Source organism: Mytilus galloprovincialis, chromosome 14 (assembly GCF_965363235.1).
Source record: "Mytilus galloprovincialis chromosome 14, xbMytGall1.hap1.1, whole genome shotgun sequence".
Classification (NCBI taxonomy): Eukaryota; Metazoa; Mollusca; class Bivalvia; order Mytilida; family Mytilidae; genus Mytilus; species Mytilus galloprovincialis.
This window is the reverse complement of record NC_134851.1, coordinates 8,012,825-8,084,913: the sequence shown is the minus strand read 5'-3', so window position 1 is coordinate 8,084,913 and position 72,089 is coordinate 8,012,825. Positions and strand designations below refer to the sequence as shown.

The 72,089-nt window shown below is 30.7% G+C and overlaps 1 long non-coding RNA gene across 1 annotated transcript; it reads right to left on the bottom strand.

The window, feature by feature from the left end:
* Positions 1 to 37,471: 37,471 nt before the first annotated feature.
* Positions 37,472 to 51,716, bottom strand: LOC143059729 (uncharacterized). The gene is made up of 3 exons (XR_012973580.1): positions 51,641 to 51,716; positions 42,456 to 42,552; positions 37,472 to 38,476 (listed from the first exon to the last, which is right to left on the bottom strand). It is a non-coding gene; the product is annotated as an uncharacterized LOC143059729 (long non-coding RNA).
* Between the last annotated feature and the right edge of the window lie 20,373 nt (positions 51,717 to 72,089).

The window sequence follows — 72,089 nt, the reverse complement described above, 5'->3', positions numbered from 1 at the left end:
AACAATCAAAGCAAAGAAACATTTCCATACATTTCAACTAATTTTTACCAGTCATGGTTATATATAAGAGTAAGTGCTTTATAAAGATCTAATCTGTTTAGATCAAATACGTTTTCTTTAAATCCAATGAAATTAACAGAAAACGATACATGACTAGATTTGTTATTGCGAGCAAAAACGGATGGTACCCTTCCCCCTAATTGCCAGGGTAGCGGTAGTCATGTGGAAAATTCTCAAATCGAACTGCTGCTGCATATTGTGCTTCCTTCAAAGTATACCTACATATAATATGTAATGTCTCTTAAATTAATATAAATATATTTTAGTATAAAGTTTTATCAAGTTAAGAGCATTTTGACATTTTGACTTTTGGCAATTTGTATACACACGTTTAGCATCACCACACAGATTGAAAAAAAAATGATTGCATGTGATAAATAAAAGCCAATATGACTTATTATATATTTGTGTGATGCCACAATTGATAATAACTATCTTACAGACCAAAAAACACATGATCATATGGTCTTCAAATGAACTCATCATATATGTTTAGGGGATAACAAACCAATATGTCTACACAGTGCCGCTCGATTCCAAAAAAAGTTTAAAAGGCCAACAAACTTTTAGTAGATAACAAACCATCATGTTCTGACCCTTCATGTGTTGTGTCTGACGTCAATGTAGCGTTTGAATTATGTCTTGGGTTCTCTTTGCTTCCCGGCAATGATATTGTTCGTATTTCGACTGGTACTTCTTGTTTAGTTGGTGTTGTTTTATCTATCTTAACAGGTTTTTTTATTTTGTCTTCTTTCAGAAGGGATCTGCTAACTGTAATATCTTCTAAGGAGAAATCTAAAATAGATAGTTATAATAAAATCATTTAAGGATGTTCGCTACTCTGTTAAAAATTAACAAGCTTTTTAAAAGACTATTATAAATTGATAGTATATAAATAAAGAAACTAAAAAAGTAGAAAAAAATGGAGGGGCCGTGTGCTCGTTTTCGAGATATAAGCCATTGAAAATTTAGCAGGAAATTATTCTCTCTAGATTTTTCATATATTTAACATTGGCACCTTATTTGTTTCAATCACTATGAAAAAATAACAAGAATTTTGTAAAATTTTGAAATATGGCTTTTTTAACTTTATGTAATACAATTATAAAAAGAAAAGTAGGGGTTAGTGGGCAAATTTGTTTAATGACAATACATGGATAATACCAGAGGATTCTGAAAATCTGGCAAAAAGTCAAAAAGTGGAGGAGCAAACATCCTTAATTGTATAAAATTTGGTCAGCGTACACTTCTACCATAGGTGAACCTATGTGCAGCAATAAGGTGTATTTTGTGGATATCAACTTACATTTACCAATGATGATCTTATGTTTGACTCGTGCATTTCAAAATAAATCGTTGTTCTACTTTGTACTGAGTACACACACAAATATAACCACGTATTTATTACATTGGTTTCACATCAATAATATCGTAAATATTTGGTCAATAAATGTATATGTTAGCGGCAAGAAGTGAAATTAGGCATTAAGCTTAAATCCTAGGCAATAAGCTAACGCCTAGGCATTAAGTCATTGCCTGAAATTTTCAGGCATTAAGCTTATTTCCTGAAATTTGATGATGATTATTCACCCTATTGCAGAACATAATTTTAGGCAATAAGTAAACTCTGGAATTTATACATATTTGGTGATTTATTCTTGATATCAAGCCGTTTCTTAATTATATTTCTAATATTAAGTTTTATAAGAAATTTTAACAGTTAAAAAACAGAATTAACTCATACTTTTTTCATGTTTTTGTGGTATTACAAAATATTAAAAAGATTTAAAATAAAAAAAAAAAGAGATTGCATCCAATAAAAAAGAGGGCTATAGAATAATTATATTTCTGTATTTGAACATTTGTACACTTCACTAGTCGAACTGGTTTGAACTGCTCAAAAGTAGACAAAATTAAGATATGATTTTTTGCTCACACCATTTTTTTTTATTGGATAAGGAAATTTTCTTTGTTATTAAACAGTTCCATAACTGGTGATTACACAATGATTTCAACATAAATTCCTATCAAGTTTTCATATTTTTAAACTATTATTTGATGCGTTTTAATATAAATAACGCATTTTATTGGTGATTTCATTTCCGGTCTCTTGTGAACAGTTGTCTCATTGACAATCATTCAACATCTTCTTTTTTTATATTTAGGATGAAACTGGGCCCTGAAGTTTTGCATCAGAAAAATCATACTTTTAATGTAAAGTAATAGAATGAAATATTTGAAGTACTCAGGATTCATATGAAAGATGTACGTTATATATTTAATTCTAACTTTTTACAATACAATTCTAATATAAAACGTATTTATATTTTTTTACTTACAAAGGAGTAGGTTCAGTAAGACCCCTTATTGGCCCCAAAATATAGCAGTTTTAGAAAATTGTGAAAATGTAATCGTTTAGATATCTATTGAAAAGTAGAATGCTTCTGCTACGTAAATATGGGCTGTTTTTGACAATACAAGGCACATATATCGGGTACTAGCATTATTAAATCATGCTAAATTACTGAAATCTTCACAATTGTAGCATTTCAGTTAAATTTTAGACGGTTTCCGTCTTAAATGAAAGTGGCCGCATTCGTGTTCATTCATAATGTAAGTTGTATTTGATGATAATACATAATATATATAAAGGTTGAGGATGACCACGAATGCGGCCACTTTCATTTTTGACAAAAAACATCTGAAAAGTGACGATTTTTTGCATATTTGATAGATTTGTCATATTTAAGCTTGAATCGGAGCGTTTGTAATGACTTAATAAGTTAAAATCGTTCACATAAACTAATTGAATCAATTGAAATAGACACTTAAGTGTTTAGAAAGTGTCCAAAATCCTTCGTTAGAAGAACTTGAAAATTGAGGCCGAAATCGGTCATTACCGGACCTACTCCTTTTTGTTTCAAAGAGTTTTAATTTACAATTATAATATAAAAATTATGTATTACCTTTAGATTTAAAAAAAAAAAAATTTCTAATATTGAATCGTTTTTTTAATTAAAGTTGTTGGTTAAATTTGATACAATATTGAAATTTGTTCATTTGATATTTTTTACGCCAATATTCCGAACAGCGGTTAAAAATATCCTAGCTAAGATAATCCTCAAAGATAAAGCTCAGATAGCTTCGATGTGCATGCTGAGACATGTCGTAAGTTGGTCCTTACATTATCATAATTTTAGTTCTAAGAATGTAATCTTATAGGACCATATTTTGAACAATTTCAATAAACCTAGTTCTCATAATGTTATTATTTAACAAACTATTTTTATTTAAATGAATAAATGTCTTTTATTTACTCGCATTTATAATTTAGGCATTAAGCTTAATGCCTGCACACATTTTTCAGGATTTAAGACCAACGCCTAACATCATTTAGGCATTAGACATACTGCCTAGGCTTTAGCTTATTGCCTAGGATTTAAGCTTAATGCCTGATTTCACTTATTGCCGCTAACATATACATTGTAATCCAGTTTTGTTTAAAGTCATGTGAAATAATAAAATAAAGCATTTCTACGGAGAAGTTGTTATATTAAAGAAAATGTTCGAATATCAATTATATGGTCATATGAATTGACTGTTAAAAAGAATGAAGCATTCGAAATACTAAGGATTTTCTTATTACAGACATATATCACATTAGCCGTATTTGGCACAACTGCTTGGTATTGTAAGTCACCACAGCTCTTCGACTTTTTACTTGTTTGGCTTTCTAACTATTTTGATATTTATGTCACTGATGATTCTCATTTAGACGACAAGCGCGCAAAATAAAGCAATAGTTATTTGGGAGGGGTTAGGAAATTTCTTTACTAGTAGGACATAAGATACGCTTTTTTATGTACCATAAGTTCGTCAGTGTATTGGTTAGATTGTTTTTAACAACAGTAATAATCTATAGCCTTAATGTTTACTATTCAACAACAAAGTTTTGATGAGTTTCTATTCAACACATCAAGTCTAACGATTATATCATTAGTAACATTGTGTGTTAGTGAGCGAAATATATATATATGTTTAGACAAGTTGTATATACATTATGTACACAGCCATGTATCACCATCATTGATGGCGATCCGATGGATACATCTGTTGTAGAGTTGTCACTGACTCAGACGTACTTATAAATATAATTATTTTCTGTGACTGTAGATAACATTAATTTGTAGGATCCTTTACTATAGATAATTTAACTGATCTGTAACAATAACATCTTCATGCCTTATATATCATGTACTGTAGTACGCCGCTAGATTAAAACTGACGAGGAAAGGTAACAAACGGCCACCGAAAGCTCTTTTAGTGAGAGCCCAGGTGGTTGTGTGGTCTAGCGGGACGGCTGCAGTGCAGAAGATTTGGTGTAACGATATCACAGTAGCATGGGATCGAATCCCGGCGAGGGAAGAACCAAAAATTTGCGAAAGCAAATTTACAGATCTAACATTGTTGGGTTGATGTTTAGACGAGTTGTATATATATATATATATATATATTAGACGAGTTGTATATACATTATGTACACAGCCATGTATCACCATCATTGATGGCGATCCGATGGATACATCTGTTGTAGGGTTGTCACTGACTCAGACGTACTTATATATATATATATATATATATAACTCGTCTAAACATCAACCCAACAATGTTAGATCTGTAAATTTGCTTTCGCAAATTTTTGGTTCTTCCCTCGCCAGGATACGAACCCATGCATATATATATATATATATACCACTCGTCTCAACACAGCCATGTATCACCATAATTGATGGCGATCCGATGGATACATCTGTTGTAAAGTTGTCACTGACTCAGACGTACTTTTTTAAACATGTTTGAGAACCTACTTCCATTTGTCTATACAATTTAAACAAGTGCCAACAATAACAACATGAAAGCGTGTTAAAGGGAAGTAACTCCTTACTATTTCCATGTTGTTGCTAACCCTGCATTGTAATTAACCATGTATTTATAAGGCACCCTATGCCAATTATAGAGTCACCACGTAAAGTCCGTTTACACATCGTTTCCAATGAATATACAGGGATAGGATAAAATGCCTTAATAAGTCTTGTTATTCCTTCCACATGTTCCATAAACCGAATTGTCGTTTGCCAAAAATTTGGAATTATAAAATAAATATATATATATATGTAGTTGCCAGAAAAACAGTAAAATAATATGTTATCTATTTTGAACAATGTCTGTTATTACTTAATGGCGTGGTATCAAGATAGTGTTACATGGTACACACTATAAATATATTTTTTATCAAGTTATAGCCCTACACTGATTTGTCAAAAGTTTTACACTTGTTCATTTAAAGTACGACGTTACCTGTTTCGTGTCGTTTGCTTTGATACCATATTATTATTTTAACTTTTAAAGGAGCATCAAGTGATAACGCTGGTTCAATAAAACAAATATTTATGCATTATACAAAAAGGACAAACAGTTAAAATTAACAGACCAGATATACCAAGATGCCGTATTTCAATATTGTAAGACAGATCCAACTAAAGTGTGCTACAAGTATTTAAAAAAAAGATCAAGACTCTTGTTATATGTAAACATTTTTATTTCTAGAATTTGTGTAACAAGTTAAAGTTTTACCTTGCAATCCCCCTAGCCAGTCCTTTGATTCACGGTTCATATAAGAAAGACCGTTGTATAATTCTATCCCATCAGTTGAAATCCTGAATTTGGTGGGCTGTTTTCCGACAAGATATCTAGCCAAAGGTGTCTTCCCTGCGCCCTGTTCGCCAGCTAGCATAAGTCTTGACTCAAAGTGGGGATAACTTTCTCCTTCTAGTAGACTAGTGAATACTTGGGCTGATTTCTTATCAAATTTTTTAACTTCAGCAGGAAGGCCTACAATTCAATTTTCAAAAATATCAAGTTTAAAAGTATGCATATGAATGCTACCCATTTACATTCTCAATGTGAGGACATAAAGACTTGTAATGCTTGGGTGTAGCTAAACAAAGTTAATTTGACAAATTGGTTATCATCAATATATACTCTTTGTCATTTAAAAATAGAATCATATTGCTTGGTGAAACAGGCACAAAAATATATTAAGCAGTCATAATTACATATCCGATATCAACATAAAAGTAGACAAGCCTTGTCCGTCTCTCTACCTTGTTAGTTATTAATTTGCTGTTGTAATTGATAAAGCCTGACAATGAATTGCATGTTGATCTACTGAAAATATTCCAATCACAAGCATTTAAAAGAGTGACGAAAGATACCAAAGGGACAGTCAAACTCATAAATCTAAAACAAACTGACAACGCCATGGCTAAAAATGAAAAAGACAAACAAACAACAGCACACACGACACAACATAGAAAACTAAAGAATAAACAACACGAACCCCACCAAAAAACTAGGGGTGACCTCAGGTGCTCCAGAAGGGTAAGCAGATCCTGCTCCACATGCGGCACCCGTCGTGTTGCTTATGTGATAACAACTCCGGTAAATAGTCTAATTCGGTAGGTCACATTCAGGAAAGGGAAGGGGATTGTAGTTACGACGTAAGGAACATATCCGATATCATTTGTGATACGGTTATTCCATAACGGTCAACCAACTCGTGATGGCGTCCGTAAAATTTACGAAGGGATGATTTCAACTTCCCCATTTGGAACTCTTGGTTTAATAGCTTCCTTGTGAACAGCAACCCTCTATCAAGAAAATCATGATAGGAAATGCAAGCACGGGAATATCGTATCAATTGGGAGATATATACCCCGTATGCAGGTGCTGCTGGAATGTTGCTACTTAGAAATGGAAAGTTCACAAGTGGAAAGCTGCAATCATCTTTTTTTGTCGTAAAGTTTTGTATTCAACCGACCCTCATTGTCATTTTCTAGATGTAAGTCAAGATATGAGGCCGACTTAACTGTATCTGTAGTATCCTTTATCTCTAGCTCGATTGGATAGATGCGTTCCACATAGTCACCAAATTTTGAATTATTTAGTGACAGAACATCATCTATATAGCGAAAAGTAGATTTAAAGGCTAATGCTAACTTCTTATCTTTCTTCCTAAGAAGTTCCTGCATGAAGTCAGCCTCATAATAATAAAGAAACAAGTCGGCAAGTAGAGGGGCACAGTCTGTTCCCATTGGAATGCCGACAGTCTGTTGAAAAACTCGTCCTCCGAACGTAACAAATATGTTGTCAATCAAGAAATCAAGCATCCTGATAATATCAGTTTCAGAGAATTTTTTGTTCGAATCAGAGTGATCCTTTACAAAGTAGGATTTATCCCTCCCTAAGACAAGATACTTGTATCTACGTTGGCCATTCTTTTTTCATTCTTTTTTACGAAGCAAAGCAATACCAACTCTTTCAATTTGTCTTTTAGTTTGGAATGTGGAATACTAGTGTACAGAGTAGACTATTAACTGTTTCATTGAATCGAATATGCGTTGTGCACTGTTTTCAATTTTATGCATTTCGAATGAATACAGTGTCCTATTGGAGATAATACAATTATACCAAGATATATTTATAAGGTTGACTCACATTCTCATCTTGCTTTCGATAATATCTTGTGTCCCCATTTTTTGATTTTTTTACGTTGATTTGTATACTTTACATTGCTTCATGGATAATATCACCGACCAAAGCTCATTACTCCTTACCCTGTTGACCAGCATTCAACAGTCGCTTAGAGGAATTGCATGTATTATCAAACATTTTGAAATTGCTCTGCTTTTTTTCTTGTGTTATTTAACCGTTCTCGTCTTGGGGTCACAAATGACTTAACATGTACATTTTATGCAAAACTAAAGGAAGCAGCTATTAATTTGATAATTTGATATCATACGAAATTAATGTTATAGTATTGAAAAGATGTTTGTAAATTAAAACACAATTTTATTTATAAAACGTTAATTTTCAATAATTATAACTACTTTCGTATACTACCTACTTAAAGATAATATACACAGGAAATAACAAATTGAAGGTTTTTAACCCTAAATATGCGATGATCGTAATATGACGGGCTTACTCAAATTACCGTTTTTTTTTATACAATGGCTCTCCATACTTAAAATAGGATTAAACTTGAGGGTTTTTTTGCTTTCCTTCGGTGTCAAGCACATGCATTCGATTGGCCGTGTTTTCAAACGCGGAAATAAAACTACTGAAGTTTATTATTAAAATCAACTGAGTGAACGACTATTTCAGGTTTCTGATCCGATTGAAGGTAAACAATCGAAACAATAAAAAAAATCAGTATCTTTGGTGAAATTGACTTTCTTTAGACTTTTTTGCCAAGATTATTTTGACTCCAAACTAAGCTTTGCTGTGATTAATGTGTCTGCATTTGTCCTATCTACATACACTCTACAGTAAGATACAAATATCAGCATCCCTCGATCTTCCGTGTCAAGAAATAGGACGGAAAAGCGTCAAAATTGACATATTCAAAGACATACAGGAATCAATATGCATCAGCAGCAGTGCAAAGCTCATTTGTATGTGTTTGCACATTTTTGAAATAAAAAGAAATTAGGACATTTTTTAAAAAATTAAACATAATCAATGTTAATTGTACGAAGCATTTTTTGCACGATTCATGTGGTTATAAAATACTCACCAGGTAAAAGCGTATTTTCATATTCCTAAAAACAGTAGTAGTTTAAACATATCCACACTAATGTACATTATATGTGACATAGAGGTAAGATCTATCTGTATATAGTGGATAATAATCTCATTAGCAACAAAACTCTACCTTTTCTGTGTTGTTATTTGCTAATGTATATCGGTCATTTTTGCTGTTTTTTAATCAAAGTAAGAAAACTTGCTACAAATCATTTGAAAGTGTTGTTTCTCAGTGAAAGCAGGGGAAGGTCTTTTGACCTTTTTGAAAGAAGTTGATCAACTATTATGCAATGTGTCTACCACTTATTTATCCTCTTCCTCCTTATAAATAAGATAAATATGAATGTTGTGAAGACACAAGCGAAATGTATCCCATTCTCGACATAACTGGCAATAATTAATGAGTATTGTCTACATTTTCTTTATAGAATATCAATGGGACCACAATGTTGCTATCAAAGTGTACATTAAGACATTAGAAAACTATATCAAAAGCTTTGAAAGTTACAGTTAAATGTAATAGAATGTTATTATCAAATGTTTCATTCAGATTGTGACCTGTTATTCTGAAGAAAAATAAATATTATACTGACACATAGTAATCATGAAAAGTAAATATAGCAAAACAAGTCTCAATATAGAGATAAGAAGATATGCTATCATTGACATTGATACTCCATATATTTTGTAGTGCTGAAACATCTTAATTTTTTTTTCTCAAAAAGTCAGAGCTATGGATTTCAATTTCGCAAATGCGCCTAAAAATAAAGATAAAAAGCCGTGCGTAAACAAATAACCACTGTGTAGTGATATCGGACATTTTTCTTTTTTTTTACAAGCTTTAAAAATTGTGCTAATTTGGAATGCAGAAACTTTTAATCCTTAAATGTAAGCAAAGAACTAAATTTTCTACTGAATAAAATCAAAGGAATTATTTTCCGTAAAAAGCTGCATTCCATAGGTTTTACAGGATGTGCTTAAATATAAAACATCACGTTTTACTTCGTATCCCTTAAATGTGATAGTCTGTAACCAAAATAAACGGCCCTGTGAAATGTGTGTTTTTAAACTTTATTGTTTTAAGTAGATGTATTGTGTATGTTTTGTTAAACATCACTCGTAAAATTTATTCAAAAAACACAATGGAAGATATTGAACACATATTTTGGACATGCCATAAAATAGAAGATCTGTGTAAAAGACTCATTGACTTGATTTTAAACCAAACACTAAAAATTATTCCATTTAACATGTTTAACATTGATATAATTTTATTTGGAAATTTAGGAAAAATAGAAAATAATAAAATATTGTACTTTTATCAAAATTCTGTGTGAAAATCAAGTAAATCGTACAGGGCTGAAAATAATACTAGAAGAGTAAATATTTGTTTAAACAAAGCAAACCTCTACTTGGACCCAAAGCTTCCATAACTAGAATAATGTACACTCTAGCATTACCCCGTGTAATGTAATAATGTATATTGTTAAAGTCTACTCTACACCACCATATATGTTTGATATAATATACTGTTATATGTTGCTTATTGTTGTTTTGTTCTTGTTTTTTTTCAAAAAAATAGCATGTACATTCTTTGATATCTGTTTTGTGCTTGTATGAAATATTTACTACGGAACACTAACTTTGCCAAATATATCTAATGTTGTATCTTAAGAAACAAATTATGCTGTCAAAAATCAAAGTTTGAAGGATTTGTTTTCCTTGTTTATCATGTTTATAGTTTTTTTTTTTTATTTGTTTTTTATTTATTTATTATTTTCACTTCTCTCTTTCTCTCTTAAATAAAACTATTTTTGTATTGAACAATATAGAAATAATGGATACATAATAATATATTATATATATTTTATGATTGTGAAAACTAACAATTACTAATTAGTCTTCTATATAAATATGAAAAATAATGTTTTACTTGGCCGGAATAAGGTACTTGTACTGTCTGTATCAAACTAACAAATGTGACACATTTCAATTAGGTATGTATAAAAAAAGGTAACACAATGGATTAGTTTTTCATATTTAGAAAAATTACCCTCATCTAAAGTGCATTACAATTACCTCAATTGTCTTTCAAAATGTGTTACCGTTTTTTTTCTTTCTTGATTTTGTATATGACACCAGACCGTACCAATTCAAATGTTCGTTCAATAGCAAAGGATATGGTATTTAACGAATATATATTTATAGGGGTGACGCCACTGAATATTTTTCAGACACTTTCATCAATTTATTGTTTTTTTAATAAATCAGGTTTAAGCGAAATTCACCTGCATTCAATGGATCAAATATACATCAGGAAATTACTAAAACAATTATCATTCTATCATGTGTTGCATCGAATTAATGCAATAATATTGCAATCAAATCGAAAATTTTAGGGTCACATTCTAAGTTATTAAACAAACTCCTTTAATATATTTAACAACATCTGTAGAACATATAGAAATGTCTCAAATTCGATACGAGCGTTCTTATATCAATATAAACTTAATTACGATATTAGCAGATAAATTGAGAAAAAGGCTACTATAACCGCCTACATAAAATGAAATGCACAGCTCTAACTAAATTGTAAGCTGTTTCACGACGTAAACACAGTACTCTTAAGAGTGAAGGTGTTGGTGAACAATAAGTTAGAAACTACACTTAAAAGGAGTCATAATAATAAATTACCTTAAGTAGCTTCATTATGTTCGGCCTGCCATTGGCTACATCTATTGCTTTTTCCCCCTAATATAAAACATATTTATTTTTGTACAATATGATATGAAATTAATTGCTGCTTTGTAAATGTCTATAATTATTTATAAAAATTAGCGGATATAACTGATATATGTTTGGGACGAACGCAGCATACTGTTCAATCATGTAATTATCAGTCGCTCTCATTGTGATGAGAAGTTTAAATTGGAGAAAAACCACTTGCTATTCCTTCATAGTTCATAATCTATAATGAAAAAAGTATATATTTAGGAACAGAGTACGGATTTCATCTCAGTACGATAGCCACATAGTTTACGACGATAAGGTGTATTTAAAACCACAAATTATAAAAAGATGATAGACAAACTACTTTGGTTTTTACATGTAAGCCTTGAAATAAAACATCTTTATTTTGTTGACAAATTTCAAAGTTTTAAAAACAACAATTTAGCAGTAAAAAAGCTAGACGAATGGCATTATGTGTCAATCATTGAGTTCTTACAACCTGGCTTCTGATATCCTCTGTTACGAAACATACGACCGAATATCTTTTTAATAAAAAACAAAAATGATAAACAGAGACAATCCTTAGAAGAACATGTCTTCATTTGAAAATTTTGAACACGAAAAACTAATGGTTACAACACCTTTAAACAAAGATAACCTTTTCCTCGGAGTTCGGTATTTTTATTTTACTTTTTTCGTCAATGATTTGGCTATTCGTATTTGTCATTAAATGCATCTATGACTTTCAAATCGTTAAGTCTGAATGTTCCCGATGATGAAACCAATAAAAAGCTTTGTGAACGCAAGAACAACAAGAAGTGTCGATTCTATTTACATTGATGAATTGATGTGTTTATGATATGTTTGTTCGAAATACGTGATATTGATAAACCCTAAACTGAACATTGCACAATGTGTACATGTAGAAAACATATTTCAAACTTGATAGCACATCCTAATTTTTACAGACATGATGTTTACCGTGCCTGCAAATTTAGAAACGATCCAGGTAAACTTATCGTTTATTTGAATAAAATGATTCAAAATGTTTACTAATTTCAACACGAAATTTGAAAATTGTTTTTATTAGTTAAAAAATTGATTTTGTTTTCAAAGCAAACTTAATATTATTGCTATATTCATATGTGCTTTCGCAAATCTACAACCTATCGACTCAGCATTAAAAAAGGTCATGTTTTTCCCCGACTGGTAATGACGTCTTTACACTTATACTCTTGGATCATGCGAATGTTGTATGTGTACGGTTTGATAATTTATTCAAAGATGCATGATTTTTTTATTAGTTGCTATTGGCTTTGAACTGGCTGGTAGTAACAGAGAATACTCTCATATGTGTATTTAGTGTCTTTTTTATCTGAGGATGGACGTCCACGTGTTTTTGTTAAACTGTATTTGTATTTGTGTCCATCTGATAAGTTATTTTCAACAGATCTGTATAGTTTGTTCTGTAGCAGCAGTGTCCCAGGTTAGGGGACAGGTTGGGATCCCACTAACATTTTGAAGTATGTGCATGTCCCAAGTATTGGCCTGTTATTCAGTTGTTATTGTTTGTTGCTGTGTTACATATTTATTGTCGTTCATTATTTTTAGTGTACATTAATTAGGACGTTAGATTTCTCGTCTAAATTGTTTTACACTTGTGATTTTGGGGCCTCTAATAGCTTACTATGCTTTATAACATTTGTTCATTAGTAAAGCCTGTAAGGTAAAAATAGCTGTTAATGTAGATATATATTACTATCTGTGTCATTTTGTCTCTTGTTGGGAGTTGTGTCCGTGGTAATCATACCAATTTTCATTTTTATATTGTATGTTTTAAGTTGGTTTATATTATTTATGTATGTGCCTGTCCCAAGTCCGGAGCCTGTAATTCAGTGGTTGTCGTTTGTTTATGTTACATATTAAATTTTGTTTTTCGTTCATGTTTTACATAAATACAGTACTTGCAACCTTAGGCGTTACTGTTTGACGTGAACTTGACTGATCGGTGAATGATCGGTGACGGATGTTTGACTGATCGATGAGTGATCGGTGATCGGTGACCCATAGGATCCGTCAGATAAGTCAAATAACCTATGTGAGAGTTACCCTGACAACTGTCACCGATCGATCAGTAAATTAAATTTATGCACGGATCGGACGGATACGTATATATTTAAAATTCTTATGTAAACCGAACTCGACAGTGTTTACAAACGATGAACGCGGACCTCTACGAAGACACCTTAATTTACACGTTAATTTGAATTAAAATTGGTTGCAATAAAAAGTGAAAATAGTATAACAGAATAATATGCTTAGAGCATTAAATTGTTTGTGTTGATTAATAGTTTTGTATTAAATATTGTTAACATCAGAGACATATAATACATAATTGTATTATATGACTCTGTTAACATAAACTTATTCCAACGAAAATGGTTATTATTGACCGCCATTGGATTTTTTAACTTTTTATAGTTTCGAATAGGTTGTTTTTTCGTGAAATTAAAAGAATGTCAAAGAAATAATATTAAAATTTTTTTCGCATTGTTTAGAATTACCAAAATTGTTTAAACTTTTATTTTTGTGGAATAAGAATGCAGTTATTGATTAATTTTGATACAAATTATTAACCGTCATATGATGTGAGTACTTATTGTACATCAAGATTGGTTGTTCTTCATAAAATATGCTTACTGTAAGGAAAAATATACTAAATTTTTGTACGCGTTGCCTAAAATGCAAATATTTCTTCATTTTACTGAAAATTATTGACCGCCATTAAATTTTTGTACTTTTTATACTTTAGACTAGTTTTTTTTTCATAAAATTAAAAGAATATCAGAAAAATCATACTAAAATTTTGTTCGCATTGTATAAAATAACCAAAATTATTCTTCTTTTTATTAAAAATGATACTATTTTATTTGAAATCAGTTATTTTTACCATCATGAGACAAGTCTTCTAATCAGAATTGAGATATAATGAGAATTAAAATACTTAAACTTTTATTTTTGTGGAATAAGAATGCAGCTATTGATTTATTTTGATACAAATTATTAAACATCATATGATTTGAGTACCTTTTGTACATCAAGATTGGCTGTTCTTCATAAAATATGCTTACTTAAAGGAAAAAGATACTAAATTTTTGTACGCGTTGCCTAAAATGCAAATATTTCTTCATTTTACTGAAAATTATTGACCGCTATTAAATTTTTGTACTTTTTATAGTTTAGAATAGTTTTTTTTCCATAAAATTAAAAGAATATCAGAAAAATCATACTAAAATTTTGTTCGCATTGTATAAAATAACCAAAATTATTCTTCTTTTATCAAAAATGATACTATTTTATTTGAAATCAGTTATTTTTACCATCATGAGACAAGTATTCTAATCAGAATTGAGATATAATGAGAATTAAAATACTTAAACTTTTATTTTTGTGGAATAAGAATGCAGCTATTGATTTATTTTGATACAAATTATTAACCGTCATATGATTTGAGTACTTTTTGTACATCAAGATTGGCTGTTCTTCATAAAATATGCTTACTTAAAGGAAAGAGATACTAAATTTTTGTACGCGTTGCCTAAAATGCAAATATTTCTTCATTATACTGAAAATTATTGACCGCTATTAAATTTTTGTACTTTTTATAGTTTAGAATAGTTTTTTTTCCATAAAATTAAAAGAATATCAGAAAAATCATACTAAAATTTTGTTCGCATTGTATAAAATAACCAAAATTATTCTTCTTTTTATCAAAAATGATACTGTTTTATTTGAAATCAGTTATTTTTACCATCATGAGACAAGTCTTTTAATCAGAATTGAGATATAATGAGAATCAAAATACTTAAACTTTTATTTTTGTGGAATAAGAATGCAGTTATTGATTTATTTTGATACAAATTATTAACCGTCATATGATTTGAGTACTTTTTGTACATCAAGATTGGCTGTTCTTCATAAAATATGCTTACTTAAAGGAAAAAGATACTAAATTTTTGTACGCGTTGCCTAAAATGCAAATATTTCTTCATTTTACTGAAAATTATTGACCGCTATTAAATTTTTGTACTTTTTATAGTTTAGAATAGTTTTTTTTCCATAAAATTAAAAGAATATCAGAAAAATCATACTAAAATTTTGTTCGAATTGTATAAAATAACCAAAATTATTCTTCTTTTTATAAGAAATGATACTATTTTATTTGAAATCAGTTATTTTTACCATCTTGAGACAAGTCTTCTAATCAGAATTGAGATATAATGAGAATCAAAATACTTAAACTTTTATTTTTGTGGAATAAGAATGCAGCTATTGATTTATTTTGATACAAATTATTAACCGTCATATGATTTGAGTACTTTTTGTACATCAAGATTAGCTGTTCTTCATAAAATATGCTTACTTAAAGGAAAAAGATACTAAATTTTTGTACGCGTTGCCTAAAATGCAAATATTTCTTCATTTTACTGAAAATTATTGACCGCTATTAAATTTTTGTACTTTTTATAGTTTAGAATAGTTTTTTTTCCATAAAATTAAAAGAATATCAGAAAAATCATACTAAAATTTTGTTCGCATTGTATAAAATAACCAAAATTATTCTTCTTTTATCAAAAATGATACTATTTTATTTGAAATCAGTTATTTTTACCATCATGAGACAAGTATTCTAATCAGAATTGAGATATAATGAGAATTAAAATACTTAAACTTTTATTTTTGTGGAATAAGAATGCAGCTATTGATTTATTTTGATACAAAATATTAAACATCATATGATTTGAGTACTTTTTGTACATCAAGATTGGCTGTTCTTCATAAAATATGCTTACTTAAAGGAAAAAGATACTAAATTTTTGTACGCGTTGCCTAAAATGCAAACATTTCTTCATTTTACTGAAAATTATTGACCGCTATTAAATTTTTGTACTTTTTATAGTTTAGAATAGTTTTTTTTCCATAAAATTAAAAGAATATCAGAAAAATCATACTAAAATTTTGTTTGCATTGTATAAAATAACCAAAATTATTCTTCTTTTTATAAAAAATGATACTATTTTATTTGAAATCAGTTATTTTTACCATCATGAGACAAGTCTTCTAATCAGAATTGAGAAATAATGAGAATTAAAATACTTAAACTTTTATTTTTGTGGAATAAGAATGCAGCTATTGATTTATTTTGATACAAATTATTAACCGTCATATGATTTTAGTACTTTTTGTACATCAAGATTGGCTGTTCTTCATAAAATAAGCTTACTTTAAGGAAAAAGATACTAAATTTTTGTACGCGTTGCCTAAAATGCAAATATTTCTTCATTTTACTGAAAATTATTGACCGCCATTAAATTTTTGTACTTTTTATAGTTTAGAATAGTTTTTTTCATAAAATTAAAAGAATGTCAGAGAAATCATACTAAAATTTTATTCGCATCGTTTAAAATAAGCAAAATTATTCTTCTTTTTATTGAAAATGAGACTATTTTATTTGAAATCAGTTATTTTTACCATCATGAGACAAGTATTCTAATTAGAATTGAGATATAATGAGACTTAAAATGCTTAAACTATTATTTTTGTGGAATAAGAATGCAGTTATTGCTTTATTATGATATAAATTATTAACCGCCATATGATTTCATTACTTTTTGTTCATCAGGATTGGTTGTTCTTCATAAATTATGTTTACTTTAAGGAAAAAGATATATTTAAAAATGCAAATATTTCTTCTGATATTGGAAAATATTGTAATTTCAATTGCAATCAGTTGTTATAAATGATTTTCATATGTTTTTTTTTAGAAAATGTGAATTATTCAAGAATAAATCTGCTTAAAATTATTTCTTTCTTTTTAAGGAATATATTAATGTCTACCACCATTGGATTTTTGTACTTTTTATTGTTTAGGAGTAGTTATTTTTGTAATTTGTTATTTTAAAGGCTTCGATTGTGACGAGTATATAGAAAGTCCATGATTATGATTTTTTTAAATAATTTTATGATGATAAGGATACAAAAATTTTAAAATATTGAAAAAAATAGACTACATTTTTCAATAACTGATCCTTTCATTTTGTTTTTCCCGAATATGTTTGGAAAATAATAAAATCAATTTCGCGATGTAGACACTCGCCGGGTTTGAAAATATATAACCTAAATAAAACGAAAAAAAGCATTATTTAATGATGATATTTTAATTTAGGTTTTATCTGTACATTTCTTTTCATTTCAATTCATAATTAATAAACAAAATGTATCATTGAACGTTCGATTTTCACGAGTCGCCATTTTAATTAAATTAAACGAAACTAAGATTCCGTAATTTGTATTAGTTCATCATGTGACGTATTAAAGTTCAATCCGTCATCAAGGTCGATCGGTACTATCCGTCCGATCAGTCCGATCAGTCAATTACTTTTACTATAAGTCTGACGGATTGTTGACGTGAGTTTGACGCGAACTTGACTGATCGGTGACTGATCGATGACCGCTGATTGATCGCTGAAATAGTAACGCCTAAGGTTGCAAGTACTGTAAGGCCGTTAGTTTTCTCGTTTGAATTATTTTACATTGTCGTATCGGGGCCTATTATAGTTGATTATGCGGTATGGGCTTTGCTCATTGCAGGACCTATAGTTGTTAATGTCTGTATCATTTTGGTCTTTTGTGGATAGTTGTCTTATTGGCAATCATACCACATCTTCTTTTTTATATTAGTATCTTAAAGTTTAGTTATGTAATATCAAAAGAAAACAAAACTGGAATCGGTAATCTATGACAAAGATATAGTTTTACCAGTGCTTACTTCATTGTTACGAATATTACTGTCACAATCGTAGTCTAACAAACATTTGATCATCTGATCTCGTCTATATTTAGAAGCGATGTGTAGTGCAGTATCACCAGACTGAAAAAGACAAGCTATGCTTATAGTATTTTTGCAATAAAATAATTTTCCTTTTGTATTCAAATCATTTTGTGTCTGTCTAACACAAACTATGTTTATTTTTAGATTGAAGTATGTAACAGATGAAATAAAATGAAATGTCTGAATCCTGACTGATACAGTATGATTCACATAAGTGTATTGTATGTTTTTATTGTTGAAAAATTCCATTCGATCTGCTGTAATCGACATTGGCGTCTCTGTTTACATTTAATTTTATTTCACACATGTACATCAATAGACGAGGTATTGGACAAACATATGTAGAAGTGTATATATATATATTTGGAAAAACTGCAGTGATTGAGATGTTTATTAGCATAAAAGTACGTTAGTAAGTTGGAATTGGATAACAACGGTGGCAATTGTCACAAGAAGAAAGTATATACTTATAAACAGGCAGATCGTAAACGTATGATTACAAGCACTTCGACTATATTATTATTAATATGTATTATACAGTATTTATAACAGCGCGTTATATAATAATAACATTATTAAGCGCTTTACAACATATATCCATTCACACTATTAACAATAAAATACGAAAGACCGTGACAAGAAAAGTATTTGCTTCAAAATTCAAAAAAATTACAATGATATAGAAATAATTTAAGAACTAGGAAAATCATGTCTCAATAAATGAGTTTTCAGGTTTTTTGTAAAACCGTCACACTATTATAGATGTTCCGTATATCACTTGGTTAATAATTTCATTAAACCGCTGCTGCTTTGTCGAATCTTCAGCGATGACCCATCAATCTCATTTCAATTTTACCCCAAAAATTGTTTCAAACATTTCAGTTAATACAAATTAGTCACTTTTATTTTCTTGTATTGTTCTATCGAACATGGATTAAGGCATGTACCCTATCGATTTATTGAGAATTTATTTATTAGGAAGCTTTGTCAAAATTGTCACATATTCAAATTTTCGCACGGTGTAAAACTTTTCGAAAATAGGTTTAATAATATTTTGAAATGATATAAAATAGTCAAAATAGTCACAATATCTTTTTGTTTTTTTCATAAAGAGAGACCCTTTCTAAGTAAAGTGGTGATAGTTTTTTTTTTTTATTTTTGTTTGTATCTTAATTATTTGAAACAAAGATAGTATTAACACTTGTTGACCTATGTCTCGCGTTTGTGTGATGTAAAAAGCAAATATTTCCATCTCTATAAGTTTATCGTTCTTTACGTCACAGACATAATGGATAAAAAAAAAAGATAAATCACAAAAATACCGAACTCCTATGTGCGCGATAAGTGCATGATAGGCCTGTGCTTTTTATAAATAATAAAGTTTCATAACAACTCAATGTCATATCAGAAATATGTATACACAAATGAAGGGAGGTTATTCCAATAGATGCCAACCAAAGTATCATGAAGTCACTTTTAGGTTATTTTCTAAAAACCAGAATACCCCCTCTTTCATAGAATAGCTATTGCATTACTCTAAAATTTACAAAAATCAAATGGAAGCGCACGTCAATATATATAAATATTTTTAGCGTTTTTTAGTTATTGTCCGACATGTTGACGACTGACAGACGGTCCGTGTTACACTTATCAATTCAAAGTTTTAAAAAGTTTTGAAATTTTGAATTTTTGGAATTTTGATCAAAGTTTTAAAATATCAAAATTTCAAATTGTGTCAAAGTTTTAAAATATCAAAATTTTAAATTCTGTTAAAGTTTTGAAATTTTGAAATTTTAACCAAATTATTAAAATATTAAAACTTTAAATATCGTTTATAAATATGAGAGTTTAGGAATTTGATCAAACTTTGAAAATACTAAACCTTACGTGCAATTTTGATTATTTCACTTTTTGAAAGTTTGACTTTTTAAATTTCAAAAAGTGAAATAATCAAAATTGCACGGTAGGTTAAGTACTTTAAAAATTTGATCAAATTCCTAAACTATCAAATTTATAAACGATATTTAAAATTTTAATATATTAATAATTTGGTTAAAATTTCAAAACTTCAAAACTTTAACAGAATTTAAAATTTTGATATTTTAAAACTTTGATCAAAATTTCAAAAATGTAAAATTTCAAAACTTTTTAAAACTTTGAATTGATAACTGTTACACGGACCACGGACAACTGTATAAAACATAACGTCCCGTAAACACTGAAATCACAAAAAACTCCGACGAAAATTTCTAAAAATGAAAGTCAAATGTCAAAATCAAAAGCTCAAACACATAAAAAAAATTGATAATAACTGTCATATTCCTAAACTTGGTACAGGTGTTTTCTAATGCAGAAAATGGTTGATTGAACCTGGTTTCATAGCTAGCTAAACCTCTCATGTGTTTGACTCAAAGAGGAAACACCTCGATTAAAGGGCACATATCAGCTAAAGTCCACTAATGATTCTTCAGAGCAGCAGTTAAATTTCGCACTCGGAGGTGGACTTCAGCTGACCACTAAAAAAATGTATACGTGTTCAATAAAATGGACGTCATACTTAATTCCAAAACATATAAATGAACTATCATTAAAAAAAATACACGACAAGCAGATGCTTCTGACTTTCAACAGGCGCACAAATGCAACGAGGCTTAACATGTATTGTGAGATCACACGACTTTCCTTCCCATATACATCTAGCCAATGAGAATAATGAAATAAACAGCAATTTCCACATTAAAACTCAGTTTAAAACAAATGCCAGTGCGATGCAGAACTTCAATGTAGAACATTTGTCAAACAATATGGATACCAGTATCAGACTGATCAGCTGGAACAAAAACATATCCCTTGGCGAGATCTGTTAGAGAATATGAGTTATACGACAAAAAAGTGCTCTTAAGGTTTTTGTTAAGAGTAAAATGTACTTTTGTTGCATACATATATCAACTATGTTTTAAGAAGTCTGTCCTTATTCCTTTACAAGTCAGTGTTTCTTTGATTTCCGTTTTCCTTATCGAAACTGAACGTGTGGATGGGTTTATGATTCAAAATAGAAAAATGGAAAACTGAAAAGCAAATAAATTTTTGACTGAAACAGAGATCGCGTTAGAAGATTTGCGGTCAACATTAAAAAGACAATTTGGAATAATCTTTTCAGAACGGAATTGTTGTCTTTATTTGTTTTCTCTTAAAAGGTCACAAACAGTCTTGCTATTTTGGTATACGATAAGACAATACAACTGCAGAAGCTTATATTAATAAATCGAGAGACATGCAGAGTTTTAAGCCTTTTATTTAAAAAGTGATTTTTTTTTATAAGTGCTCTGTATATTCTTGGAACATAGCACATTAAGTCATCAATTTGAAGATGAGTTTAATTTTGTGTAACGATTAGGCTAAGTCTATGATTTAAAGAATATTTAAGTATACAAACATAAAGTCGAAATCATTCCATTAACAAGAATGTGTCCTTAGAATATGCGTGCTTCATCCGCACTATCATTTTCTATGTTCAGTGGACCGTGAAAATGGGGATAAAAACTCTAATTTGACATTACAATTAGAAAGATCATATCTTAGGGCACATGTGTAATAAGTATCAAACTCATTGGACTTCAAACTCAACAAAAACTACCTCAACCAAAAACTTTAACCTGATGCGGGACAGACGGATGAACAAACAGACACACAGACCGGAAAACATAATGCCCATACTTGGACATAAAATACAGACGACATCACGAGTTGGCGGACCGTTATGGATGATTTGCGTCACAGATGACGACGAATGTATTCAAATTACCATTCTCTATGTTCACGAATATGGCCTTCCTAGTTAAAGTTACCGGTATTGTAAGTTCATCCGAAACACGATCACACGAGGACCAGGATACAGGATATGTTTCCCTTTCCGGAGAGTTGCTTGGTGGATTTAGCTTGCTCAGTAGTTATTTTTCAATGTTGTGTTTAGTGTACTAATTTTTGTACAAGAACAATCAACAGTCTTAATCGTCTATATAAAGAGACTTATATCAATGCGTACATAATAAGTAAAGATTACGGACGCAGCTGATATCATCAACTAATTTGAGACAACGTAGTGTGACATTCATTGTTCCAAGTGAATATAATATTCTTTTTATCGATGTCCAAATCTCGTCAATCATTGAGACAATTTAGGCAACAACCAGAAACTGTGTATAATAAAACCAATATATATATATAAATTAAAGATGGGAAACAAAAAAGTGTTTTTCCCAAATTGTTGTTCAGCAGTGAACTTACATTTTACAAATCAAAATTACATCTGTTACCAATCTGAAATATTTAAGGTCCTTGCAATTTATAAATGGATAAGTTCAATAACAACGCAACATTGGCGGTTACGTGTCATTTTGCATACTTAACTTAGTAGAATGATTTGAGGTTAGAACAACATAATCTTGAAAGTGATAAATAAAAGCATTAGTAACAATGAACACCAAAAGAGAGATAGCTTATGGAAATCCTTTTCTAGATATTTATTTTTTATTTATATATTACCTCATATTCAGCATTGGAAGTATGTGTGTCTTAATTCGTACATAAAGAAATCTATGATCTGCTTGAATGTTGAAACATTTTTAAGAAGTAGTCTGGACATCCGATAAATATTCCTAAATCTTACAAAACTTCATGCCTATTTTTTTTTAACTTCCGACGTGTAATTTGATATTGGACCACTGTTAGGCATTAATTTGGTTATAATTTTATATCTTATTGTACGATTATTGTCAATGTAAACTCATGATATAATTTCGAGGTTGGCATAAACAAACGTAGAGTTAGAGTCTTTCCTTAATGAATGTCACTGGCGCCATCACGACTTGTCGGACCGTTATAGGTAATTTGTATCACAAATGACGACAAACATCTTTCACTTGTCAATATGAACAACACAAATAATACCTCCTATTTCCATTAAAAACTACCCTAATATAGCTGACTGTGCGGTGTGGCCTTTGCTCATTGTTGAAGGCCGTACGGTGACCTATAGTTGTTGATGTCTGTGTCATTTTGGACTTTTGTGGATAGTTGTCTCATTGGCAATCATACCACAGCTTCTTTTTTATACTACCTAAGACAACCTTATATGTTACAGGAGCTGCATACAATAACTAAAATAACTTGCCTTTTATTTTGGGTTAAATTGCTGCATATAACATGCAACAATAGAAAAAACCCACATATTGAATGATAATTTTAAGTTGTTTCATAAAAATACTATTATATGTATATAGAAGGAATCAATATGTTGCTAATTCCTTGGAGCTCTGTATTTTTATAATTTCACTTTTTTACTAGTACATATGGCTCTAAAACCTTCAGTTATTCGTCAAATAGCTGGGAAGGAAGTTACATTTCTTCATTTGTACTATAATTTAAGTATTGCAAATATTCTTTTCATGAGAATGGACGCTAATAATTTCTATTCGAACATATACGGTTTTACAGGAATGTCGAAGTTTGCATTATTTTGTAATTGTACATTTTGACGTTGATACTGTCTGTTACGATTACTGTCAATGTATCATGTACTCATGGTATTATTTCGAAGTTAGTAAACACAAACGTTGGAGTCTTTCCTTTAGAAATGTTACGGACTTAATCTCAATCGTTATGGGTAATGTGTGTAACAAATGACGACGAATATCTTTTACTTGTCAACGTTAACAACACAAACAATCCTTTCTCTTTCCCCCGAACTCTACTTACCTAAGAAAGACGTATATGTTACAGGAGATGAATACAATTACTTAAAATAACAAGTTGAAAATGTGTATGCAAAAAAAGAAATGACAGATTGACTGATAATTTTTAGTTGTTCCATAAAATATGCTATCATACATATATATGAGCAATCCCTAATTAGTTAAATCCTTGGATTTCGATATATTTATGATTTTACCTTTTTTTTTTAAGACACGTGGCTTTTAAACCTTCAGTTTATTCGTCAAGTATCTGCGATGAAAGTTATATTTCATCATTTGAACTATGAAGTTAAGTGTGTTCCATTTTCTTTTTCTTGAGAATAGACGCATTTAATTCCTATTCGAACGTATACGGTTTTACAAGATTGTCAAAGTTTGGATAATATTGTGATTGTACATTTTGACGTCCGGCATTACTGAAGAGACAGATATACCCAAAATGCACCTTCAGTGCAGTCAAAATAGTATTGGTTAAGTCATATCAAACATTGACATATGATTGGTGAAATCAATGTGAATAATTATCCACTTAACTTTTTCTGTAAATTTATATTAATCCCACCGTCGAATAGCAACCTTACGATATCAGTTTGCTCGTGCAATGCAGTCAAGTGAAGTGCAGTACTACCATTCTGTACAAAGAAACACTAATCAGTGTTAACATAACATTTAATAATGAAGAACGCAGCTGATATATAAACTTACGCATGACAACATAGTGTTGCGTTTATCGTAGCACGTCGACCATGTAGCCGATATAATAGTCAAATAACTACATCGGAAAATTATTGCTATCAATTTTGCATTTGCTATTAATAATAAGGTGACAATTTGTGATCAATGTTCAAATTTCGTTCATCGGTTAACATTAATTAAGGCAAGAAACATAAACGGAGTAGCTTAAAACCAAAACGTTATTCCACGATAGAAAATAAAGATAAGAAACACATCATCACCACTTCCCCAAAAAAGAAAGAAGATGTAATATAAATAACCTTAAATGCCCCAAAAAATGTGTGAATATCACATTACATATTGAAGATGCAAAAGGAGCATATAATCTAGACATTTAAGTAATACAAGTCAGTGTTACCAGTATAAAAAGTAACAATATCAAACCAAAACCGAATTCTTACTTTAAAAAAGTCCAATCAATTGTTCTGCAAAGTTTGGATAGTACATAAATTTGTAAAACCAAGATATAAATCAACATCATCAATAAATATGGGAAACAAACATTTTTTTTTTCAAAAGTAAACTTACAAATTAAACTACATCAGTTTAACAATCTGGACTATTCAATGTTCTCAGAACTTATAGCCGGATTATTTAAATTACAATGCAACTTTGCCGGTTACCTGCCATTTTGTATTCTTAGTTTGTTTTTCTCTATCTATTGAGGTGACAATGAAAATCTAGCATAACAATTGATAGAATACATCAGAAGAATATTAAATAATAATTTAAAAGTAACAATGTACGACAAAAAGAGTGATGACTTATCGAAATCTTGTTCAAGGTATTGATTTCTTAGAGGCAGACAGTGATTCTACCTCATGTTCAGCATTTTAATTATTTGTGTCAAAAATCGAAAGAAAGAAATCAATGATATGCTTGAATTTCGGTACATTACCTAAAATGAGGTATTGATATCATAAGGGACAAAACAAGTTAGGAATATGGGGCAAAACAGTGAATTGTGTAGAGAAGAAAAAATCTGAACAAATAGTCTGGACATCCGATAAATATCCTTTATCTGGCATAACTGCATCCTTATTTTATTTACAATATCCGAATAGATCGGTGTAATTTAATATTAGACAACATGAAGAAATTAATTTGGGTATGGTTACTTTATGTTACGATTACTGTCAGTGTATACTCTTGGTATAATTTCGAGGTTGGCATAAACAAATGTACAATTGAAGTCTTTCCTTTAAAAATGTAACAGACGCCATCACGCCTTGTTAGACCGTTATGATTAATTTGTGTCACAAATGACGACGAATATCTTTCACTCGTCTACATGAACAACACACACAATCCGTCCAATTCCCCCCAAAAACTACCAACCTAAGAAAAACTTATCTGTTACAGGAGTTGCATACAATAACTTAAAATACCTATTTATTTTGGGTTAAATTGCTGAAAATATGTAATTTCTAGGCAAAAATAAAAAAACATCCACAAATTGACTGATATTTTTTAGTTATTTCATAAAATATGTTATCATAGATATCTCGGAGAAATCCCTCTGCTCATAATTACTCGAAATTAGGTATATTTATGATTTTATATTTTGCAAGTACACAATGTTTTTAAACCTTCAGTTTATTCGTCAAATATCTGCGAAGGAAGTTAAATATCTTCATTTGAACTATGAAGTTAAGTATGTTTAATTTTCTTTTAATGATAATAACGCAATCAATTCTTATTCGAACTAATGCGGTTTTACAAGATCGTCAAAGCTTGTATTAGATAGTGCTTGTTAATTTTGACGTCCAGCATTACTGAAGAGACCATACTTTCCGTAATGCACATGAAGTGCAATCAAATTAGTATTGGTCATGTCATAGCAAACAATGACATATGATTGGTGAAAGCAATATGAATAATCATCCACTTACCTCATTCTGTAAATTTATATTAATACCACGGTCGATAAGCAATCTAAAGATTTCAGTTTGCCCGCTCCATACAGCATTATGAAGTGCAGTACTACCATTCTGTACATAGAAATACTAAACGGTGTTAAACTACAGTTGAATGCTCACGAATGCAACTGATATATACACTAACGCATGACAACATATTTTCGCATTTATCGTAGCTTGTCGACCCTGCAGCCGATATAACAATCAAATAAAAGTGATAACTGTTATCATTTTTTTACTTGACAATAATAATAAGGTGACAATTTGTGATTGATGTTCAAATCTCGATAATGATTAAGAAAAATTAAGGCAATATATGTTCTGGACGCCGTAACGATTTATTGTACCGTTGTGTGTAAATTATGTCACAAGTGACGACGAATATATTTCAATTGTCAACATGAACAACACAAACAAGCCGTCCTATATCCCCCGAATACTACCTACCTTAGAACAACTTATAAGTTACAGGAGTTGAATACAATAACTTAGAATGACTAGCCTTTTAGTTTGGGTTAAATTGCTAAAATGTGTATTCAAAGAAAAACGTTTTACTGATTGACTGATATGTTTTTAGATATTTTATAAAATATGCTATCATAGATATGTAAGAGCAACGTCTATCTTGCTAATTCCCTGGGGCGCGGTACTTTTATGATTTCACTTATTTGCCAGGACACATGCTTTAAACCTCAAGTTAATTGTCAAATATTTGTGACAAAATTTAATTTCTTCATTTGAACTGAGAAGTTAAGTATGTTAAATTTTCTGTTATTGAGAAAAAACGCAATTAATTCCTATTTGAACGTATACAGTTTTACAAAATGTCAAAAGTATGTATCAAATTGTGATTGTACATTTTGACATTCAGTATTACTGAAGAGACACTAATTTCACAAATGCATAGTAAATGCAGTAAAACAAAATATTGATATATAAAATATTGACTTATGGTTTGTGTAATCAATGTGGCCAATTATCCACTTACATTTTTCGGTAAATTTATGTCAATACCACGGTCGATTAGCAATGTAACGATTTCAGTTTTCATGTTCGATACAGCAAGGTGAAGTGCAGTACTACCATCCTGTACAAAGAAATACAAAGCAGTGTAAACATACAATTGAATGCTAACGATTGCAGCTGATATATAAACTAACGCATGACTACATAGTGTTGCATTTATGGAAGCTAGTAGACTCTGTAGCGGATATAATAATAATTAAAAAAATGATAATAATTGTTATCAAGTTTTCACTTGATGATAATAATAAGGTGACAATTTGTAATAGATGTTTAAATTTCGATAATTGATTATGAAAAAATTAAGGCAAGAAACAGAGAATCTGAAAACCAAACCGTAAATCAACAATAGAATTATAATATAATAAACAAATCATCACCAATTACAAAAGGAAAAAGGTAAAGGGTAATTTGATACACCGGAATGGCGGTAAAAAGTTCATTTCAAATTCAATATATAAAGATTAATTTAATGAGGAATCAACAGAAGCATATAATCGAGACATATTTAGTAAATATAAGTTAGTCTTGCCAGTATGAAGTGTGTATACAATTCTATCAACATCAAACCAGATGAAATACATAAGAAAAAGCATTAATTTACAAGAAACAATGTACACCAAGAAGAGTGATAGCTTATGGAGATCATGTTCAAGATATTAATTTTTTTTAGAGACAGTCACTGATTCTACCTCATATTCAACATTCGAATTATTCAAGTCCAAAATTGTAAGAAAAGGAACCTATGATCTGCTTGAATGTTCGTAGATTAAATTATATGAGGTATTGAATTCATAGGTAATAAGACAAGTGAGGGATGTGGAGTAATATAACATACTCTGTGATGAAGAAAAGTATTAACAAGTCGACTAGACATTCGATAAATATTTCAAAATCTGACATCATTTCTTCTTTTTTTACAGATTTCCGACTAGATAGGTGTAATATGATATAAGACCGCATGAAAACCAAAATTTGGATATAAGTTGATATTTTATGTGACGAATAATGCAGGAATATACACAGGGTATAATTTCTAAGTTTTCATAAACAATCGGCGTTGTAGTATTTCCTTTAAAATGCACTGGACGCCGTAACGATTTCTTGTACCGTTGTGTGTAAATTATGTCACAAGTGACGACGAATATATTTCAATTGTCAACATGAACAACACAAACAAGTCGTCCTATATCCCCCCGAATAATACCTACCTTAGAACAACTTATAAGTTACAGGAGTTGCATACAATAACTTAGAATGACTAGCCTTTTAGTTTGGGTTAAATTGCTAAAATGTGTATGCAAAGAAAAAAAAAATACTGATTGACTGATATGTTTTTAGATATTTTATAAAATATGCTATCATAGATATGTAAGAGCAACCTCTATCTTGCTAATTCCCTGGAGCGCGGTATTTTTATGATTTCACTTATTTGCCAGGACACATGCTTTAAACCTCAAGTTTATTTGTCAAATATTTGTGACAAAATTTAATTTCTTCATTTGAACTGAGAAGTTAAGTATGTTAAATTTTCTGTTATTGAGAAAAAACGCAATTAATTCCTATTTGAACGTATACAGTTTTACAAAATGTCAAAAGTATGTATCAAATTGTGATTGTACATTTTGACATTCAGCATTACTGAAGAGACACTAATTTCACAAATGCATAGTAAATGCAGTAAAAAAAAATATTGATATATAAAATATTGACTTATGGTTTGTGTAATCAATGTGGCCAATTATCCACTTACATTTTTCGGTAAATTTATGTCAATACCACGGTCGATTAGCAATGTAACGATTTCAGTTTTTTTGTTCGATACAGCAAGGTGAAGTGCAGTACTACCATCCTGTACAAAGAAATACAAAGCAGTGTAAACATACAATTGAATGCTAACGAGTGCAGCTGATATATAAACTAACGCATGACTACATAGTGTCGCATTTATGGAAGCTAGTAGACCCTGTAGCGGATATAATAATCAAATAAAAATGATAATAATTGTTATCAAGTTTTCACTTGATGATAATAGTAAGGTGACAATTTGTGATAGATGTTTAAATTTCGATAATTGATTATGAAAAAATTAAGGCAAGAAACAGAGATTCTGAAAACCAAACCGTAAATCAACAATAGAAATATAATATAATAAACAAATCATCACCAATTACAAAAGGAAAAAGGTAAAGGGTAATATTATCAACCGAAATGGCGATAAAAAGTTAATTTTAAATTCAATATATAGAGAATAATTTAATGAGGAATCAACAGAAGCATATAATCGAGACATATTTAGTAAATATAAGTTAGTCTTGCCAGTAATAAGTGTGTATACAATTTTAACAACATCCAACTAGATGAAATACATAAGAAAAAGCATTAATTTACAAGAAACAATGTACACCAAGAAGAGTGATAGCTTATGGAAATCATGTTCAAGATATTAATTTTTTTAGAAACAGTCACTGATTCTACCTCATATTCAACATTGGAATTATTCAAGTCCAAAATTGTAAGAAAAGGAATCAATGATCTGCTTGAATGTTTGTAAATTAAATTATATGAAGTATTGCATTCATAGGTAACAAGACGAGTGAGGGATGTGGAGTCAAATAGTATACCCTGTGTTGAAGAAAAATATTAACAAGTAGACTACACATTCGATAAATATATCAAAATCTGACATAATTTCTTCTTTTTTTTTCAGAATTCCGACTAGATAGGTGTAATTTGATATAAGACCACATGAAAACCAAAATTTGGATATGAGTTGATATTTTATGTGAGGAATAATGCCGGAATATACACATGGTATAATTTCTAGGTTTGCATAAACAAACGAAAAGTTGAAATATTTCCTTTAAAAATGCTCTGGACGCCGTAACGATTTCTTTTACCGTTGTGTATAAATTATGTCACAAGTGACGACGAATATATTTCAATTGTCAACATGAACAACACAAACAAGCCGTCCTATATCCCCCCGAGTACTACCTTCCTAAGAACAACGTATGAGTTACAGGAGTGGCATACAATAACTTAAAATAACTAGCCTTTTAGTTTGGGTTAAATTGCTAAAATGTGTATGCAAAGAAAAAAAAATCACAGATTAACTGATACTTTTTTAGTTATTTCATAAGATATGCTATCATAGATATCTCGGAGAAATTCCTATGTTGATAATTCCTCGGAATTAGGTATATTTATGATTTTATATTTTGGAAGTACACAAGGTTTTTAAACCGTCAGTTTATTCGTCAAATATCTGCGAAGGAAGTTAATATCTTCATTTGTACTATGAAGTTAAGTATGTTTAATTTTCTTTTCATAATAATAACGCAATCAATTCCTTTCCGAACTAATGCGGTTTTACAGGATTGTCAAAGTTTGTATTAGATAGTGCTTGTAAATTTTGACGTCCAGCAGTACTGAAGAGACCATACTTTACGTAATGCACATGAAGTGCAATCAAATTAGTATTGGTCATGTCATATCAAACAATGACATATGATTGGTGAAAGCAATATGGATAATCATCCACTTACCTCATTCTGTAAATGTATATTAACACCATGGTCGATAAGCAATCTAAAGATTTCAGTTTGCCCACTCCCTGCAGCTATATGAAGTGCAGTATTACCATTCTGTACATAGAAATACTAAACGGTGTTAACATACAGTTGAATGCTAACGAATGCAGCTGATATATACACTAACGCATGACAACATATTGTCGCATTTATTGTAGCTTGTCGACCCAGCAGCCGATATAATAATCAAATAAAAATGATAACTGTTATCATTTTTTTACTTGATAATAATATTAAGGTGACAATTTGTGATTGCTGTTAAATCTCGATAATTGATTAAGAAAAATTAAGCCAATATATGATCTGGACGCCGTAAGGATTTATTGTACCGTTGTGTGTAAATTATGTCACAAGTGACGACGAATACATTTCAATTGTCAACATGAACAACACAAACAAGCCGTCCTATATCCCCCGAATACTACCTACCTAAGAACAACTTATTAGTTACAGGAGTTGCATACAATAACTTAAAATAACTAGCCTTTTACTTTGGGTAGAATTGCTAAACTTTGTATGCAAAGAAAAAAAATACAGATTGACTGATATTCTTCTTGGAAATTTCATAAAATATGCTATCATAGATATCTAGGAGCAACCCTTATCTTGCTAATTCCCTGGAGCGCGGTATTTTTATGATTTCACTTATTTGCTGGGACACATGTCTTTAAACCTTAAGTTTATTCGTCAAATATTTGTGACAAAATTTAATTTCTTCATTTGAACTAAGAAGTTAAGTATGTTTAATTTTCTGTTATTGAGAAAAAACGCAATTAATTCCTATTTGAACGAACACAGTTTTACAAAATGTCAAAAGTTTGTAACAAATTGTGATTTTACATTTTGACATCCAGCATTACTGAAGAGACACTAATTTAACAATAGCATATTAAATGCAGTAAAATAATTATTGATATATAAAACATTGCCTTATGATTTGTGTAATCAATGTGACAAATTATCCACTTACATTTTTCGGTAAATTTATGTCAATACCACGGTCGATTAGCAATGTAACGATTTCAGTTTGCCCGTTCGATACAGCAAGGTGAAGTGCAGTACTACCATCCTGTAAAAAGAAATACAAAGCAGTGTAAACATACAATTGAATGCTAACAATTGCAGCTGATATATAAACTAACGCATGACTACATATTGTCGCATTTACCGTAGCTCGTCGACCCTATAGCAGAAATTATAATAAAAAAAAATGTGAAAATAATTGTTATCAAATTTTCACTTGATGATAATAGTAAGGTGACAATTTGTGATAGATGTTTAAATTTCGATAATAGATTAAGAAAAAAAAGGCAAGAAACAGAGAATCTGAAAACCAAACCGTAAATCAACAATAGAAATATAATATAATAAACAAATCCTCACCAATTACAAAAGGAAAAAGGTAAAGGGTAATTCTATAAACCGAAATGGCGATAAAAAGTTCATTTTAAATTCAATATATAGAGATTAATTTAATGAGGAATCAACAGAAGCATATAATCGAGACATATTTAGTAAATATAAGTTAGTCTTGCCAGTATTAAGTGTGTATACAATTCTAACAACATCGAACCAGATGAAATACATAAGAAAAAGCATTAATTTACAAGAAACAATGTACACCAAGAAGAGTGATAGCTTATGGAAATCATGTTCAAGATATTAATTTTTTTAGAAACAGTCACTGATTCTACCTCATATTCAACATTGGAATTATTCAAGTCCAAAATTGTAAGAAAAGGAACATATGATCTGCTTGAATGTTTGTAAATTAAATTATATGAAGTATTGCATTTATAGGTAACAAGACGAGTGAGGGATGTGGAGTCAAATAGTATACCCTGTGTTGAAGAAAAATATTAACAAGTAGACTACACATTCGATAAATATTTCAAAATCTGACATAATTTCTTCTTTTTTTTCAGAATTCCGACTAGATAGGTGTAATTTGATATAAGACCACATGAAAACCAAAATTTGGATATGAGTTGATATTTTATGTGAGGAATAATGCCGGAATATACACATGGTATAATTTCTAGGTTTACATAAACAAACGAAAAGTTGAAATATTTCCTTTAAAAATGCTCTGGACACCGTAACGATTTCTTTTACCGTTGTGTATAAATTATGTCACAAGTGACAACGAATATATTTCAATTGTCAACATGAACAACACAAACAAGCCGTCCTATATCCCACGAGTACTACCTACCTAAGAACAACGTATGAGTTACAGGAGTTGCATACAATAACTTAAAATAGCTAGCCTTTTAGTTTGGGTTAAATTGCTAAAATTTGTATGCAAAGAAAAAAAATCACAGATTAACTGATACTTTTTTAGTTATTTCATAAGATATGCTATCATAGATATCTCGGAGAAATTCCTATGTTGATAATTCCTCGGAATTAGGTATATTTATGATTTTATATTTTGGAAGTACACAAGGTTTTTAAACCGTCAGTTTATTCGTCAAATATCTGCGAAGGAAGTTAATATCTTCATTTGAACTATTAAGTTAAGTATGTTTAATTTTCTTTTCATAATAATAACGCAATCAATTCCTTTCCGAACTAATGCGGTTTTACAAGATCGTCAAAGCTTGTATTAGATAGTGCTTGTAAATTTTGACGTCCAGCAGTACTGAAGAGACCATAATGTCCGTAATGCACATGAAGTGCAATCAAATTAGTATTGGTCATGTCATATCAAACAATGACATATGATTGGTGAAAGCAATATGAATGATCACCCACTTACCTCATTCTGTAAATTTATATTAATACCATGGTCGATTAGCAATCTAAAGATATCACTTTGCCCGCTCCATGCAGCTTTGTGAAGTGCAGTACTACCATCCTGTACAAAGAAATACTAAACGGTGTTAACATACAATTGAATGCTAACGATTGCTGCTGATATATACACGAACGCATGACAACATATTTTTGCATTTATCGTAACTTGTCGACCCTGCAGCCGATATACTAATCAAATAAAAATGATAACTGTTATCATTTTTTACTTGATAATAATAATAATGTGACAATTTGTGATTGATTTTCAAATCTCGATAATTGATTAAGACAAATTAAGACAATATATGTTCTGGACGTCGTAACGATTTCTTGTACCGTTGTGTGCAAATTATGTCAAGAATGACGACGAATATATTTTAATTGTCAACACGAACAACACAAACAAGCCGTCCTATATCCCCAGAATACTACTTACATAAAAACAACTTATTAGTTACAGTAGTTGTATACAATAACTTAAAATAACTAGCTTTTTAATTTTGGTTAAATTGCTAAAATGTGTATGCAAAGAAAAAAAAAATCACAGATTAACTGATATTTTTTTAGTTATTTCATAAAATATGATATCATAGATATCTATGAGCAATCCATATGTTGCTAATTTCTTGGAGTGCGGTATTTTGTTTTATTTCACTTACTTGCTAGGACAAATGTCTTTTAAACCTTAAGTTAATTAAATAACTGCGACAAAATGTATTTTTTTTATTTGAACTAAAAGGTTAAGTATGTTTAATTTTCTTTTTGGAGAAAAGACGCAATTAATTCCTTTTTGAACGTATACGGTTTTACAAATTTTCAAAGTTTGTATCAAATTGTGATTGTACATTTTGGCATCCAGCATTTTTGAAGAGACACTTATTTTACAAATGCATATTAAATGCTGTTAAATAAGTATTGACAATGTCATATCAAACATTGATATTTGATTAGTTTAATCAATGTGAATAATTATTCACTTACGTTTTCCGGTAAATTTATATCAATACCACGGTCGATTAGCAATCTAACGATTTCAGTTTGCCCGTTCCATGCAGCCTTGTGAAGTGCAGTACTACCATTCTGTACAAAGAAATACTAAGCGGTGTTAACATAACATGATATGCTAAAGATTGCAGCTGTTATATACACTAACGCATAACTATATACTGTCGCATTTGTCGTAGCTTGTCGACCCTGTTGCAGAAATAATTATCAAATAAAAATAATAATAATTGTTGTCAAATTTTCACTTGCTGATAATAGTAAGGTGAACATTTGTGATAGATGTTCAAATCTCGTTAATCGATTAAGAAAAATAAGGCAAGAAACAGAAACAGAGTATCTCAAAACCAAAATGTAAATCAACAATAGAAAATTAAGATAGGAAACAAATCATCACCACTCACCAAAAGAAAAAAGTAAAGGGTATTCTTATACACCGAAATGGCGATAAAAAAGTGAATGTTAAATTCTAAATATGGAGATTAATTTAATGAGGAATCAACAGGAGTATATAATCTAGACATATTAGTAAATCTAAGTCAGTCTTGCCAGCATGAAGTGTATATACAATTTCAACAATATCAAACCAGATGAAATACATCAGAAAAGCATTAATTTACAAGAAAAAAATGTACACCAAGAAGAGTGATAGCTTATGATAATCATGTTCAAGATAATAATTTTTTTAGAGACAGTCACTGATTCTACCTCATATTCAACTTTGGAATTATTCAAGTCCAAAATCGTAGGAAAAGGATTAAATTATCTGCTTGAATGTTGATAAATTACTTAATATGAGGTATTGAATTCATAAGTAACCAAAAGACCAAAATTTGGATATGAGTTGATATTTTATGTCACGATTACTGCCAGAATATACACATAGTATAGTTTCGAGGTTTGCATAAACAAACGAAAAGCTGAAATATTTCCTTTAAAAAATGTTTTGGACGCCGTCACGACTTGTTGGACCGTTGTGTGTAATTCGTGTTACAAATAACGAAAAATTGTGGCAGGAGTTGCATACAATTACTTAAAATAACTATCCTTTTCGTTTGGGCTAATTTGCCGAAAATTCGTTTTTGCTTTATCATATGGTACAAAAATTAACCATGAAAATCAATTCGTTTTAGCTCCAGATGTTTTTTTTAAAATGCACCTTGAAAAATCTCTAAATTATCTCCCTTTGGTTAAAACATTGCCATTTTTGTGGCATTATAATTGAAATATCTTTTTTAATTTGTCAGTGACCTATATTTTTTATTATTTCTTTCAAATAAGCTGTACTGAACTGAACTATTGTACAATTCAAGCGATTTAAATAAATTAATGTATTTCTTTTTTATTTCGATGTAACCTCTATTTTTCCTATTAGTTCAACAGAAAAAAATTGACCTTAACGAAAATGTATGCATCTTTCGGAAGCAAATTGTGAGCTTGAATGAACGGTGATACCATTTTTTTTTTCATTTCATGTTTCTATTAAGGACAAGATAAGGTTCATTTGTAGAAAACTATAGCGAAATCCTGTATTTAAAAGATTTATACTCGCGAGCCTCCTGAAGAGCCAATCTGCCAGAAAAACATGCAAAACCGTCCGAATGCCACTTTTGCCAAAATAGTTCATATTTGGCACATTGGTGCACTTTATTAATGTAATTAACCACACAAATTGTTTTTTGGAAATTTTGAACCGATCTTGATTTTTTTGGGGCGCCATCTTATAACAGCTGAAATTGCTCGAAAACATAAAAAAATAAGCCTTTTTTGGCATGTTTCGATGGTTTAAATGAAAAAACATGGCAACATTTATAATTTTTTGATAGTTGTTCCTAGTAATACATCACTTTAAGTGTAAGAATGTATAGAAATAACAATGCTGTCTATGAAGTGTATGTATAATCTAACCGTTTCAATATGTCCTATTTAGCTTCAAATCCAAAATGGCTGATTTTGCTTATCTTTTAGAGGTAAAATACTCCAAGACCCGTTTATTATTGTAAAACAACATATCTACTTGCAAAGTATAACTTTATATACTCAATCAAAAACATATTAAGCTCGGCAAATAATGTTGGTGTCTAGTATAAGCCACAACAAAATGGGGTAGCCTGCATATTCAAATTTTCTCAATTTTGCCGTCTAATATTTAACATCTGATATATGATAAGATCTGGACTAATAGATAAGTATAACAACAAATGGAAAAGAATAATTAATGTTTCATTTTATACATTAAGAAAATAATCATACATAAATACAAATTATTCATTACAAATCTAGAGGCTCCCTGGACCCAAAATAGCTTGTATTGACAAATTGTGCACCTGGAAACGACAAAATACACACATTTCAAAATTTTCTTAAGTTTAAAAAAAGAAGTTAAACAATTCAGAATAAGTTCAGACTGTAAAAAATAGTTTTTCTGACCACTATTGCAATTTATTCTTATATTGTATTGATATAGCTGTCAGATATAAGCAGCAAACTATGATTATTTGTATATTTACACACTTCAGGGACAATAGCTCATAGATGTTAAGTCCAGTGTTTGGGTAGTTAGATCTTGACATTTTGATAGTTTTTACAATGTATAATACTTCTTCTAAAGCTATCAAAATAAAGGTTTAAAAGAGAAAACTGTAAACAGTTACAATGTAGAGATGATTTTAACAGACAATAAGAGATGGACTTTTTATGGCCCTTTCAGCCTAGTATGCTAACAAGGTAACATTTGCCAGATACCTATATATCTATGTTGCTGCAATGTGATCAATACACACATAAAAATCATAAATGCATCTACTGCAATGTGGTCAATACAAACACGAAAATCATAAATTCATCTAAAAAAATCCCATAACTAGAAGAAAAACAAATTACTTAGTAAATATATACTAGTGCAAAATTTATAAAGAATTTTTAATGAAATTGGATAGCTGTTAAGATTACTGTACCTATGAGGCTCTACATCATATCTTGAGAAATAACAAAATTAAAATAAGTCATATGAATCTTCAAATTTCAGTAAATATGATAAAGTTAAATGTGTTTTTTATACTTGAACAGCAAGGTTTTACTATAAAAAAAAAACAAGTGTACATTAACTTTCTTGTAAAAGAAAATCCATAACATTAAAATTTTCATAAATGGTGAACTGCTATTTTTTTAGACACCATCCCGTGGAAAATTTAAGTGGTGTTTTAAAGATGCAAAGTTTCTGTTGCTTGTTGGGTTGGTTGAAATGTTTTCTATCAGAAGCATTATCAGTCTCCTATTCTGGTGTTGACTGCTGTAAAAGTTCAGTTAGCTGTGAGTCTAGCTCTGAAAACCACGAAACATACATATATAAATCAGGCTGTTAATAGTTTTCATATTTTTTCATTTGCTTATTTTTGGCATTTTTTTTTGGCTGAAGAGATATGAATTATGGGTCTTGCGCATTGTTGAAGGCCATATGGCATATGAAGACCTATAGCTTTACTTGTATGTCATTTGTTTTCATTGGCAATCATAACACATTTTTCAAATTTCTAATTATCATTTACATGTTTACCACTGATATTTTTTTGCCATCCTTTGTGGCCATCTTGAAAATATTTGACATCAAATAATCATCCACATCTTCTGCTAATCTTTTCATTAAAATTTCATTTAAAAAGATAACACCAGTTATCTCAGTAAAGGACAAATTTTGTGGAAGATGAAGAAATAAATGCAAGTTTGAACAAAGCATTCAAACATGATACAGCTCTGAATTTGTAATGGGATTAAACATTTGAAAAAGAATAGGTTTCTAACACAAAATAAATATGGTACATGTATAAAGATACAGTTTAATAGATTCAGCATATAATCAAATAAAGATTTCAAATTAAGTTAAATTTTGGACCCTTTGAACTTCAATGTAAACTTATTTCATAACGTTGTCCAAAAACTAAATACAATAATAAATAATAATCATGATAATACCATTTATAGAGCGCCCTATATAAAAAAATAAAAATTACTCTAAGGCGCTGTACACTCAGCATGGTAAATACAGGTTAGATTCAGCATATATAAAAGTATTGTTACAATAAAAAACAGTTAACATGGTTAAATTGTGGACCCTGACCTGTTTGAACCAACTTGAAAATTAGGACCAAAATCACTAATCTAAGTTAAAGTACATTTTTACAAAAATATATTTAGGAAATTTTATTATTTCTGTATATCAAAAAACCCTAAATATAATAGAGTTCAATTATTGTTAAAATTAAACGAAGTTTAAATTTGGATCCTTTGGACCTTAAAATGTGGATAAATTTGAAAACCAAACACTGACATTTTGTTTATGAAAGAACTCTATTCTTGTAGAGAAAACAATATTTTGTTTAACCATTTTGAAATCAACGTGAAATAAAACTCATTTTGAAATCAACGTGAAACAATTGAAAATGGGGTTCAATTGCAACATCTTAAAATTTAAATAGATGATTCAATTTAGCATATTAAAGAACCCACATAATGTATTTATTTTAATTTGTTCTTCTCCTAATCTATTTGTGCAAACATGCATGAACTATTTACCATTGGACATTACCAACCAACTACCACTCAATTAATCTAATAGTTAAAATATCTTTAAAAGTATCAATAACAAGAATTTGTCCCAAGTACACAGATGCCCCATCCACACTATCATTTTCTCTGTTCTGTGGACCGTGAAAATAGGATAATATTTCTAATTTGGCAATAAAATTAGAAAGATCATATCATAGGGGACATGTTTACTAAGTTTCAGGTTGATTGGACTTCAACTTATTTTAGTAAACTACCTCGACCAAAAACTTAAAACTGAACAGGGAAGAACAGACAGACGGACGCACATACAAGAAAACATAACGCCACTAAATGGGGCATAAACATCTTCCCTTTTTTATATTTGAAATGAAATGTACAATGTATGAACAGTTCATTTGTCATTGTTAGTTATTGAATGGAAACTATAGGAGCAGCCCAAAATAGTACTATTAGTACTACAAATTGAATTAGTAAAGTGATTTTTCAATGGGAAAACAAAGTTAACAAAGACATGTTAAATAATAGTTATCAAAGGTACCAGGATTATAATTTAGTACGCCAGACACGCGTTTCGTCTACATAAGACTCATCAGTGACGCTCATATCAAAATAGTTATAAACCAAACAAATACAAAGTTGAAGAGCATTGAGGATCCAAAATTCCAAAAAGTTGTGCCAAATACGGCTAAGGTAATATATGCCTGGGATAAGAAAATCCTTAGTTTTTCAAAAGTTGCTAAGTTTTGTAAAGAGGAAATTTATAAAAATGACCACATAATTGATATTCATGTCAACACCGAAGTGCTGACTTCTTGGCTGGTGATACCCTCGAGGACGAAACGTCCACCAACAGAGGCATCGACCCAGTGGTGTAAATAGTTATCAATGGTACCAGTATTATTATTTAGCACGCCAGACGCGCGTTTCGTCTACAAAAGACTCATCAGTGACACCCTTATCTAAATAGCTATAAACCAAACAAATACAAAGTTGAAGAGCATTGAGGATCTAAAATTCCAAAAAGTTGTGCCAAATACGGCTAAGGTAATCTATGCCTTGGATAGGAAAATCCTTAGTTTTTCGAAAAATTCAAAGTTTTGTAAACAGGAAATTTATAAAAATGACCACATAATTGATATTCATGTCAACACCGAAGTGCTGACTACTGGTCTGGTGATACCCACTTGAACGATACATCCACCAGCAGAGGCATCGACCCAGTGGTGTAAATAGTTATCAATGGTACCAGGATTATAATTTAGTACGCCAGACACGCGTTTCATCTACATAAGACTCATCAGTGACACTCATATTAAAATAGTTATAAACCAAACAAATACAAAGTTGAAGAGCATTGAGGATCCAAAATTCCAAAAAGTTGTGCCAAATACGGCTAAGGTAATCCATGCCTGGGATAAGAAAATCCTTAGTTTTTCAAAAGTTGCGAAGTTTTGTAAACAGGAAATTTATAAAAATGACCACATAATTGATATTCATGTCAACACCGAAGTGCTGACTACTGGTCTGGTGATACCCACGGGCACGATACGTCCACCAGCAGAGGCATCGACCCAGTGGTGTAAATAGTTATCAATGGTACCAGGATTATAATTTAGTACGCCAGACACGCGTTTCGTCTACATAAGACTCATCAGTGACACTCATATCAAAATAGTTATAAACCAAACAAATACAAAGTTGAAGAGCATTGAGGATCCAAAATTCCAAAAAGTTGTGCCAAATACGGCTAAGGTAATCTATGCCTGGGATAAGAAAATCCTTAGTTTTTCAAAAGTTGCTAAGTTTTGTAAACAGGAAATTTATAAAAATGACCACATAATTCATATTCATGTCAACACTGAAGTGCTGACTTCTAGGGTGGTGATACCCTCGATGACGAAACGTCCACCAACAGAGGCATCGACCCAGTGGTGTAAATAGTTATCAAAGGTACCAGTATTATTATTTAGTACGCCAGACGCGCGTTTCGTCTACATAAGACTCATCAGTGACGCTCATATCAAAATAGTTATAAACCAAACAAATACAAAGTTGAAGAGCATTGAGGATCCAAAATTCCAAAAGGTTGTGCTAAATACGGCTAAGGTAATCTTTGACTGGGATAAGAAAATCCTTAGTTTTTCAAAAGTTGCTAAGTTTTGTAAAGAGGAAATTTATAAAAATGACCACATAATTCATGTTCATGTCAACACCGAAGTGCTGACTACTGGTCTGGTGATACCCACTGGGACGATACGTCCACCAGCAGAGGCATCGACCCAGTGGTGTAAATAGTTATCAATGGTACCAGGATTATAATTTAGTACGCCAGACGCTCGTTTCGTCTACATAAGACTCATCAGTGACGCTCATATCGAAATAGTTATAAACCAAACAAATACAAAGTTGAAGAGCATTGAGGATCCAAAATTCCAAAAAGTTGTGCCAAATACGGCTAAGGTAATCTATGCCTGGGATAGGAAAATCCTTAGTTTTTTCGAAAAATTCAAAGTTTGTAAACAGGAAATTTATAAAAATGACCATATAATTGATATTCATGTCAACACCGAAGTGCTGACTACTGGGCTGGTGATACCCTCGGGGACGAAACGTCCACCAGCAATACAACTGATGTATAACATGTATAATTATTATATAGGTGATTACATATACATAGTATGGTAACCATATTTTACAAACAGTTAAATTAATATATATTAAATTAATAATATCTTACCACTATCTTCTTTAATACATGTATTTAGTTTGACCTGGCTATTTTCACTTTCACAAAAAATCATCTTAATTGAGCATTGCTTGCATCTATTGTAGGCCTACAAATTAAAAGTTTTAAACTATAAAATAATTCTTCAATTATATATTACATGAAATAAGATATATCAGACAGGAAATGTAGGGTAGTGTAGCATCACAGTGCATGTAATTCTTTTTCTTTTAAAAATGGCACTATAAATTATCTACATACATATATATGTAGGGTCCTAAAATAGAACTTGACAAAAGTTTGCAATGCTTTTGATTTTTTAGTCTACATGGCCTATATTAGATCATTACACGAGATTATTCTCTGGATAAAGTTGTCAAGTGTTTCATGTACATATGTTGTATGAATATATATATATATATATATATATATATATATATATATATATATATATATATATATATATATATATATATATATATATAATATTTGTATTTCCCAAATTACAGGGCCCATAAAGGGCATAAAATCAGATACAATAGATTTACATAATTGGTAACAACATGTAAAACATGTATTTGAATAAGGCTTTTCCCCGAGATTAAACTCTTTTTTTGTAGACACAGAGCTGAACATGTACAACTTCCATTAAAACAAACTTAAAATATAACTAATGGGAAGGGAATAAAAACATATTGTCCTGCTAAATGTTGAACATGTTGAAATAAATTTTGATTATTATCATGCTCATGGTCTATAAATTGTTTATTTTTTAAGCAAACAATAAATATATATATTGTACCCTGGTTTATAGCTTGACAATTTCCATTCTGTCCTTAGCTGACAAGGGCATAAACATTTTGACCATTCTAACCCCCCCCCCCCCCCTGCTTTTTTATAATCAAATGGTCCAAAGACAGAACAATGTGCACAAGGTTGGGCGGTGAATACCACCTCCTGTATTTACCAGTGGTATTTACCGGTATTTACAGCCCTGGACAATACTCCCAAAGTGGTCAATACTGGCAAATACTGCTAGATTGAAATTTTCATGGTTGATTTTACTATTAATTGAATTAAACACATGATATAAAGTCAAATATCCTAAAACTTTATTTTTTATTCATGTTTCAGCTTATCATGCTTATAAAATTAATGAATTTGATGTGTTTTATTCATTTATAACACTTTTTCTACTAATTCAAAATTTAGTTATTATGAATTAGGATATTGCATATATCATGTATATGTATTTATGATATACAAAAATGTTCATATTATTCCAAAATTTATAAATTCATTTTTTTATAAATGTATGAATTTACAGGTAATTTAAATAAAAGATAAATAAAACTCCGGGTAAATGAAGTTACGTGTGTCTTTTTACCTATCACCTTGCATTGCTAGGTGTGAACATTTACATTCAATTACTGAAACAACTGCCCCCAATACATGTTGAAAGAACATGGGTGGAAAAGTGATAAACGTGATATTTGAACACTCTCTTAATAGATAAATTATGCCCTGTCAATTTAACTGTGAGTCAAAAACCTTCTTCAAGCTGGAAATGGAAAATTTGAAGCAGTCACAAAAAGTTTTTATTTTTTACTATAATATTATATACTCATTAATCAATGTAGATCCTTGATTGATTTTACAAAAGAAAAAGAAATGAAAGCATTAAAAATGCTTTGAACACTTTCTATATTTTACTAATAATTGTAATTATAATTATAATTGACCAGGTAGAGAGTGTGTTTGTTTTGTTCATGCATCGTTGACAATGTAATGGAATTTGATGCGACTGTCATACAAGTACGAGGTTTAGCTAGCTATAACACCAGGTTCAATCCACCATTGTCTACATTAGGAAATACCTGTACCAAGTCAGGAATATGACAGTTGTTATACATTCGTTTGATGTGTTTGGACTGATAATTTTGCCTTTTGATTTTGGACTTTCCTTTTTGAATTTTCCTCGGAGTTCAGTATTTTTGTGTTTTTACTTTTTTTTTATAGTTATGACCACTCACAATTTCAATCGACCAGTATTTCCCGGTATTTACCAGTATTTCCCGGTATTTACCACTAGCATGGTCAATACTAGTATTAGACCGCTTTTTTGCCTACCTTGAATGTGCATGTACATGTTTATATATACTGTAAATTTAAAAAAAAAATGTTGCGTGGATTTATTATTGGGATTTTATAATTTAAGACTGAAATGCGATTATAACTTTTGCGAAATTCAGAAACATCCTGTTTGATTCATATAAAAAAAAAATCAAAATGTGAGTTTTAATTTTTGCAATTATAACGCTTTCGCATTTTATGCAATAATAAAAACATCGCGATAATTTCTGAATTTACAGTAAATTATTAGTTTGCACTTTGCCATAGGAAATAAATAAGATGTCTTAGAAACAGGTCAGGTGTAAATGCATTTTCACATGCCCTTTCAACCCTTCCCACTTTTTTTAATCTGGCTAATGTATCAAATGTTGGTCCCCTAATTTCAGATTGTCTTTCACATGTATAAGGAACAACTAAAAATTTATTGTTAGAGTTGTACCTGTTCCTAGTGGAATAACTCATCCCGTATCGTATACAGGCTGTAATGAAAGGGTGAAGATCCTTGGTTAGCTTTGGCTTTGCTGGAAGACAGTTGGACAGGATGACATCTTACTTAACTTTAATTTCAATGAATTCCATAAAAGTCCCTGTACTTCAAGCATATTCTAACATGTCTAAGGCGAGACGACATAACAGCCATAGAAAAATAAACCACTCCTCGTCTTATAAAAACAAGGTGTCTTGTTGGAAATTCTACACCATTGTTTGCAGTATTTTTCAGACTTCTGAGATGAATGGTAGTCTATATCTGTACGAATATACTTCGTTACCAATGCTAGTTACCGATGCTGGTTTCAATTCAATGGAAGAGAGAGTGTCTTGTTTATTTATAATGCGCCAGACAGTTTTAACACTCTCAATCTCAATTTTGGTGCAAGCATATGCAATGTCTTTAAGGTAGTTCCACTTGCTCACTTTATTTTACTAAGAATGATTTTGAATATTTTTGCTTTGCTAGTTGAAATGTAAGAACACCTTTTCAGTTGTTTTTCCAATCATGTTTTATTCACTAAATTATTGTCAGATTCTTGCCAGTAATTATTCTTTTTGGAAATGCTATTTTGGTCTTTAGTGCATTCAGATATCTTAAATAGTTTGTTATATGCAAATGTATAATACTGGGATAGCCAACATGCTCCTCCTGGATTATTAAAGTCACAAACTTCACTGTAAACATTTGTATGCCAAACCATCACCCGATCACCTAAGAGCTGACATGTTACCCAAGGGAGATAAGTCAATGGAAGAGCATACAAGATGGACTCCCTGGTTTCAGAAAATGTATTGATTTTTGCACTTGCAGTACAAAAACGTCTTATTTTATTTTCAAGACAAATTGATTTTACTTTTTTAAATAATTTTATGAGCCATATTAGTACCAATTGTGTTTAGAATTTAATTAAAATCAAAATCAAAATGTGCCAATTCTGGACTAAAATCACCATTCTTCCAAGGCATAAATTAACATGTAAAAGTCATTTGCCAAGCTTAATATTTTGTTTAAATATAAAAAAATACACCATAATTAAAACAGATGTAAGTTGCAAACATCTCCGGAATGGGTCTTGCAAGTTAGAAGCAGTAAAAACCATGAAAATTCATGTATGAAAAATCCAGCCTTTGCGCCAGTGCTCCTGGCAATGTGCCAAATTGTTTAAATTTTCATTTGTATTGAATATACCATACTAAAATGAATGGGTTCCAGCTGACATTACTCCAAAAAAATCAACTACCCCATTTAATATGCTCCTGGGTAATTCTTAAAAGGCATTAAAAGATGGATTTTCCCTTGGTTTTATAATGAATTTACATAATTATGCAAATGAGGCTGTTACTAAAAATAGAAACGATTCTGGCGAAAATTAAGTGACCAATTTTTTTTTTGTTTTATGTCAAGGATAGAGATCATGTATACAAATTTGTCAAGTTGTGATTGTCGATTTCAATGCTTTCTATAAAATTATCATAAATAAAACGATTGAAATATTTCCAAAACTCACCTTTAGATACACTTACATTAGATGAGAACCTTCTGCTCATTATCAATACACGTGGCATTCTTTAATCATCCGATCATCTCAACTTTCACTTGAACTTGTTTTGACCAAGGTTAAGGTCAACGATTAACTTATAAACAATATCGGACAATAGATAGTACAAATTCCGTAATTACGTAATATGAGGAAACTGTAAACAAACCAAATTGTCAAAGTCAATGTATTTATAAATTATTATTGTATAACTAATAATATTTAATAGATAATAACTTTACTGTATAATTTTCCCTGGTTAAATAGTAACTAATTTACAGGGATACCCGACTGAATGCTGTAAGTCGAGTAAGTTGTAAACAGCAGAGGAATGCGCAATAAAAGATTTATTTTATCAAAAAAAAAAAAAAAAAAAAGAATAGACGCAAATAATTCATATTCGAACGTATATGGTTTTACAGGATTGTAACATTTTGTATTAGATTGTGATTGTACATTTTTACGTCCAGCATTACAGAAGAGTCAATAATTTCCTAAATGCTCCTTAAGAGCAGTCAAATAAGTATTGGTCATGTCTTATCAAACATTGACATATGATTGGTGAAATCAATGTGAAAAATCATCCACTTAAATTGTTAGGTAAATTTATATTTCAAAATACCACGGTTGATTAGCAACCTTCCGATTTCAGCATTCTCGTTCAATGCAGCAAAGTGAAGTGCCGTAATACCATCCTTACAAAGAAATATTAAGCAGTGTTAACATTACATTGAATGCTAAAAGTTGAAGCTGGTATATGACCTAACGTATGACTACAAATTAATCAAATAAATATACGGGAAAATAATTGCTATCAAATGTTCACATGCTTATAGAAATAAGTTAATAATTTGTGAGAGAAGCTCAAATCTCGTAAATCGATAAAGAAAAATTAAGGCAAGAAACAGAAACAGAGTATCTGAAAACCAAAAAGTAAATCAACAATATAAAATAAAGATATGAAACAAATCTTCACCACTTACCAAAAAAAAAAAAAAAAAGAACAGGTCGTATAGACATACCAAAATGCCAAATAAAATGTCCAAATATGGGGATTAGTTTAGTGATAATTCAACAGGAGCATATAATCTAGACATTTAGGTAAATACACATCAGTGTTGCTACTCTGATGTGTATTTACAATTTTAACAATTTCAAGACAAAACCGAATTCATACTTCTACAGGTAAACCATATCAATAATTCTGAAATGTTTTGGATTGTACATATATATGTTAATTTAGATTAATAACCCCGCCTATTAGCAGCCTTGAGATTTCAATGTGTTCGTTCAACGTAGCATCGTGACGTGCAGTACTACCATTCTGTATAAAAAGACTGATATCAATCCTAACATAATTGTTAATAATCAAGGACGCAGCTGATATCATCAACTAACTTGAGATAATGTAGTGTCGCATTCATTGTTGCAATTTGACACGGACGACGACAAAATTATGAAATAACTATTATGTTGGTTTATTTTTTTTTTTTTTTTTTTTTTTCTAGCTAATCATAATACGGCGAAATTCTGTTTTTAGATGTTCAATTACCATTAATCGATTGTAACAATTTAGGCAACAGCTAGAAACTCTAATAAAACCAAGATATAAATTAACAATATATAACAAAGATGGGGAAACAAAGAAGTATTTTTTATTCAATTTATTGTTTAACAGTGAACTTATTAATAAAACTACATCCGTTCTACATTCTGGACCATTTAACGTTCTGAAAACTTATAAACGGACGATTTCAAATCGTATGCAAGAGGGACGAAAGATACCAGAGGAACAGACAAACTCATAAATCGAAAATAAACTGAAAACGCCATGGCTAAAAATGAAAAGGACAAACAGACAAACAATAGTACAAATGATACAACATAGAAAACTAAAGAATAAACAACACGAACCCCACCAAAAACTAGGGGTGATTTCAGATGCTCCGGAAGGGTAAGCAGATCCACATGTGGTACCCGTCGTGTTGCTTATGAAATAACAAATCCGGTAAATAGTAGAAATCGGTAGGTCACATTTATGAAAGGGAAGGATATTGTAGTTACGACGTAAGGAACATATCTGATATCATTTGTGAAACGGTCATTCCATAACGGACAACCAACTCGTGATGGCGTCCGTAAAATTTACGTAGAGATGATTTCAACTTCACCATTTGGAAATCTTGATTTAATAGCTTCCTTGTAAGCAACAACACTCTATCAAGAAAATCATGATAGGAAATGCAAGCACGAGAATATCGTATCAATTTGGAAATATATACCACTTTGACGGTTACGTGCCATTTTGCATTGTTAATTTTTGTAAATGTTGTGAGAGATTTGAAATTGATACATATTATATATCAGAAAAGCATTTACCTAAAAGTAACAATATACGCCAAAAATAGTGATAGCTTATGAAAATCATGTTCTATGTATTCATTTTTTTAAGGAAGACACTGATTCTACCTCATATTCAGAATTGTATTATTTGAGTCAAAAATCGTAAACAAAGGGATCTATTATCTGCTTGAATTTTAGTAAATTACCTTATATGATGTATTGAATTTATTGGTGACAAGACAGGGGACGGATATGGGGCAAAATAGTGTACCCTGTATTGTACCAGACATAACTGCATCCTTATTTTTTTTTATAAATTTCCGACTAGATAGGTGTACTTTGATATTACACCACAGATAGAACATTATTTGGGTATGAGTTGTTACTTTATGTTACGATTACTGTAAGTGTATACTCATGGTAAAAGTTTGAGGTTGGCATACACAAACGTAAAGTTAGTGTCTTTCTTTTAAAAAATGTTCTAGACGCTATCACGATTTGTTGGACCGTTATGGGTAATTTGTAATTTGCTAAATTACCTAGCCTTTTATTTTGGGTTAAATTGCTAAAAATGTTTATGCCAAACATAAAACAAATCTAAACATTGACGGATAATGTTTAGTAAATTCATAAAATATGCAATTATAGATATCTAGGAACAACCCCTGTGTAGCTAATTACTTGCAGTTGGTTATCTTTGTGATTTTACTTTTGTGCTAGGACACATTAATTTTAAAACTACAGTTTATTCATCAAATATATCAAAGAAAGTTGTATTTCTTTCTTAGAACTGTGTTGTTAAACTACGTTAAGAACGTTTAAATAATTTTGTCGTGAAAATAGACGCAATTAACTTCTATTCGAAGGTGTGTTTTTTTGGATAATTAACGCAGGTGATATATAAACTAACGCATGACTAAATAGTTTGGCATTTATCGTAGCATGTCGATCCTGTAGCCGATATAATAATCAAATCAATATATCGATTAGTAATTGCTATCATTTGTTCACTTTATAGTAATAATAAGGTGACAATTTGTGATAGACATTCAAAGATCGTTAATCAATTGTCAATAACATTACATGCAGACATTACTTTGGGTATGAGTTGATGATGCATGTTACGATTACTGTCAGTGTATACTCATGCTTTAATTTCGAGGTTGGCAACGTAAAGTAAACACAGACAATCCGTCCTGTTTCCCCAGAATAATACCTACCTAAGAAAAACTTATCTTAGGTAGGTATAAGACGTGTCACGGTACTTGTCTATCCAAATTCATGTATTTGGTTTTGATGTTATATTTGTTATTCTCGTGGGATTTTGTCTGATGCTTGGTCCGTTTCTGTGTGTGTTACATTGTAGTGTTGTGTCGTTGTTCTTCTCTTATATTTAATGCGTTTCCCTCAGTTTTAGTTTGTTACCCCGATTTTGTTTTTTGTCCATGGATTTATGAGTTTGAACAGCGGTATACTACTGTTGCCTTATTTATCTGTTACAGGAATTGCATACGATTACTTTAAATAAATAACCTTTCATTTCGGGTTAAATAGCTGAAAATGTGTATGCAAAAATTAAAAAAATCACAACATCGACTGATAGTTTTTAGTTGATTCATAAAATATGCTTTCATAGATATCTAAGACCAATTCCTATGTTGATAATTCATTTGAGCTCTTATATTTATGATTTTAATTTTTTGCTAGTACAAAATGTATAATCACAAACTTATACAAAATTTGACAATATTGAAAAACCGTACTGGTTCGAATAGGAATTAATTGCCTCTATTCTCACGAAAAGAAAATTAAACATACTTAACTTCATAGTTCAAACGAAGATATTACATTTTCCTCGCAGATATTTGACGAATAAACTGAAGGTTTAAAGACCATGTGTACTAGCATGAAAAAGTAAAAGTCATAAATATAAGAGCTCAAATGAATTAACAACATAGGAAGTGAAGTGCAGTACTACCATCCTGTACAAAAGAAATACTAAGCAGTGTTTACATAATATTTAATGATGAAGAACGCAGATGATATATGAATTAACGCATGATTATATAGTGTAGCATTTATCGTATCACATCGAACCTGTAGCCGATATAATAACTATACCGGAAAATAATTGGTTTCAGATTGTCAATTGATAATGATAATAATGTGGCATATTTCCATTGGTGTTCAAATCCGTTATCAGTGATAAATTAAGATAAAATATGAAATAGAGAAACAAAGTATCTTAAAACCATTCAGTAAGCCAACAAGAACAAACGAAGCTTGGAAACAAATCATCACCACTTATCGAAAGAATTGAAGGATAAGGTAAAACACCGAATTACGAACAAAAAGTGAATTTCAAATCTCAAATATGGAGTGCACTTTATTGAAGATTCCAAAGAAAAAGCAAATCTGAACATGTTTGTTAATACATAACAGTGTTGTAAGTATGACACGCAAACAAAGTTTAAACAATATCAAACAAATACCGAAACGTAAGACTTATCATCAAAATTACAAAATATTTTTTGACATAATACTTTAAATTTCACAATAACATGATTTCCGCATCTTAAAAAAGACAATCGTGTAAGATTTACAATATAAAACTAGAAGTTTTGATTACTTAATGAAAAATGAATGAAAATATATGAAATGTCAAATGTTTATATTATAATTAAAACTCACAACGTGTTGACAGTTTATATTTGCTCCTCCATTTAAACACTGTTCTACGTTCTCCTTGTCTCCACGCCCAACAGCAAGTATGAGATCCTTTGACACAAGATATAAATTAGTCAGAATTGTTTTAATGTGGATGCATATCACATTACCCCATGTTTGATATTGACATACTAATGGATTTTACCATTATCTTAAATTATTATTAATGAACATGCATAATATACACATCATGATTTTAAAAAAAAAACATAGATACTAGAAGAAAGTAAAATGACGGATTAATGAAAGAAGCGTTTGCAATTCTCGGGCACCCATAATACTTGATAGTTTTCTATGGAACACCACGCATGTCTTATGTTGATCTTCATCATCGTATGTAGTCGTTAAAACGGTGCATACGGTGGTCAACACATTATATGCAGTGGTCACAACATTATAAGCAGTAGACACAACAACACATGCAGTCCCAGTAATAGTTTTGGTGTACAGTCATGGAATCACATCATTTGAAGAACGGACCTCGATCATAGGTTCCCGGTGTACGTCGATCTGAGTCTTACATATTTATGAAATACGGCACTGGATATTGACTTACGACATTTTAAAAGTAGCATTTAACTTTTGATTGTTTACTATGATATGAAATCGAGACATACAGTATATATAAATGTCATTCAATATTTAAGTAGTATTAATCATTATAGTAAAACTATATTATGCAGTTGTATTCCTGAAGTTAGACATAACTTTTATTAATGCATTCAATTTTTAGTTACCTCATTTCCATGGAATGAATTACCCCTAAATCGGTAAAATAATGTCTGTCCCATCTGCAGACAGAAGCAGGTCTTATTTCGTCGATTTCAATCGAAGTAACTAATTAAATGGATTCAATAACTGTTTCATTTTGTTTTCTGGAATATTCAATTACGATTGCAAATTATGCCTTAACCAATGCATATAATGCTTTGACCATTGCATATAACAATGATATACAGCATAAAACAGCCGTTGCGTATTATTGTTGTCATGGGTGAAATTCTTTTGATTTATAGCATCCTTAACTTGGTACCCTCTCCCTATTGGAACGGTTCATAATAAGTAGACATATAATCTAGTGCGTACACACTATAACTATATGTAATATATGAATTATGATTTCAACGGTTTTAATTGTATAGTATTTATGATATAGTCTAACCGACTAAGATGCTTGGCTGTAATGACGAAACCATTTGTTTACATGTAAAACCATCATACTAGGTCTGCACCTGATAAACAAGTCTAAACAAGTCTAAATTCAAAACAACGTTCAAACCTATGATTGCGTTGAAGAAAAAACGCATTTTAATACGTGTGCATGCAAAACAAATATCTTGGTGGTGGGGTCTAAATAAAGCAAATCAACGTTTTCCAAAAGACCAAGAAAGCGAAAAAGTATTTTTAACATGTATTAGTTTCGAACACCATTACATATCTGTTTTACCCCGCCAAGCTGTTTCCTTCTTTTGTCTGAGCTCATTGTGAAAATTCTGAAAATAAAGTTGATATCAATGTATGTTAAAATTATCATTTAAACAAAGTTATACTTTCCTCTATTTCACCAATATGATATGAATAAATAATTGAAATAAAGTAATACATCACAAAAATAGATTGAATAAATGATTCTAATTCACTGATCAATCTTAACTATACTCGATGAAAATGGACCATGTATGCATATGTGATTTAAATTATTGTTAGATATGATATAGACGAATATGAAATCATGTGACAGCATACCTGGTCATTTTTAAGAAAACCCAACACTGATTGATCAAAAATGTTGAATAAACGATACAATACGATATGGAGACGACATATAACGCTTTAGTAAAAAAAATATAACAAATTATCAACGCTCCTTGTTGTACTGCGTTCAGTGTTACATATATGCAATAAGCATACCGTGAGAGTTGATGTCCAGTGGCATGTTGATTGTTGGAATGTTAGTTTGTTTTTTGTGTTTTTTTTTCATTTGTTAATTGATTGATTTTCGAAAGATCAATTATATAATTTAGGGTAAGTAAATCAACACTTCAAATGAATATAACATTTGCAATATTATTTTTTTAAAGACAATTGTATTATCAGATGGTTAAGAATGTCATTCCGTATTCCAATTTTTTTTCCAATAACCTGCATAAAAGTAAACTTATCACAGATTGTTTTGTGTTAACATATGATATTTGTACTCTGGCTCAATCATGAAACGATCTTCAAAACCTTGCTTTGAATTATATATAGTTGAGCAAGCTACTTAACACATATTTTCAATAAATAAAATGTCTTATTGTTTATCAACTTTTTGCCGCAAGTTTAAATATATTACAAAGTACCTGGCCTCTCGCAAATACTCCCGTTTTTTGTTAAAGAGGAATATAACACATCACCAAATTATGTTTTAAAGTGTTGTTTCTGTTTGTTTTATATGTATGATAAAAAAATACTTCGACCGAAAAACTATAACAGTTGATATAGCTTTGTGTAGTAGCGATGATATATTGACTCACTTTTGTTTTCTTTTTAAGTTTGTGATCACTCTTATGTTACCTGCGATGTGTAGATTTAATATTTTTTGTTTTACATTTATGATTACCATATTCAGTCTAAATACACAGAAGGTGGATTAGTCCCAGAGGATATCAACAGTTCATTATCTATTAGTGTAGTACTTTGGTTCTGGTATGACATGAAAGCACATTGTTTGATTGTCGTGTATTGTTTATTAATTCTAGATAGAAGAATGTACAGATGGGTGCGGTTCTAACCTTGACAAAGGTTAACTTGGAGGAGACTTTTTGACAGTTTTTTGAGTTAACTTTAGAATTCTTAAGTTAACTTCGTCGTTGGTGGACCAGATCTACGGTCTGCTTTTTTATTGGGCTGCTGCAGACCTATCGACAGGTCTTTTCTAGACCAGACCTGTGGACAAATCTGCTTTTGACCAGTTCTTGGGACAGGTCTGCCCAAGACCAGACCTGTGAACAAATCTGCTTTTAACCGGTCCTGAGTATAGGTCTGCCCAAGACAACACCTGTGGACAAGTCTGCTTTTGATCAGTCCTTGGGACAGGTCTGTACCTGACAAGACATGTGGACAGGTCTGCTTCTGCCCAGACTTGTTGACAAGTCTGCTATTGACCACAACTGAGGACAGGTCAGCCTATGACAGATTATCGTATTTAAGAGTTTTCATACTAGACTTTTAATTAAAATATATAAACAACATTGACATTGTTTTTCCTCAGATAGCAAATTTATTTACTCGTTAGACTGTACTAGACATTATACAAAATTCTTTTTTTTTATTTGATATATTCTTATATAAATAAAAAAATAATGACTATTCAATCACATAAAACTATCATAAAGGAAATTATAATGTTTTGTTTTATTAGAAAGGGGTTGGAAAGGTTATCCAACGCATCGGAACAATAGTCTTATATCATTGGATATCAACATCATTATCAACGTTGCGTCGTTCCCCGTTTTTTACCTGTTTCTTCCTAAATTTTACTTTATGCATTGATACATGCATGGATATATCGTTGTTATTCAAATTGTTTGCATTAGATTTACTATTCAATTTTCCGCAGAATATTCTAGCGAAAATTGGACATTGTCCGGATACATAATACATACGGTGTGGTAAAACTATCAACAATCTCGTCAGATTTGTCGAGAGATTTGTCTTTGCCGATTAATTAATATATGGGACGTCCTAAAATTATACTCAATGTGCACTTGAATGAGATAGTTGCCACTTGACGTTTAAATACAAACAAAAACAACCAACCGACATAATACATCAACAGTATACTAATCCTAGAAGAGAACCTCATAGTTTTTTAATTAAAAAGTACAAATGAATTCAGACATGTCAGTGATGGTACTTGGATGATGCGGCCTAATTGTTTTGTTTTACACACCATCCTGAACTACTATTCCTAGTGACTGTTCAATAATATGAATACAGAGATGCAATTCTGACACTCTCAATTTATGCGGAAAAATTTCCCTAAATTAACAATTTGGTTTCTTTTCCTGATTTGACAGTAACATATGTCATTTTAGGATTTTATAGATAGGAAACAACCAACATGGACCACTGACAACAGTATTCACACAATACAAGAACGTACACTAAATACATCGAAAAGATTTAATGCTTCAAGATCAAAAAGACAGAAAGAAAAGTTGGAGGAAGATTATAAAGAACATTACAAAGAGATAAAATTAAGTACACGAGATGATGAAAGGAAACATATTGATATTATAGCAAAAGGTGCAGAAGATGCAGCAAATAATGGAGAGCAGAACTCTCAATATAAGAGGGTCATATAATAACCAACGAGAAGGCACTATAATAGGGATAGAAAGAACACTTTGAAAATATGTTAAACTCGATATTACATCAAAATAAATTTTAATCAACTTTATGGAAAATAAAACAGAGATGACAGAAATGTATAAAGTACTTTCAGTTTTAAAATCTAGCATAGATTAATTTCTACGGATGCAAAGATTAAATAAAGATAAAAGTCCTAAATCTATGACATGAAATCATCTTATTGTTGGTTACTGTCTAAACATATTTCCCCGGTTGCCATTGGATACCAATATTACAGATGTATTGCCTATAAACACAGCACTACATTAACAATCTAGGCAACATAACAATTCTAAAACAAATTTCAACCAAGTTGGATAAGCAACTACAGGACTATGTTTAATCTATCACTGTTTGAAAATACCTGAACCAGGTCCATAATAGGACAGATGTTATCCATTCTGGTCGTTGCTTTATATATTCGAGTATTTGATAACAAAATTGAGAATAGAAATGGGGAATGTGTCAAAGAGACAACAACCCCACCATAGAATAGACAACAGAAGAAGGTCTTACACTAAGTTAGGATCGTATGGAATTCCCCTGGTTTGAAATTCCTTTTGAGTTCGGTATTATGTTAACACTTTTTGTATTGTATTGAAATGAACAGTAAAAAGCATTTAATAGTTGTACAGCAGTAAATTCAAGTGAGAGACATTTCTTTGAACTGTAAAGTTAATTGAATAAAATAAAAACATCAAAAGATACCATTAACTTAAACTATAGGGGGTGAGTTGGAATTTCAATTTATTTTATTGCGGTTGGCTTTATTAACAGAATGTTATTATGTCTATATTATGTATAAATGTGTTTAACCGAAAACATTAAAGCATACAAAGTGTAAATACACATTAAACTTTATCTGAATTATATAATAGAAACATTCATAAACAAATCTTATGATGCTCTAGTGTGTTTATTCTTCGCGTTAACAGTATTCAAAATTGACCATATAAACAATCTAGGAAAATATCTGGATACCATCAACGATAAAAAAAAATACATATCTGCACTGTTCAATTGGCTCTTAAACAGATATATGAAACTTGATTAAATGAATGCGTGAGCGCATCGGAAAAAAATGTACATACAATGTAATGTTAAATCAATTTCAAAACAGAAATGCCGCCATATACTTATACTATCGCATTTTACAATATATCCGTTCTCTGTATATATATAGTGTTCCGGTGTATCTACTTAAGTGTTGTTTGTAGAATACGGACATATTTGAAGTTTTCAATTCACTATCATATATATATATATAATTCATTGTCATTGATATTGACATATCATCGTAAACAATAATTGAAATAAAATTTAAAAAAAATCAACATACAAGTATATAAAACGCCTTACCTCAGCCAAAACTATAATTAAAAAGTTCAACCAGCCATAGTTTTGATGTGAACGATAGTACAATTTAGTTCACCCTGTAGCAAATTTAAAATATTTCCTTGTTCGATGAGTCAACATATCCGTTTTATTCACAACTAATTCATATAAAGTTTCCATATACTTAGAGTAAATGCATGACTATCTGCAAATTATATTTTTGTTTATCGTTTAAAAGTAGCGGTTTTTCATCCAACGCAATCATAGGTTAGACCGTTGTTTTCAATTAAAGTGTTTATATATTTATTTCGTTTGGGCTTTGCATGATATTTCCCCCCTTTTTTATATAATCCGTTCATCCTATTTCGACTCTTTAAAATTCGGAAGTCTATCCTTCATTGAGGTAAATTATATAACCTTCTCAATACTTTTCGATCCCTGACTGCAGAGACATTAATTGTCGAGATCCAGATATGGTGTTCAACTTTTAGCACCTCTTGTTTCTGGTTTACCATCTTTGCCTCAGGTTTATTGTTTTCTATTTGGTATTAAATTAATCATGCTAATATAAAGATTCATTTAGTTACTCTTGTGATAAATTTTGAATTCTAGACTCCGATTGCGGGAGTTTCTCGCTGCACCGAATACCCACTTTTTCTCTTTGGTCGGGTTGTTGAGAACTTTTAGAATCATACAAAACTGTTTCCTTGTTAAATTGTTAAAGCATATAATAAAAGATTGTAACATTTTTGTTTCAGATGTAATGATGTATATGATTAATCTTGGGCTGCTTAACTTTTCTTTTTTTTTATAATAGATTAAACCGTTTTTTTTTCTAGTTTGAACGCTTGCTGTTCTGTGTAAGCCCAGGCTCCGTGTTGTAGGACGTAGTCTTCCCTTCAATTGTTAACTTATTATACAATTGTGACTTATACGGTGCGTTGTCTCATTAGTATGCATATCACACATTATTTTGTATATTAAATGTACTTACATGTATCTGATAATATAAACGTATACCACGATTAATTAAAAATACAAAATCAGGTTGAAATTCTCGAACCTATCACCGTACAAATATCCCTATACTTAGTACTCCTTTCCGAAAATACAATATATGAATAAGGGAACTAAGTACTGCAATATCAAACGGTTGCATTGATAATATCAAGCCTTCAGTGATGTTAATGTAATGAGTTTATTTATACTACCGTACGAAACCAACGTAGTCATGGTAAACAAAAGCCTAATGTTTAAGTCTTCCAAATCAAGACCACACTCTGTGAGCTTTGATGACCTTCTATTACATCTTCATCATCCGCAAGGGTTATATAACATTAAAACTACTTTATTTTTACTGCCTGTTAATTTTCAAAAATGTTTGAGAGATAATACACTTGACAAAGAATGCATAACTATATTTCTCTATCTTGTCAGTATAACTTGTGATGTAACTCTTTTCACGTCTTTTTAATCAAGTAAGATCAACACGTTCAAATAAGGTTAAGAGAAAATTTCTTTCTGTATATTTTACCATTAGAGGAATTGATGCAATCAACACCAGCAAAGTTCTACAGCTCAAAAAGGTAATGTCTGAAGTGCCTAATAATTTACAAAATCAGTTTCTTCCTATTGTGTCATCCAATTACACAAAACCCATTGCACAGACATTATTCAACTATAAACAAGCATTGCAGGACCCTGTTTTAGAAAAATACCTTAAAAACACTCTGACATGTGATTGCTTCCACTCGCCTTATATTTACGGCCCCACTGGCCATGTTATTACTTGGGGTCTGAAAATATTTAAACATGAAAATACCCGAAAGAAGATTTCGTATGGTCCTATTTGAAGAGAATATCCGTCTTTCAGAGATAACGATGATATAGATAAGTATGGTGTTGTTCCTGTGGATAAAGCTTTAAATAACATTGTTTTTGTATGTTGATAGTGTTAAGACGATTGTCTTGTAACATAATTACGAATAAATGAGCACACAGGTACAAATGAGGTAATCCCACTTACAAAAACATATCACTTAACAAGGACGATATTGTGGCGATTCATAAATCCTTCCTGGCTTTAATGAACATTTAAATTTTGAGGACTTTACTTGTATTTAATACCTAAACTTCACAAAATTCCGTACAAACAACTGTAAATTGCCGGCTCATCTGCATATTCCACTAATGAATGATCCATTTAATTGACCAAAGTTCTGTCCGCAGTGAACGAGGGTCTTCACACATATTGTGAATTTTTTACTCGCATATATATTAACCACGTGTGGATTCTGTAAAACTCAAAAGAACTTCTGGATTATGCTTAATATCGGTCCTTTATTTATGGAAAAAGTTGTTTCAAAACTTTTGATTTCTCAACCCCTTGTTTACCACCATTCCCCATTTGAAAAAAAATGTCTAAAAAATATACCCCACAACTTTTTTTTACATCAAAATCTATGTATGTTTTGTGTTTTTCTGATCTAGACTCACTGCTAACCTTTCTGTCAACAACAACTGAACGTTCAGGGGGCCAACATGTAAGCGGGAATCAAACCTTCCCTCTAACCTGGTACAGTGATGTAACAGTACAACATAAAACTAAATATAACATCAGTTAAAAAAGGCTTAGCTCATCACATGTATAAAAATACAAATACTACAAATACAAGTGGACGTGGCCGGGTACTTGTACATTCATACAACAAAAAGACAATACGTACAAATATGACAGTACTCGCAGTTACTGACAGCTAGATAAAAGCTACTAACGATTTACAAAAAAAACATGCATCTAAAATTAAATTACCAATCAGTGTACATCCAACTAGTGACTGAACAACACATTAGTAATTCTTTTAATTACATTGGTAACTGGTTTTTTTTAATTAAGTAGAAATGTAAGGAACTATACGTTTTTCTACGCATTTACATTTGTTTTTATTATGGAACTGCTTGAAAATGCTTATATAATCTTTTGTTAAAACGTTAAAAACCACTGCATTGTTTTGCACCGGTTCCAAATAAATAACCTGTTATTCATTATTGGTCGTTTTCTATATGCTTCATAAGTGTTTCACGTTTCTCTTTGTCATATAGACTGGACCATTAGTTTTCCTATTTGTATTGATAAGCACTAGCTAGACATTTAGGGCTCTTTAAATTTGGTTTCGCTATCAACAAAGTTTCCGTGTTGAAGACCGTAATTTGACTACCATTGTTTACTTTTCACACATTGTGACTTAGATTGAGAGTTACTCCATTGCTTCTCATACCTTATCTCCTTATTTGTATGTCTTGATTATGAACCACATTGTTAACAGACAGCCATGATGTTGTGGTTGGTGCATCGGACTACTAACACAAGAGTTCCTATTTCGATCCCCGTTCCGTGGAGAAAGCTTCAGGGACTGACTTTTTGTCTCTCCCTTGACATCATTTGCGAGTATGGTCTTAGGGAAACGATAATAGTCCGGCAGAAGGGGACGATGCATGACCATATCTGTGAGAACCACACATCTTGCACGTAAGATATCCTTGTAAATTTCGAAAACAAATGTTGGCTAATACCGCTATAAAGCAAGCACTTGCACCCGCAAAGTGGAAAGGGATTAATAGAAGTTGCAATAACTTGTTTCCCAATCCTCTATAAATAAAATGTATAAACACATTATGAATTTGCACTGATACCGCATCTTCTTATATCTATGACTGGTTGGTTACCAAGTATTTTTAGTTTTTACACATTTTCACTTGTATGGATAATTATTGCATTGCTTTTCATTGTTATTCATTTCACATCCTCTTTTTTTATATATCGGTGTTTATACACATTGTGACTTCAATGGAGAGTTTATACATTTGCACTGATACCATATCTTCTTGTATATATGACTGGCTGATTACCAACTATTTTGAGTTTGTACACATTTTCACTTGTATGGATTATTATTGCATTGCTTTTCATTGTTATTCATATCACATCCTCTCATTTTTATATATTGGTGTTTATGCACATTGTGACTTGGATGGAGAGTTGGTACATTTGCACTAATACCACATCTTCTTGTAGATATGACTGGTTGATTACCAACTATTTTGAGTTTGTACACATTGTGACTTGGATGGATGATTATGCCGTTGCTACTCATATCGTATCTTCTTATTTCTATGTATTGGTGTTTGTACACGTTGTGACTTGGATTGAGAGTCATGTCTATGGCCGATTAATTAACAAGTATTTTAAGTGTGTAAACATTGTGACTAGGATAGATGATTCTGTCATTGCTACTCATTGCAAACCATATCATACACTCATATGTCTATGTCTTGGTAATTATACACATTATGACTTGGAGAGAGAGTTGTGGAATAAGCACTCATATCACATGTTTTTTTCATTTCTATGGCGGGTTGATTACCAAGTATTTGAGCTTGAATACATTGTGACTATGATGAATGATCATGCCATTGCTACTCATATCATATCTACCAAATACATGTAATTGTTTTTTTCCTGTCATTGCGACATTTTTAAAACAGACTATTCCTTCTTTCCATCTCCTGTAATAGTTAACTTTTTTTCCAGGCGTAGACGAAACTACTACATGTGATTGATGAAAAGTCTGCATACTGCATTCACCGAGTTATATTCAAAGCTTTGACATCTATCATTGGTAGTGCAATGACTGGCACAGTACATGTTATCTTTATTTTCAGATATCGTTTTAAAATCCGATCCAGCATCATATATATTACATTCTGAATGTTCGTGAATGACACTTGTCCTATCAGAAAACCCAGTTGCAAAAATACCTGAAAAAATTAAAAAATGTTTTTCAATTTCTTCGTTACTATATATGTATAACATGATGCATGTTGTGAACACAATTATATATATGATCGTTAATTTATTTATAATAACTTCAATTCGCAATGATATAAACTTTCAGAACTACCTGCTACAAGTGTGTTACAATATTTCTTATCTTATATCTTATAACAATATATCGAGACAATTTCAATATTTAAAGCGCTAGGCTTGCCGAGGTTTCTAAATAGTTATTATCTAAATGTTGAGAATGGAGGAATATCATGATACACGAGCTATAATGGTATGTGGTGGAATCCGCTGCTCTAATGGTTGTTATCCTTTCTTTTCAAATCTTTTGCATAATATATATGTGTTCTTTATATGTGACGTCATCGGGCATGATCGTTTTTTTGCATGAAGTCAACATAAGTAAATGATAAGTTTTAAGCAATCAGTTGCAACAAACTGACATTTTAGTAGTGAGGAGATTTTTTTTCTTACACCGATCAAGAAATGTAAAAAAAACCTCAATGATAAGAGAGATAAATATGTCTTCACATATGATCAACACCAAATTTCTTAGATAATAAAATAATATAAACGTCGAAAACGCAATAGCTTTTTTCATGATGAAAAACAGTGGAAATATTCCAAACGAAATTCGTACCAAACAGTCAAAAACAAACTGATAATATAGACTCAGTGAAACTACTTTGGAATTTCAGATGCTTCTCATTTATAACTCATAACTGAGAGCGTGATATGGACGATTTTCATATAGAAAACAGTGTCAACTGAGGCGAAGTCGAAGTTGACAGAGCTTGATCGAGCTTCTCAGCTCTGTTCTCACATTATAATTGGCTTTAACAGTTGAATTTTGAATGAAAAGTACATAAGGATGTCTGTTTGTCATGGTTTGGAATTTTTGTCAGATTTTTGGAGTCCTCTGGTTTTATCCAATTGATTACCCTTAAAAAAATCCCCATGAACCCCCATTTTTCTTTTTATAAATCTTTTACATGTATAATTATAAGTCATTTGTAAAAGTCACAAGGTCATGTTTTTCTCTGGCTGTTTATGACGTCTTTACACTAAATCCATTGGATGTTGGATGTGTACGGATTGATAGTCTAGTCTTAGATGCATGATTTTTTTATTAGTAGTTAGTGGCTTTGAACTAGCTGTCAGATAACTGCGAGTACTCTAAGATCTGTTCATTGGGTCTTTTTGTGTCGGGATGTATAAGTAACCGGCCACGTCCACTTGTATTGTTGTCCATCTGATGAGTTAAGCCTTTTTCAACTGATTTTTATAGTTCGTTCTTCTGTTTTACAGTTATACAACTGTCCCAGGTTAGGGGAGGGTTGGGATCCCGCTGACATGTTTAACCCCAACACATTATTTATGTATGTGCCTGTCCCAAGTCAGGAGCCTGTAATTCAGTGGTTGTCGTTTGTTTATGTGTTACATATTTGTTTTTCGGTCATTTTTTTACATAAATAAGGCCGTTAGTGTTCTCGTTTGAATTGTTTTACATTGTCTTATCGGGGCCTATTATAGCTGACTATACGGTATGGACTTTGCTCATTGTTGAAGGACGTACGATGATCTTTAGTTGTTAATTTCTTTGTCATTTTGGTCTTTGGTGAATAGTTGTCTCATTGGCAATCATATCACATCTTCTTTTTTATATCTTATAAAATTTTATTAATTGTTTGAGGACTTTAACTGGTCAATGATAAAGCTATGAAAAATCAAGAGAGAACATTTTCCCCTCAAAATTCCAATGGCTAATATCTCGAAAACAAGCACATTGACTCCTATATTTTTTTTGCTTTTTTGATTCCTCAATTTATTCCCTATCAATACATACTAGTTTTTTGAAAAGTGATTTATTTTGACACTGAACAGCGAACATCCTTAAACTCAGTTCACACAACTAACAACGACACTGTAATTCCAAAAACAACAACAGATGAATTAGAGTCAAAATGTTGACATATTTTCTGTAATACATTTGTTTCGGATGCTGACTTCAAATAGTTCTATTACGTTTTCTGAATGCAACAAAAATCAAAAATCGTGATACATAATGAAACAAATTAAAAACAAATGATTTAAATATGTTTAAGGGGAAAATAAAATCAGCTTTGAAAATCTTGCTTTTTCAATTTTTAGGCAAAATACATATTCAAAATGAAAACAAGTTTGTCCATTTCTACACTTTGTATTGAGATTTTTAAAGTAATTAGAGTATACAGATGATCTTTATCAAAAAAAATTATAATAATTTGTTGAAAATGTCAACTTGATAAAACACTTCCAATACAGATTATCATTTTGTAACAGTCTAAATGTTGTTATTATATTCCCAACCTATTTAAAACTAATAATACGTTAGCGACAAAATCTAAGACATATATTTTACAATTCAGACAACCCCTTTTGTGTTCGAATCTGTAAATAACATATAAACGCTGACCTTTAGAGAAATATTATTGATTTGCTGAATTATATATATAAAAAAGAAGATTTGGCATGATTGTCAAGGAGACAACTCTCTACAAGAGACCAAGTGACATAGAGATTCACAACTATAGGCCACCGTATGACCCTCAGCCATGAGCAAAACTCATATCGCATAGTCAGCTGTTAAATGTAAAGCAATTCAAATGAGAAAATAACGACCTTATTTATGTGCAAAATATTAACGAAAAACAAAAATGTAACACATACACAAACGAAAATATATTGAATATATATACGTCGTGAAAGGACATTCTAAAAAGTTTAACTACTATCTTTTCGGCCAAAGTACAGAAACACTTTGAACAAACATGTACGTGATGTATGCTTTATTGTCAACGTTTGATTTGTTTTACAAATAGCGTACGAATATTATATCCTGGTAAAGATCCTTCTGACAATGGTATAGCGTTATGAATAACACAAGTACAATTTGTGGTATTTAATTTCCACGTGGTCGAAATGTTATTAAGGAGGTACTAGTATACAAAGTTCAATTATCCAAAAACTGAAACCAAAAAAAGTCCTCCAAAGACTGTGATATTTTTGAATGTTATTTGTGGAACGAGATCATTACATCTATTTGTTTGAAAGAAAATTTTACAAAAAACATAACTGGACAAAAACGACTTTGGTCCCGATTACGAACCAAAAGTATCAACTTTGTTGTATATTGTTATAAAATATTAAAAACAACACGTTTAATAATTTTATGCATCCAAAGCGCTTTTCTGGAATGACCTTCATTTGGAACGCTAAAAGCCAAACATTTGAAATACGATGATATATTAGTAACGAAACCGTTGAAGAGCTATATGATAAACAATACCTATAATAAATAGCCAAATTCATCTAAATTTAGAAATAGAAGATGTGGTATGATTGATGATAATGAGACAACTGTCCACAAAAGACCAAAATGACACAGACATTAATTAATATAGGTCACCGTACGGCATTCAACAATGAGCAAAGAACATACCGCATAATCATTTAAAATCAACTTTGCCTCAGGAAGTTGAAACTTTAGTTTCTTAATAATTTCAAAATTTATAATTGGACAATTGTAGTTAAGTTTGTTAAATCATGTATAAAAAGGAAGATGTTTGTGATTGAGAATGAGACAACCATCAACTGCAATATGTAAAATTTGATCAGGAGGGAATGTTATTGGATATTGTTATCTCATTCCTGTCTACGGTAAATAGTCCAAGATATCACACAAAGTAATTACGGACTGAAAAGCGGCTACATTTAGCAGTTACACACAATTGTCCGTTGATGCAATCACGTAACGTTGACATTTTTCATTTAAAATAATTAAGATATCGAAATAATCACGTGGTTTATTGTATAGTCAAATCCTCTTGGCACGTATTATTTTTTGGATTACGTTTGAATTTTTCTTTTATATTTCCAAACCTGTTTAAAGCCAACAAGACAAAGAAAAACAATTGTAGATATTTGACATTAAAAGCCAGACGTGTGAGTGTAATTTAGTTTTATCTACTATTGTTGAACCTTTTGAGAAGATCTCTTCGGGGAACCTTTGATGTTGGTTTGCTGTCGTCCTATTGATGACCATACGTTGAATCTTTTATAAATTTAGTTTTGTTAGAGAACGACATATTGTAGGCAATTCTTTGACATCCTAAGGACAAAACTATTTTTGAAGATTATTTCAAAGGCAGCGACACAGCTTATATTAAGCGTTATATTGTTGATAAAAATGGCAAGAAAAAAATGAATAAAAAGGATAATAAAAGGCCGTTGAAAGACATTTGTATAATAATAATCAACAAATTAGCAACTAAAACATTGTATTCCTGCAGACAAAATTACTTTCTGAACTATATTCCTTGATATTTGTACTAATAAGTTGAAATCGAATCGTTGGCTTGATTCTGTATAAAATTATTTAGTTCCGTCCAGCGATACATGTTAACTTGTCCTTTACAAAAGATATTTGTTTAATTACTTTTAACAATAATCTACTTTTATAAGATGATGACGAACATTTTCAAGTCAATTTTTCAGAATATAATGTACACTTTTTCTTTCATAAAATGAAATGAAGTTTATCAATAATCTACTTTTATGAACATAAGAGTTCTTAATATATTGACTGTCGAGCTGTCATATCGTTAAATAAGTGGTGCATTAAAATTGTATATCCTGGTTGAAGGCGGGAGTCTTTAGTTAACTTAAACAACATGCATGTAAAAATAGTGTATATATAATATAGATGCTTCGAAAAGACTTTGACAGTAGATTCAAAAGAATATATCAAGGCTTGCGGGAAGAAAAAGATAAACACAATCGTTTGATGTTCATGTCAGTGTGTTTATTTGTTTAACATGTAGCGTATGCATAAAGTAAAATCACAAAAATACTGAACTCCGAATAAAATTTAAAACGGAAAGTCTTTAATCAAATGGCAAAATCAATAAGAAATATAGCCTAATGCCAATATTATTGCGTAATAAACAATAATATTTCATTTATTTTCATTTCTGTCTTTACGGGGTTGCAAATGAACTCATTATAGATACCAGGATTAACATTTTATATATACGCCATACGTGCGTTTCGTCTACGAAATACTCATTAATGACGCTCGAATAAAAATATGTTTAAAAGGCCAAACAAAGAACAATGTTGAAGAGCATTGAGGACCAAAAATTCCTAAAAGTTTTGCCACATACAGCTAAAATAATCTATTCCTGAGGTAGATATGCCTTAGAATGTCAAAAATTAAAAGTTTTTTAACAGTTAATTTATAAATATGAACATTTCAATGCGATATGATGACTCAAATCAACACAGAAGTGCTGACTACTTGGCTGGTGATGGTTAATGAACTCATTATTTGGAAAGGGGTTATTGTTGTCAGTTATTTTCCATTAATCGTAATAACTTCTTGTCTTTAAAAGTGACATAACTAAACTATCAATAAGGTTGCACTTACAGGATCAACACAAGGGGTGCCGCTTTTGGTGGGATTTGTTTACTCAGTAATCAGTTAGCTTTGTGTGTTTTGTTTACTATTGATCTTTTTTTATTATTTTTTTCTATTTTTGCCATGGTGTAGTATTCAAAAACTCCTTACACAGTCATTAGTACTCTAGGGGCATAAACGTTTATTCAAACACAGTTTTATTGATTGAGTTGTCAGCTAAAGTAAATGCATTCTCGATTATATCTTTATAAGAGTTAACCAAAACTTGTGATTGACAAATCAGTTGTTTAACAAGGGGAATTCAAACACACGTTTGGAAGTATGAACATTGCTATAATTAGATTCTAAGAGGATTAGTAATTTGCATATGTTAGGTTTGTTGAAGTTGGTTCGTTAAAAACATTTCCTATTAAACGAAATATAACACAAAATGGTTGCTATGTTCTTAAAAATTTACTGTAAAATGTAGTTGATGCGCATGCACATAGGCTGCTTGGTCTTTAATATATTATTAGGAATATTCATTGATATATTAATTTTGCCTTTTATATAAATATTAAGTTGTTGATATTCTGTTCTGTAACTTCTTTATACATAACTATACAATTTTAAGCTTTTGGATTAATACATGTTTCTATTCACATCTTCAAACTTATAAATGTTAAAAATGTCCATGTGATTCAAAATGAATTCAATATCATTCCTAATATTAATTACATCTCTTTATGAATGGGACAATCACAAACATACACGAATTTTCTCCCTGGGTTTATACTATTACAGGACAATACTACTGTTAGTAAATTGCTAGTACCCGAATGTATTATCAGCTCAGTGGTCAGTTATTCAGCACTTGACACTATAAAAATTTCTTATTTGGCATATCATTCTGACCTTTGACTTTTAATGCTCAGTTACTTCGGGTTGATTTTGCCCTCCAATTACTTTGAATCGAGCGCAACTATCAAGACAAAATATGACTCTTTTTACTGAATGATAAACCTTGTGTTATTAGCCTGATACATTTAGACAGAGTTTATTACAATGCTAGAATGATAAACTAATACATGTAATAACACAAATGAAAACAAAGATGAAAACCAAAAAAGAAGAAAAATCCTGCATTCTAAAGCAAAACTGACCATTGAAAATTAATAATTATAAAAAAAAAATATGATGACTTCTTATTATTATTTTTATGAGATCCATTTTGAGGATAAAACAATGTTGATATAATGCCTGTACATTGGGTTCAATATGCAATACATGTAAGAGAATAAGCAACTGTTATACAATAAACACTGATCACAAATTATCAGTTAATAAAATATACACATTATTATAAGTTACCTCTGTGTTATTTAATTTATTTAATTCATTTAATTGTTCTCTATATTCTATCATATTTGTCATATAATGTATATACCTTGTATTATGATGTAGCCATGTTGTTGCTAATGCAATACGGATTCATTCATTCATTCATTCATTATCTGATTATCCTGGTAAATATCGGTTGTTTTACTTTATTTGTAAATGTACAAATAATTTTTTTGTATTTTGTTTCCACGTGGATTAAACGGTATTGTTAAATACTGAAAACCTCTTTTTCGATAAAAGGGTTGTGTTACTTTTTATTTGTAATATTTATTGACAAATTTATTATTTTGTATACTACATTTTGTTGTTCTTGTTGCACACAATGTGCCTGAGTGTATTAATAAACTTGTTAGAATAATCATTTACGTTAAAATCTAGATTGACTTCCCTCATATGAAAATATGGGAACCATAGATCAAATGTGTCTTAAAATAATTAACAATGTTTTTAAGACCTGATGATAGAAGAACCCAATAAGAAAAGGAAAAGTCATTTTAAAATAAAGGAAAACATAGAAAATGTAAGTATGGTATGATGTTAGTAGTTCCATGTGCCGAATAACTGACCTCTGAAAAAGACTTAAACCTCCACCGAATATAACGAGTAAACCAGCAGCAGAACTGACACCGAAAATGGAAGAAGATCGAAATAAAACACTTTTTAAAAGAGCATCCATAATGGGATCGGCAAGCGTTTTTTGTCCCGTTGTACATGTTTTAAGATGTGGAAAAATAAAAAATAAAATAAGGGAACTATAATTTGTATCATATTATTTCATCCGTTTTCACTAGTTTTTCTACTGGTTCTTGTACTCGTGAATTTTTTTTTGTCAAACACACAAGAAATCTTTATCTAAGAAATAAATGGCAAGAGGAACAAAAAAAAAAAGACAGTTTTCCTTTGACACAGGGAGTATAAAAGATAAAAATACAACATTTTATAAATAGGCATTCCCAATGAGGTTGGCTCGCGGCAGTTGTGTCGTTCTTTCTTATCCTTGTACATGAATCGTTTGATTTTGTCAATGTTAGATAAAAAAAAAATATTTTTTTCTATTGAATAAATGTAGAAAAAAAATGTTCTTTTAACCAAATTTATCGAAAGTCTATGTTACTCACCTTGTAGTAATACAGCAGCGATAAAAATCAATAATGTAACTACCATATCCATCAGCTTTGCCATAATACAAATCTTAAACAATACTTTAATTCACTTCTTTATAACATCATAACTTGCTTTTATTCCGTAATTATTCTGTTTCAAAACTAAATTGAGAGACATTCATTCAACTGTAGGCATTAATTAGAAATAGGTTGAAAAAATTCTATTTAAATAGTACGTAGATTATAATTAGACTTAATCAGGTAATGGCAAACAAAATTGTAAAATCCATCATTCTATCGACTTAATCAACCAATAATAATATCACGATGTATGATAATTCTTACATCAAATTGCATTGAGTTTCTAGGTAACGGTAGAATCTTCGGTTTGCTGGTCTGTTAGCTGAACCATTATAAGATTAGGTATACTACCCTCCTTTCGGAGAAGTCACACCCTACAGATACATGAAATAGCTAGATTGGTTATCTGTTCGACTAGTGTACTCTTAAATGAGGGAAGTTTACCTTGCCTTTTAATGACTTCACGGTTCAGATAGCAAGCAAACTAACCAAAAATATTACCTTTACTTACACACACAATTAATTCTGCTGTAAATATGATTATATTGGAAAGTCATAGTGTAGGTTTGTGGCGTATGTTTGTATAAAATTGAGAAAGGAAATGGTGAATATGTCAAAGCGACAACCACCCGACCATAGAGCAAACAACAGCCGAAGGCAACCAATGGGTCTTCAATGTAGCGAGAATTCCCGCACCCGTAGGTGTCCTTCAGCTGGCCCCTAAAATATGCATAATAGTACAGTGATAATGGACGTCATACTAAACTCCGAATTATACACAAGAAACTAAAATTTAAAATCATACAAGACTAACAAAGGCCAGAGGCTCCTGACTTGGGACAGGCGCAAAATTGCGGCGGGGTTAAACATGTTTATGAGATCTCAACCCTCCCCCTATACCTCTAGCCAATGTAGAAAAGTAAAAGAATAACAATACGCACATTAAAATTCAGTTCAAGAGAAGTCCGAGTCTGATGTCAAAAGATGTAACAAAAGAAAATAAATAAAATGACAATAATACATAAATAACAACAGACTACTAGCAGTTAACTGACATGCCAGCTCCAGACCTCAATTAAACTGATTGAAAGATTATGTCTTCATCATATGAATATCAGGTACAATCCCTCCCGTTAGGGGTTTAGTATCATACTATCATAAAATATATGAGAAGAACATAACCCGTGTCATGCCAACAACTGTTTTTTTAGAAATAAATGTGTTTAGTTCCGATGCAAAGACCCTATCAGTGAATCATTGTTAAAGCCAAAATATGCAATCTTTAATGACCTGACAACAGTATCGTAACTATATCCCCTTTTAATAAGTCTATTTAAAGGTTTTGTTAGTTTCTGAGGAGAATACTGACATTTGTGTGCTTTATAAAGAATATTTCCATAAAATTTTGGATGTGAAATACCTGAACGTATAAGATGTCTGCATGTTGAGTTATATTTACGAATTATTTCCTTATACCGGTGATAAAATTTAGTAAATGTTTTGACCAGTTTGTGATATCGAAAACCCTGGTGTAATAATTTTTCAGTAATACATAAATTTCTCTCGCTAAAATCTAATACATTGTTACATACACGAGCGAATCGTACAAGTTGAGATATATAAACACCATAAGATGGTGACAAGGGAACGTCACCATCTAAAAATGGATAATTAACAATAGGAAATGAAAAATCATCTCTTTTATCATAAATTTTTGTATTAAGCTTCCCGTTTATGATATAGATATCAAGATCGAGGAAAGGGCAGTGGTCATTGTTATCATTAGCTTGATTTAAAGTAAGTTCTACAGGATAAATT